This window comes from Suncus etruscus, chromosome 18, assembly GCF_024139225.1.
Source record: "Suncus etruscus isolate mSunEtr1 chromosome 18, mSunEtr1.pri.cur, whole genome shotgun sequence".
In the NCBI taxonomy this organism is placed as follows: Eukaryota; Metazoa; Chordata; class Mammalia; order Eulipotyphla; family Soricidae; genus Suncus; species Suncus etruscus.
Window position 1 is genome coordinate 57,823,585 of NC_064865.1, and position 72,089 is coordinate 57,895,673.

Consider the following 72,089-nt stretch of genomic DNA (forward strand, 5'->3'; position numbering starts at 1 on the left):
ATAATGAATAGGTCTTTAAAGATAAACTTCATGATCTAAACTCATAAATATTTTATTTATATTTTAATTCATTTTGTATGTGTATCTTTTATTGCTTTGAGTAAAATGAAAATACTAAATTATAAAATTCTCACCTGTGAATATTCACTTAACAGAGGCAAGTCATGACAAGGGTTCCATTAATCTTAAATTTCTAAATCACTATCCACATTTATAATGAGGATGTTAGATTCTGACTTCCTGATTATTTCATGGAGTACAGGTGGTAAGATAGTTAAATAACAATTTTTTGTTCAAGTATTGTTGTCTTTTCTTTCAGCTAATATCAATTAGATATTAAGAAGGACTATGATTAATATCACTACAAGTGATTTTCTTCTCATGGGGTTTTCGGCCAACCCTGAGCTAGAAATCATCTATGCTTCTTTGATCTTAGTTTTATACTTACTGGCTTTAACTAGCAACATCCTCATCATCACCACCACTTCCATGGATGAGAGCCTCAACTCCCCCATGTACTTCTTCCTGAAGCATCTCTCCTTTCTGGATATCTGCTATATTTCTGTGACTGTACCGAGATTCATTTACAACTCTTTCATGCATAACAGAAATATTTCCCTTTGGGAATGCACTTTGCAATGCTTTGCTTTCATTCTCTGTGCATCTACCGAGACTTTCTTGCTCACAGTGATGTCCTATGATCGCTACGTGGCCATCTGCTATCCACTGCATTATGACATCATCATGGATGTCAGAACCTGTGTCCATGGAATCATTGGCGTCTGGGTCAGTGGAGCCATCTCTGGAGTCATGCACGCAGCAGCGACTTTCTCCATCCATTTCTGTGGCCCTCGGATCATTCACCAATTCTTCTGTGACATCCCCCAGATCATGAAACTGTCCTGCTCTAATGACTATCTGGGTGAGGTTGGTGTGATTGTCTTCACTGCTTTGCTGGCCTTTATCTGTGTTATCTTTATTGGGTTCTCCTATATGCACATATTTTCTTCTGTGCTGAGGATTACATCAGCGGAGGGCAGAGCCAAGGCCTTTTCCACATGCCTGCCCCACCTCATTATTGTCATGTTATACATATTCACTAGTGCGTTTGAGTTTTTGAAGCCTCATTCTGAATCTCCAACTGCTTTGGACATTTTGCTCACTATTTTTTATACAGTTGTACCCCCAACATTCAATCCAATGATCTATAGTCTAAGAAATAAAACCATAAAGTTAGCTCTAGGAAAGCTTTTTAAAAGAAAAAAAGCATACGTTTTTTGAGGTTGTTTATTATTTCTCATTGGGACACAAGTTCAATTATAATGGCTAAATTTAAAGCAGTAAATTAAGAAATTTATCATTTATTTTGGATTTGGGTTATACCCAGCAATGCTTACGCTGGCCCAGGGATCACTCATGGTGGGCTTAAGGTATCAGTGAGGTGCAGAGAATCGAAGCCGGGTCAACTTAATTGAGGGCCACTATACTATCTCTCTGGCCCTCTCCATAAGACATACAAATTAATAAATTTAAATAAAATATTAAATAATTTTAGAAAATGTTTTCTATTTGGAAAATATGGATAGCTATACACTGTCTAAATAGTAAAACTTTTTGCAAATAAACTCATAGAAACATTACCCTTGTAAATATAGTAAATTCAAATTTCAAACTGAGAAGACAGACATGGAAATAATTTCTGTAACAGTAAAGAGGTCAAGTTGATTAATATTGACGGTTTTTCTCAGATGATAGAAAGCAGTGAAAATGAACTTTATTCTCATTTATCTAAAGTTACACAGAAAAATATATAACTAGAAAAATACAGTTACACGGAGTTGTTTGGACATTATATTCAACGATGGGTAATGATGGCCTATGCTCTATTAGCTATTATTGACCTTTTGGAAATTAGCAATTAGCAATATCTTGGGCTTCAATCACACATTCAACCTGCAACTTCATCGCTTCATTATTCTCTTCAGATACACTGGATTATTTTGTATATGGGGGAAAGAGGATTTAATAATTAACAGAAATACCCAGTTTTAAACGGTAAAATAACAAAAGAAATAGAATAATATTGAAAATACTGATATTGTGAGCAGTATGAGAATAAGAACTGATGGGGCCGGAGAGATAGCATGGAGGTAAGGCATTTACCTTTCATGCAGATGGTCATCGGTTCGAATCCCGACGTCCCATATGGTCCCCCGTGCATGCCAGGAGCAATTTCTGAGCACGGAGCCAGGAAAAACCCCTGAGCACTGCCGGGTGTGACCCAAAGACCACAAAAAAAAAAAAAAAAAAAAAAGAATAAGAACTGATACTTCAAACTAAGTATAAAGCTCTTATATAATACATGGTAGAACTTAACTAGAAAAGTAAGGTGATGAAGGCAGCAGCAGATTAAAGAATGAGAACTGGGGAACTGAAAGGCTTTATTTACTTATTTATTTATATCGATTGAGAATTTGTGGTTTACTATACTGTTGATAATACTATTTTGTTATGCACATAATACTAATACCACACCCATCACCAGTGTATTCCCCCTCCTTTCCCAAGTACCCGAAGGCTTTTTTCCCCCAAGGCCTCCCATCTCACAAATTTAATTGAATGGGTCAGTTCTCCCGTTATGCCATTTTGGACCTTTGTTTTGAAAGTTAGGTTTTAAATGGAAAGTCATGCCGATTGATTTATCTAGGAATAAATTTATAGGTACAAATTTTATTAAAGTACAAGATAATAAAGGTAAAATTTAAACATATACAAGGCAATTTTTACTGTTAGAATATATACATTTTATACTCTATTGGGAAGACTTTTTCCTTGCTGTGAGGTAGTCTTGATTTATTTTAATTCATGTTGTTAAATTTTGATTTATTTTATTAGTTGGAACAACCAACTAAATCAAGTGAGTGATTTTGTTTCTTGGGTGAATTTTAGTGGCATTATTGTTAGTAATTGGATAATCTATAGGTGTGGTGTTGAATCATCTTAGTTAAAATGAGTGTTCATGCTGTTGATGACTGCATTTTACAGTCTTCTTTGTATCAACATTCTAACTTTAATAACTAGTACTTTATGATAATAGACCATTAGTCTTTTTATATATCTTAGTCAGTTTTCAGTATTTCAGTTTCTGAAACATACCTGCTGAGATTTTGATTGGAATTCTGTAATTTCTAGAAATGAAGTAGAGAATTGGGATCTTATAAATATCATATCTTTAGTGCTAAAGATGCTAAGATACTTTATAACAGATTATTTACATCAAAATATTTTAGCCAATGAGATGTGCTTTTCAGTGTAATAATTTAATAAATTTTAAATATTTGTTTCATATTGATTTTATTACAATTTATAATTAGAATTAGTTTTCTCCTTTTGAGAGAGTATTTGATTGATTTGATTTGACTGTATAAGCAATGACTTTGCTTAGGAGTCATAAAAAAACTTTATATAAAAGAACTCCATAAATTTATTTTTTTGTTTGTTTTTGGAACACACCTGGCTGAGCTCAGGGCTTACTTCTGACTCTGAGTTCAGTGAACAGATACAGCAGACTCAGGACCATATTGAACTGAGTTTGGCCACTTGCAAGACAAGTTCTCTAACCCCTGTACTTTCTCTCCAGCCCCTAAAATTTTATAGATCAAAAGGTTTTTTTTTATGTACATGTCAATATAAGAAGCTTTGCTTTATTCCTTTCTAGAATTAATTCATTCTGCAACTTTTGATTTACAGTTAATGTATAAATAATTATAATAACCATAGTGATAAAACAATCTCAAGCAAGGGATTATAAATGACATAACTTATAAATAACAGTTAAGTCCTTTTTATTTAACTTGTTTTGTTTTGTTTTATTTCTTTGTATTCCACCTGTTGGTGTCTAAGCTTACCTGTATTCAGCAATTACTCCTGGTGGTGCTTGGAGGACCATATGTGGTCCCAGAGATGAACCCAGGTCAGATGTATGTCACTTAAGCACCTTACTTGATTTATTATTTCTGTAGTTCAGTTAAACATTTTTAAAATGGTTGCTATTTATTCTTAAAAAAAACAAATTTAGGTTAATTTCTTTTTTGGTTTTGAATCCAAACCTGGCAATGCTTGGAAACCATATAATATGCAGGGGATAGAATGTGGCTCAGCCACATGCGGACAAGTGCCCTACTCATTAGACTATTTCTCTTGCCAAGGATAGTTTATTTATTTATTTGTTTATTTATTGGCTTTTGGGTCACACCTGGTGGTACCCAGGGGTTACTCCTGACTCTGCAGTCAGAAATTGATCCTGGCAGGGACCAATGGGATGCTGGGAATTGAACCAGGGTCCATCCTGGGTTGGCCACTTGCAGAGCAAGCAGTGTAGTTTATTTTTATTCCCTACTTATTTGCATAAATAACTTGAATCTGAGAGGTGTAGTTATTTTTTCCAAAATTCACATTACTTATTATGTGAAACTAGAATTCAGGCACATAGTTATGATATTAATCCTAGAACTAAACCACAGGATTCATTCAGTATAATTAAATTCTGATCCTTTTTCCTAACACTTGACAAAAGAAACAAATCATTAACAGACTATTAAGAAAATGGAATCTTCAAAAAAATGGGATAAAATTATAATCATTTTTAATAACATAAACAAAGCCTTGACTAAATTTAGCATTCTTTCACGAAAGGAACACAATAAATCAAGTGTAGAGAGAATGCAACAAAACAGAATCAAGATCATAATATAAATTGTTTTTAAGATACTGGATCATGCAATGAAGTGTTGTTTTATTTTTAAATTTGAATTAATTTTTATTAAAACATCTGATTCATGTAACTTGAATTTTATATTATACTTATAACTTATGTTACAATAAATTTGTGTATATTTGTAGTCAGTTTGAACATCTCTTATTTCTTTTGTAACATAATTATGTATTTTAAAATAGTCCTTAGCCAATATTTCAATGACTCAATCAAAGTCATTCAAAATGCTTGACATGGTTATCATAGAAACAACTTCATAGAAGTTGCATAGAAGAAAATATCAGTCTTCCTTTTTTACCTGAACTTCATTATGTACCCCAGAATGATAAGTAGAAAGAATTTTCTGTTCAAGAATTATCATATTTTCCTGTAGTCAATTTCATTCAGTATTTGACTATGGCTAATTTCATGGTTGGTGGATTTCTTCTCATGGAGTTTAGTTCAAATTAGAAACCCTACATGCTTTTTTTGTTCCTACTCATTGGCTTTAACGGGAAGTATTCTTATTATCACTTCAATTACTATGTATGACAGTCTCAAAATTTCACACACACACACACATACACACATATTAGCAGTATTTCTCCTTCTTAGACCTGTGCTATATTTCAATGACTGTCCCAAGATTTATTTGCAACTCTCTCACACATAATAAAAATATTTCCCTCTGGTAAGGTATATTGTAGTGTTTGGCTTTTGTTGTCTGTGGTTGTGCTGAGGTGTTCTTGCTCACAACGAAGTCCTATAATCTCTATGTGGCCATCTGCCTTCCTCTGTGCTATGCAGTTATTATGAATGTCATTATCTGTGTCTATGGGGTCATCAGACTCTGTACCAGTGGGACCATCTTCAGAGTCATTCATAGAGCAGCAACTTTCTCTATCCATTTGTTGTCCACAGATCGTACACCAGTTCTTCTGTGATATCCCCAAATTATGAAACTCTTCTGCTCTAGTGACTACATCATTGAGGTGAATGCTACTATTGTTTTGTCTTTGGTGACTTTTATTTGTTTTATTTTTAGGATATTTAGGATATTGTAGGATATCCTATGTGTGCATGTTTTCTTCAGTGCTAAAGGTCCCATCCTTTGTGGATAGAGCTAAGGTCTTTCTCATATCTTCCTTATCTTGTTGTTGTCATATTATTTATTTCTACAAGTTCTTTAGAGTTTTTAAAGCCTTATTCAGAAACCCCAACTACTCCGGACATTTTACTTACTGTTCTCTACACAGTTGTTTCTCCAAATCTCAATATGGTCATTTATAGTCTGAAAAATAAAGCCATCAGGTTAGCTGTAAAAATGTTGTTGAAGAGATAAAACCATAAATCTTATTTTTAGAAAAGTCTTTTAATTCTTAGTTGGGAAAGAATATGTTAAATTCAAAATATATTGAGTTTTAATAGCAGACCAAATAAAAAATTAAAGTAAAATAAACAATTGTATGGAAAATATTTATATGGAAAAACTTTCATATATTAATTATTCAAGTAATAAAAAGATTTATATTTATTGCTCTATAAGCAATATATCTATAAGCAATTATCTTTCAAATATAGAAGATTAGGTCTTGGTATACACAACCAATATGATGTAGTATAAATTTCTGTCATAGTAAATGGCAAATTAATAAATTTCTTGTTCATTTCTATAATGATGGGAAACAGAAATATTCATTTCTCATTTACCTAAGTTACGCTGAAGTTTTGAACATTGCATGATAATTTTTTTCCTTCTAAAATTTTTAATAGGTACCATGATTCCAAATCAGTTAATAATAAAGTTTTAAGCACACAATGTGTCAACTCTGTACCCAGTCATTCTCTGACCACCAATGTCCAAGGTTGGAAAAAAATGAACAAGCCTGCAATTTTTGTTTTTAAAAATTGATTTAAATGATCATTATTAGAAACTAATATTAAAATGTGCAGAAATTTACAAAAAAAATTATAAACTTCACATCTTTTTTGCCACCGTATAAGAAAAGCATCATATTTCTATTATACCTTAAGATGCTCATTCATTTAACTTTTTTAAATATCCTAAAATATACTAAGAACAGGAAAAAACTGTACAGGTATTTCAACAATACAACACATTCTGCTCCTCTGTTGTAAAATTATTGTTTTCTGAAATTTAAGCTGCACAGACAAAAGGGAAGTATTTGGTGACATTTTAGAGTATGGCCTTAATTTTAAAAGAAATTGCGGAGTTCTCTTTCTAATGACACAGCTACATCAGTTGGGACCTGTATTAAGAAAAATCCCCTGAGTATTTTAGTTCAATAGCTCACTTCATTTAAATTCACAGGCATTATAAAAGGATATAAAACTTACATTTCTTTTGTGGTCAATACAGCTCTGGGATCAGATTTTTCTCTACATAGGTCTACCAATTTCTTTTTTAGCAATTCATATTCACAGATCCAGCCCACAACTGCCTGAAGATACATTTCTCTTTTTCACCAGCAAGTCAGCACTAGAATTACATTAACACTATTGGTGTTAAGGACTGACCCTTAGGGTTGGGTTTCCCCTACAACCTGGCTTTATGGAGAATATTGGTAATGTCATACATCACATGTGCTGCTTTAAAGCATGTAGAAGTTGCTGTAAGCATGTAGAAGTTATTTTTTCTCCTGCTTGTCTACAGAAACACATTTTGTACTATGAACGCAATTTATAAAAATTGATTCATAAAGACATACTTTGTTTCTCTTGAAGTTATATCTTATCCAAGGAGATAAGCAAACCATTCCTTTTTAAAAATGCTTCTATAGACAATGAATAATTGCCAAAGCCAATACTAGGATTTAAAAACCTTTTAATATTGATTAGGAAATTTAGGCCACTGTTCAATTGATGTGGCTTCAAATAAAAATTTGGCCCAAGTATTTTCTAATTCTAATATCTTACTTAAGTTACTTAATGTATAGATAATTAAAATCGTCATCCTAATTAGGAACTAAACTCAGCCATCCCTCAGCTCCAGCACCAAATATTCTCTCAACTGAGGATGGGGAAGCCTCTATGGAGGGATTTAGGTAACAGACCCCCAGAATTAAGCCCTCAAAAGGAGCTTAGGCAGAATGATGAGTCCAGGGGTGGGGGTGTGTGGTGGGGGAAGGGACCACTAGCCAGTCTCTCTCCTCCCACTGTGGGAGCCAAGCTGTCTAGGAACCCTTCACAGCAGGGCCCCATTCAACTGGTGTCCTTCCTCATCAGTTCTCATTTCCCAATTTGCTAGTGACCATGCTACTACTGTATTTAGTTTATTATGACAGCACAACGCTGAGAATTTTAGATTGTTTCTAGGAAAGGAAATGGGAAGCCCAATGCCCACTGGATAATACTCCATGGTATATATTTCCTATACAGTTTTCAATACCAGACGATGTAGATTTCTAGGATACTCGACACATAATCCAATCTCAGAAGCCTTTCCCCAGTAATGCAAATTTTACCCTCACCAACCAGGATTGGCCCAAAAAATAAACTACCCTTGTTGGCTTTAATTTCTTTTTCCTTTTAACTCCATTTTATTTTAAATCTATATTTCTTTCTTTTCTTTCTACTTTTTTTAAGGTCTCATTTCACCTGGGTCAGCTTTTCAATGGTAACCCATGGATCTATCCTTCAAGTCTGTTGATATATAAGCATGAGAGTATTATATTCTCCATATCAATGGCTGTTTAATGTTCATTTGTAATATATACAAAGTCAACTTCATTGTATATTTTCCCCATACAGTGCACATTAACATATCATTCGTATTTTAGACATGCAAAATGATTGTTTTTATTTTGTTTTGTTTTTGTTTTTGGGTTTTTGGGCCACACCGGTGATGCTCAAGGGTTGCTTCTGGCTCTGCACTCAGAAATCACTCTTGTCTTGGAGGACCATATGGGATGCTGGGGGATCAAACCTCATTTCTTCCTGGGTCAGTCATGTGCAAGGCAAACTTCCTACTGCTACGTCATCGCTCTGGTCCCCGAAAATTGAAGATTTTTAAGAATCCTCTATATACAACTTAATCTAGGAAGCCTTTCTCTAGTAGAGTTCACCCTCACTAACCTCGATTGGCCTATGGAAAGGAAAAAGGAAAACTTTTACCTCAGACGTGCCAATTTTACTCTCTTATTTATTTTTATTTTTATTTTATTTCTTTTCTTTTTTATTCTCATTAAGTGTTCTGTCCCATATCACCTGGGTCAACTTTTCAAAGGCAATCCACAAATCAATCCTCTGTGGCTGCCAATGTATGCCTTTGAGTGCGTGTGTTCACCATACCAATGTCAGTCTAATGTCCGTCTGTAATAGATATAATGGTCTATGTTGTATAATGTTCTCCATCTGATCTTAGATAACCCCTTCTTCCGCCCTTTGCTCACCATCTTACAAACCCTTGTCTAGCCCTCCATGTTATTTCTCCACATTTAACCTTTTTTCAACTTGAGTCCTTACTCCTCACAAAGCAGAACATTCTCCCCACTCCAGTCAGATGCCAACCAGCGCCCAAAGTGAAAAGATAGATTCTCAACATGAAATGAAACAGACACTCAACTGCTACTGATTTGCTCTCTGCATTCCTCTTCCTTTACCTCCCTTCACCATGAACTTTTGCTTGCTACCAGATTCGGGGCCTGAGAAGTTTCCCGTTTGAGGATACTTTCTGATATGTGACTGCAGGGAGCCGTCTTCCCTAGACTCCACAAAACCAAATCACAGGCTGAAGCTGAGTTCCGGATCTTACACCTTCCCCACCTATTTCAAAAGACGTAAAAAGGACATATAAATCTCCTCTAATTATCTCTTTAGATACATTCCTTAAATAGGCAAAATCATTATCAAATATCTTCTTATGTAGAGGCAAGTTACCCCATATTCAGGATCTGTTTAGTATGGAATTCTAGTAGACATGTCTTTGTATAGAGTTCATGTAAGAAAAAGGTTAGGGGGATTATTGGTCTTGATACCTCAGCCCCCACATTCACTAGTAATACCTGTGCATTATTCCTTTTTGCATAGGCACTTTAAAATGGGAAAAGCTTACATATACAAACAAGTTCTTATCTAATAGATATGACACAACATTTTATACTGCAGTGATATCTTACATCCTGAACACTTGGCAAAATGGCTTGGCTTAGACTTTAGATGATCAGACATTGACCAGTCACCCCTGAACCATGGATACCATCTATAGAAACAAACAGGGTCTCTCCTATACCATCACCAGGACTAAAAACTCTACCAAGGAAGGCCCCACTACCGTCAAAGACTTATTCCAAAGACGGTTCTTATGAGATCCTGAGCACCTAGGGATAACAATAGTCAGCTTTCAGGACAGAATTCTCTGCAATGCTACCTAATGGTGAGACAAAACCAAAAGACACTACACATCACCTGGACTTAGACATAGGACCTATACAGAGACCAGGATCTGTAACCACAGAAACTTGACAGCAACAACTGTGATTATTAAGAGCTATTTCTGGGACCACAGAGAATGACTAAGGGGTTGGACAACATAGTATGCCTGGAGCCTGAAGCTGGTCTTATGCCAAAATACTTCAGGGGGAAGATCTCCTGTTTTTAGGCGAAAGGTTTTTCCTTCCAATTTCTCCCATATTTTGCTGTGCCTATGCAAAAAACAACTGCCACCAACACACATCTTTTTTTAAGTGGACCTCCTATCTTTAAAAAGTTAAAGAAGAGAATTCTAAACTTTCTGCTATTGTATTAACAACTTTATTAGTGATAAAACAATTTTCATGAATAAACTGCTGTTAATGAACTCTCCTCTTTTTCCAATTCCTTTTTTTTTATAATTTTTATTTTGATCATAGTGGCTTACATATTGTTGACAATAATATTTTAGGTACATATTTACATAAAATCAGGGGGGATTCCCATCACCAAATTGTCCTCCCTACACCTCCATTTTTGTCCTACCTCCCATTTCCTCTTCCCTCACCCCAGGGCGGCTAGAATATGTGGTCCCCTCTGTATCTAACATACTACTTAGTAGTCTTGCACCTGTTTGGTCTTGATGCCTCCCTTATTTCCCCCTCTAACTGGAGGCAGGACTAGCTAGTTCATGTTCCGTGGTTTTGTTTGAAAAAGAGAAAAGTAATAAACTGGGGAAAGAGTAATATACCGAAAATGGGCGGAATCCTTCTAGAGACTCTCATCATCAATTTGAGAGATGGAGAAAAAGAAGGGGAAACACTCCACCAGTACCAAAAGAAGTGTCAAATATCCAGTGAGGGCTCCAGCTATATCGATAAGCACCACAAAAAACAGACAAAAAAAGCCAAACCAAAACAAACAAAAAACGAACAATTTCAATAATCACACCCAAACAGAGAAATCGACCCAAATAGATAGGTAAATAAAAATGATAATAACAATAATAAATGAAGGTAAAAAATATATATAAATAACCAAGGTTTTGTGCTTTTTGTATTTTTGTTTTTTCCCTCCTGCCCTGGCACAGTAAATATTGGGGTCATTCGAAAAGGAATTCACTTGGCCTAAGAGATATGGGGTTTCTCCGTCCTTGGAGCATACTGTCATGGGATCAACTCTAGACTTTGCTCAGGATCATTTACTCTCCCGGTGGTTTTTTTTTTTTTTTTTTGGTGTGTGGGAGACTTCTGCTCTGTGTTTAGAGGTCTCAGTATCTGCACAGGTCCTGAGGTGGGACTTATGATGAAGTCAGTCTTTGTGGTTCTAGAGGTTCTGTTACCTCAGTGTCATTTTAATCCATCTTCTGTGGTTGGTGATCTTGGTCTTTGCACTGAACCTAGGGTGGCACCTAGGATAGCATCTTTCTTTGTGCTTCCAGAAGCCCCATTCCGTTACAATTGTCTCTGCCGGACCTTTGGGACTGGGGATCATGATTATTGTGCAGGTCATAGTTCAAACCCTAAACTAGGGCTTTTTTATTGGTCCCAAGATGTATACAGTCTGGTTGTGGTTCTAGCAGCCAGTCATCTGTAAATCCCGATCTTGGCTTTTGGACCTACCAAAGGGTGCCAAGACTTCTGGTTTTGTCTTGTCGTTAGTTGGTAAGGTAGGCTAATCTGCTTTACGGTCAAGTTGTTCGCATTTTCCTCGTTGTCAGGATATCATGTTAGAGCTGGCCCTTGTTGTTGACCCCGCAGTATTAAGGCTGTCCCGGATGGAGTTTGTTTCCTGCAGCTGTTGTGAAGAGTTGTGCCGTTTCTATGTCTGGGATCCAGGGTTCAAGGCTGGATGAATGGTATCTAATCCCCTGAGGTCTAAGTTGATTCCACATGACATATTTTCAAGGTAGGAGATATCCCTGTATTGTAAACAACTATGAGTTCCTATCTCTAGTAGATAAGAGCTCTTTTTTATATATATAAGATTTCCCCTTTATTTAGTGTGCCTTTGCAGGGGGAAGTGGTGCTACATTATAATGTCGGTGTATTTGTGGGTGGACAGAGGGGATAACAGAAACAGGTCACATACCCAAAAGCGATTAAAAAAAAAAGGAAATAAAAATGTATGTGCTCACAAATGTATATGTAGGACAAACATTTAAAAAAATAAATAAATTAAAAAAAAAGAAATAAAATGAGTTAGCGAAGTTTTGACCACCGAAGCAGTACCTGCGACATACAGACTTAAACTACAGGCTCTATTCTTCAAACACATTCAACCAAACCAGCATTCCCTTGCTATTCTCTCCTCTCTTCTCACTACTTTTTTTTTATTCTTCTCTTTACTTTTTTCCCTTTCTCTTCTCCTTTTCTCTCTAAGGTATTTTCTCTTTTCTCTCCTTTCATACCCCTCCCATATACCTTCCCCTTTCTCCCCTCCGGAAATCCAACTATCCCTTCACCCCTCAATCTCATCCAGATCTCCCACCATATTAAAACTCTTCACCCTCAGTCCTTAATCTATTAGGCATCAAGATTGACCTCCTACCCAAGAACCAGTACCCAACACCCAGGCAAGGGGACACCCAGTTGAACCCACACCTCGTCTCCTGCAAGAAAAGACAACCAACTCCCCTGCGGACTCATGCTGCGAGGCCCTGCCTACCAACTCCCCCTAACGTGGACTGTTTCTTGAAACTGGACCTAGGTCCAAAAGTATCCCCAATGCAAGAACTCTTCCAAGACCTCCCTGCCGCAAATTTTTACCAATCTGAAGAAGGTCAGGGGGTGTGATAGGAAGATGCCTGGGAACCCACACACCACAAGAAAAACCCAAAAGACAATGGGAAAAACTGTACTTCCAACATAGGCATAAGACCTGTAATATACCACCTCTTTACCTGCTTTCCCCCAAATGTAAGGTAGTCTTTTGCACCACTTTGGTCCTTTAAAAACTTTCCAATTCTTTTTTAAGACTTTCGAATTTCTTTCTATTTTTAATAACTCCGTTTCTGTCATCCTGAAACAAATGTATTATGATCAGTTATATCAATTACACGATACATTTCTTTAAATAAATTTATTAAAAAGAACTAAACTCAAAGATTTTTTATGTGTAATAAAATAATGTTGCACCAATCAGAATTTTTTTTATTAATTTTTATTTTTAATTATGAGAACAAGGATGCAAAGAAAGAGGACAAGGTAAAGTTACAGTAGAAGGACAATCACCCATAACATAATTCTCAGAAGTCCCCTTGCTGATATCTTAACTTTGAAATTTCAGCCAAAGAACATTAAGACAGAATCCATGTACAATTACTTTGTCCCTCAAGTCCCCAGATTGTAACACATTATAATATTTCTTAACAGCACACAAGGCAATCCAAAGCCATAAAACTTACGTAACTCCTTAAACATTACAGGCATAGTATTTTCTTACATTTCCATATACATGCATGTGGGGAGCCAAGCCTGCTCCCCCCAACAGATGAACTTGACTGACATCTTTCTCTGCAGCTGCTCTGTAGAAGAAAAAGACCTAGCATCTGCTTGAGCCTTTGCCAAACAGGAAATCTTGCAAGATAAATTTAGCTTACTGCAAGGCCTGGCATACCCAGGACCTAACCACCCGTTCCGGCTCTCGCTCTCATCAATGCTTAGTTCATGGCCATGACGTAGTTTTAGGTTAAACATACATTCTATATACTTGCTGTAGGATAAGATAACAGTTGTTTAGGAATTTTAGAGGTCTAAGGGAACGCAGTTCTCTTGGGAAAACATCCTATATCTGACATTCCATCTTGGTGTGTACGTGCAGAATAGCAGCCCACAGTTAATCGCAAACCGCCGTCTGATTGGTCTGTTTGAAAGCATCCTGGCACGATATGAATGGTTGTTGCCAAGGCTCCTGTTCTGCCTTGCGCGTCCTGGATTGGTTGTAACCAGGGCCTTTGTTCTGCCTTACACGCCTCCAACAGATTGCTTAAATACCCATGTCTGTGAGAAATAAACGCTCCTGACCATCTTTTGTGTCACGAGTCATTATTAACCCCTCTTGCTTCCACAGGTCCCATCTTTTCCTCAGAAGAGTGCTCCCCACCCACACCGTTGTGCGACTACCTGTGGAGCAGAGCCTCAGCCACTGGCCAGCAGTAGGCTCGGCCCTTGGGCCAGCTCCGGGGAGCCGCACATGCATATTAGCTTAAGTTAACCTCAAATTTTAAGTGAGTTCTTTTTAAGGATTAGAGTCAAAGGAGCACAGTAAAAATGGTGTTAGAGTGGCAATTGTTGTTTGCATAGGCCCACCAAAATATGAGGGACATGGAAAGAAATAACCTTGGCCTAAATACAAAGAGACCTGACCCCTGAAGTTTCCTGGCACAAGACCAACTCTAGGCTCCAGGCAAGCTAGATCGTCCACTCCAAGACATTGTCTGTAGTGCCAATACACTTTTATTTTTCACACAGTCTCTGTTGTTGGTATCATGTTTCTGTATTAAAGATCCTGGAATCTGCATATCCTACATTGAAGTCAGGATGTGGAGCGTCCTCTCCTTTCACCTCACAATCAAAGGGTGATGCAGGGAGCCCTGTCCTGTAAGCAGGTCCTTGTTGTTGTTAAGTCTTCTCAGTGTTAAGGGAAGTCTCTTTTGAGCAGGTCGATGTCTGAGCAGTGTAGGGTCTTCCGTGGTAGAGGACTGCTTCCAGGTGATGTTATAGACCAGCCTGGATGTTTTGTGGATGGCTTCCCTGGTTCAGGGGAGAATGGAAAATGCCCTTTCTTCTGAGGTCTGTGCCAGGTTGTTATGTCAATGTTCAGGGTGTAAGGTCTTTTTGCACTACAAGATTTGTGTGTTCCAATCTCTATTAGATAGGATTTTATTTGAATGTATAGTATTTTCCCATTTTAATGTGCCTATGCAATAAGAAGCAATGCCACGTGGTGTAATTATTGTCGCATATGGGGGCCATAAGAACAATTCCAATTATTCCCATGATATGGTTCAATCATAAGCATTAAACTGGGGGACTCTTTCACCGAAATTCCTCGTTAAACAGCTCAAAAAAAGAAGATATAAAGTGGTTAGAATCGTCACTGTATAAGACAACATTTAGTAAGAATTATAGCTGTCAGAGAAGAAACACAAAATATTCTAAAGAAATACGTGTCCATTATATGTATCTTGAAACAGTTTGGGGTTGTCATACACAATGCACAGTTTTGGACTGTGATTAGGATTGTACACTACTAAAGTAAAAAGAGTAATGTACGTTAGTGACGTTTGGGAGGGGGTTAGAGAGTTAAGGAGTGAAAAAGAGCTTCGTAGGGGTGTGGGAAAGGGCAGAATGCAAAATGAACATTCTGTATATGCAAAACATAACAAAAGAAAAAGAACTACTTTTAATACATGAAGTACACGTGGGGGCATGCGCCCCCGCGCGGTTCTGTAGTTTTTGGATGCCTAGGGAGGAATTTCTCACCCCCTCCCCCCAGGGCCCGATTAACCAGGCGTGGCCCTGAAGACCCACCTGGTGTGGGGGAAATCTTGTTCGCCTGGACTAAGTGGTCAGCCCAGGGGTCCTATGGCTAGCTGTCCTGCCCAGAGCCCGCAACATACCAGTCAAACACCCCAGAAATCCTGGCATGCGGAGTGTTCTGAGCCCAGCCGTGCCTCTGTAGTTTTTTCAATCAGAATTTTTTGATTACTCTTTTTTGCATTATTGATATGGGAAAATCTTCCAATACTATTTTAACAGGAGGATCAAAGTATTCTTGTCTTTTGCCTAAACAAAGAAGAAAATCTTCAATTTTTCCCTATTAAAGAAGATGCTGGTTGTAGGTTTGTTGCATATGATCTTTACAGTATTGTGAAAAGTTCTACAATTCTCATTCTGTAGAAGGTTTTCACCTTAAAGAGTTTTGTCAAATGCTCCTTTTCATAATTGGAGGTGGTTCTATGAATTTTTTATTCTTTTCATTGTTGGAGTATATCCAGGTACATCGATGTATAGGAAAATTTCATGACTTCATCTCTCCTGATGGTTGCATAATATTCCATTGTGTATATGTACCATAGTTTTTTTTTTTTAGCCATTCATCTGTTGAAGGGCATCTTTGGCTGTTTCCAGAGTCTGGCTATTGTAAATAGTGCTGCAATGAATGAATATGGTTGTGAGAAAGGTATTTTTGAATTGTATATTTGTGTTCCTAGGGTATATCCCTAGGAGTGGTATGGGTCATATGGAAATCAATTTCCAGTTTTGTGAGGAATCTCCATATTGTTTTCCATAAAGGCCAGAGTAGACAACATTCCCACCAGAAGTGAGTAAGAGTTTCTTTTTCTCCACATCCCGGCCAACACTGCTTGTTCTTTTCTTCTATTTTCAAGAAGAGCTTGGAAATGATGTGAGAATGCGCTTTCTGAATGTTTGAAAAAACATACTTTATGAGCCTATATGGCCTGGGACTTTTATTCTTGGGAAGATATTTTGTAACTGAAAATGTTACTTCCGATTTTTTCAGGGAGGGACTTCAGAGCATAAAAACCGGCTATCCTTTGCAAAAGCTGGCTCCCTGTGTGTGACACCAGGCGGGGAAAATCCGCGAAAGTACACCGGCCCAGTGGGGCTCAGCTGTGAAAGACTGTGAGTGTGACCTGTCTATGTCTGTCTACTGTCCTCTTGCGTGAAACTCTTGCGAGTGGGGCAAAAAGAGCCTCCAGAAACCTCGCTCGCCCAGACGCCATTTTCAGGGAGGGACTTCAGAGCATAAAAACCGGCTATCCTTTGCAAAAGCTGGCTCCCTGTGTGTGACACCAGGCGGGGAAAATCCGCGAAAGTACACCGGCCCAGTGGGGCTCAGCTGTGAAAAACTGTGAGTGTGACCTGTCTATGTCTGTCTACTGTCCTCTTGCGTGAAACTCTTGCGAGTGGGGCAAAAAGAGGCTCAGAGGAGCACGGCCGCTCCGCTTCGCTACGCGGCCGTGCACTCTTTCTAAGGAAAGAACTCCATTGCAACAAGAAGGAAAAATCACACTAAGAACGGCGCTATATCACAGAAGCAAACATTTCTCTCTGGACTGTCTTCTCTGTTACATGCTCGGGCCTAAGATTTGACCCAGTGTGAGGCTTCATCCACGGAGGACTCCCCTCCCTTAGAGGCAAGTCAGCCCATCCAGAAAGGGAGGAGCCAGAGGAGTGTGCTGCCTACATCATATAGACAATGAATACCACTACAACACGTAGAAAAACCCACAATACAAATGTGACAATGGGGAAACAGCGCAGGCCAGCATCAGACATAGAGAATGAAGATGACAATTCTGAGGACCAGATAATGACTGAACAACTAATCAACCTCTCAGATAAGGACTTTAGACTAGCAATATGGAAGGTGCTCAACAGACTCCAAGAAACCATGGATCGAGTTGAACAGAACACTAATAAGAACCAAGAAAATATGAAGGCAGAAATGACAAAACTCCAAACTGAAATAATATGTCAACTAACAGGCCTGAAAAACTCAGTAAACGAAGTGAATGACAAAATGGATAAGCTCTGGGACAGGGTATCAGAAGCTGAGAATAGACTTGGTGCTGTGGAAGATGAGATACATAACAATTCCATACAGCAGGAGAGATTGGACAAAAAACTTAAAGCAAATGAGCAGACAATGGAAAAATTAGTCAAAGAATGGGAACAGACGAAAATAGAAGTCTATGATAAGATCAACAGAAACAACTTAAGAATCATTGGAGTCCCAGAGACCCAGGAAGAAAATTTCCAGGAAGAATCAATGGTCAAGAACATCATTAAAGAGAAACTTCCAGAGCTAAAGAATATATGTGATCAAATCCTGCATGCCCGAAGAGTACCAACCAAAAGAGACCCCCAGAAAAACCACCCCAAGACACATCCTAGTCACAATGACAAATCCCACAGATAGAGACAGAATTCTGAAAACAGCAAGATCAAAAGGGGAAATCATGTTCAAGCAAGCTTCCCTGAGATTTACAGCAGACCTGTCACCAGAAACGCTCAATGCCAGAAAGCAGTGGTGGGATATTGTGACAAGACTGAATGAAATGAATGCTTCACCCAGAATACTATACCCAGCAAAACTCACTTTCCGGTTTGACAGAAGAATACATGGTTTCACAGACAAAAAACAGCTCAGAAACTTCACAGACACAAAACCAGTCTTAAGAGAAAAACTGAAAGACCTAATCTAAGACAAGACTACCCAAAAGACACACCAAATTTTGAAATAAAGATGGCGTTAAATCCCAGGACAATTCTTTCTCTCAACGTCAATGGACTAAATGCACCAGTTAAGAGACACAGAGTGGCTAAATGGATCAAAAAACTCAATCCAACCTTCTGCTGCCTACAAGAAACGCACCTGAATAGTCAGAACAAACATAGACTCAAAATAAAAGGCTGGAGAAAAGTTATCCAAGCAAACAACACCCATAAAAAAGCTGGAGTGGCCATACTAATATCAGATAATGCAAACTTTATACTCAGGAAGGTTGTAAGGGACAAAGACGGACATTTTATATTAATCAAGGGGTACGTAGAGCAGGAAGAATTCACTCTCCTAAACATATATGCACCGAATGAGGGGCCAGCAAAATATTTAATACAACTGCTGACAAATCTGAAAAATAATATCAACAACAACACAATAATTGTGGGGGACCTAAACACGGCTTTGTCAACACTGGACAGGTCAACCAGACTGAAACCCAACAAGAATATACTAGACCTGAGGAGAGAAATGGAAGAAAGAGGCCTAGTGGATATATATAGGACACTCCATCCCCAGAAACCTGGATACACATTCTTCTCCAATGTACATGGTACATTCTCCAGAATAGACTACATGCTGGCACATAAAACATACCTCCATAAGATCAAGAGGATAGAAATTTTGCAGACTACCTTCGCTGACCACAAGGCTCTGAAATTATTTGTGAACTCCAAAGGGACTCAGAAGAAACACTTTAACACCTGGAAGTTAAACAGCCTCATGCTCAATAACCAGTGGGTCCGAGATGAAATCAAGGAGGAAATAAAAAGGTTCCTGGAAACAAATGACAATAAAGACACAAACTCTCAGAACTTATGGGACACAGCAAAAGCAGTACTGAGAGGAAAATTTATAGCTTTGCAAGCACACATCAGGAAGGAAGAAGGAGCTTACCTGAGTAGCTTAATGACACAGCTAATAGAACTAGAAAATGCTCAACAAAAGGACCCAAGAACAGGAAGACAGAAGGAAATAACAAAGCTGAGAGCAGAAATCAACGAAGTGGAAACTCAAAAAACAATCCGAAAGATCAACGAAAGCAGAAGTTGGTTCTTTGAAAAAATAAACAAGATTGATAGACCACTGGCAAACCTAACAAAGAAAGAGAGAGAGAGAAACTTGATAACTCGTATCAGGAATGAAAAAGGAGAGATCACTACTGATATGACAGAGATTCAAAGGGTAATCAGAAACTACTTTGAAAAACTCTATGCCACTAAAAATGAGAACCTGAAAGAAATGGATAAATTCTTGGACTCTTATAATCTTCCACGGTTGAAGGAAGAGGATGTAGCATATCTAAACACCCCCATCACCATTGATGAAATTAAAACAGTAATCAAATGTCTGCCGAAAAACAAAAGCCCAGGTCCAGATGGATTCACTAATGAATTCTATCAAACTTTCCAAGAGGAACTACTGCCAATCTTGGCAAGACTCTTTCATGAAATTGAACAAACAGAAACACTTCCAAATAGCTTTTATGAAGCCAACATCACCTTGATACCTAAACCAGACAGAGACGCTACCAAAAAAGAAAATTACAGACCAATATCACTGATGAATGCAGATGCAAAGATCCTCAACAAAATCCTGGCAAATAGGATTCAATGCCTCATTAAGAAGATCATCCACTACGATCAAGTAGGTTTCATCCCAGGAATGCAAGGCTGGTTTAACATCCGTAAATCTATCAACATAATACACAACATCAATAACAAGAAAAATAAAAACCACATGATCATATCAATAGATGCAGAGAAAGCATTTGATAAGGTCCAACACCCATTCTTGATCAAAACTCTCAGCAAGATGGGAATGGAGGGAACCTTTCTCAATATAGTGAAGGCCATCTACCACAAGCCAGTGGCAAATATTATCCTCAATGGAGAAAAACTGAAAGCCTTCCCTCTAAATTCTGGCACAAGACAAGGCTGTCCTCTCTCACCACTCCTATTCAACATAGCACTGGAAGTACTTGCTATAGCGATTAGGCAAGAAAAGGATATCAAGGGAATCCAGATAGGAAAGGAAGAAGTCAAGCTCTCACTGTTTGCAGATGACATGATACTCTACTTAGAAAACCCTAAAGACTCTATCAAAAAGCTTCTAGAAACAATAGACTCATATAGCAAGGTGGCAGGCTACAAAATTAACACACAAAAATCAATGGCCTTTCTATACACCAACAGTAATAAAGAAGAAATGGACATTAAGAAAACAACCCCATTCACAATAGTACCACACAAACTCAAATATCTTGGAATCAACTTGACTAAATATGTGAAGGACCTATACAAAGAAAACTATAAAACTCTGCTCCAAGAAATAAGAGAGGACACACGGAAATGGAAACACATACCCTGCTCATGGATTGGCAGGATTAACATCATCAAAATGTCAATACTCCCCAAGGCATTATACAGATTTAATGCCATCCCTCTAAAGATACCCATGACATTCTTCAAAGAAGTGGATCAGACACTTTTGAAATTCATTTGGAACAATAAACACCCTCGAATAGCTAAAGCAATCATTGGGAAAAAGAATATGGGAGGAATTACTTTTCCCAACTTTAAACTGTACTACAAAGCAACAGTTATCAAAACAGCATGGTATTGGAATAAGGATAGGTCCTCAGATCAGTGGAATAGGCTTGAATACTCAGAAAATGTTCCCCAGAGATACAACCATCTAATTTTTGATAAAGGAGCAGGAAATCCTAAATGGAGCAGGGAAAGCCTCTTCAACAAGTGGTGTTGGCACAATTGGATAGCCACTTGCAAAAAATTAAACTTAGACCCCCAGCTAACATCATGTACAAAGGTAAAATCCAAATGGATTAAAGACCTCGATATCAGCCCCAAAACCATAAGATATATAGAACAGCACATAGGCAAAACACTACAGGACATTACAGGCATCTTCAAGGAGGAAACTGCACTCTCCAAGCAAGTGAAAGCAGAGATTAACAGATGGGAATATATTAAGCTGAGAAGCTTCTGCACCTCAAAGGAAATAGTGCCCAGGATACAAGAGCCACCCACTGAGTGGGAGAAACTATTCACCCAATACCCATCAGATAAGGGGCTAATCTCCAAAATATACAAGGCACTGACAGAACTTTACAAGAAAAAAACATCTAACCCCATCAAAAAATGGGGAGAAGAAATGAACAGACACTTTGACAAAGAAGAAATACGCATGGCCAAAAGACACATGAAAAAATGTTCCACATCACTAATCATCAGGGAGATGCAAATCAAAACAACGATGAGATACCACCTCACACCCCAGAGAATGGCACACATCACAAAGAATGAGAATAAACAGTGTTGGCGGGGATGTGGAGAGAAAGGAACTCTTATCCACTGCTGGTGGGAATGCTGTCTAGTTCAACCTTTATGGAAAGCGATATGGAGATTCCTCCAAAAACTGGAAATCGAGCTCCCATACGATCCAGCTATACCACTCCTAGGAATATACCCTAGGAACACAAAAATACAATACAAAAACCCCTTCCTTACACCTATATTCATTGCAGCTCTATTTACCATAGCAAGACTCTGGAAACAACCAAGATGCCCTTCAACAGATGAATGGCTAAAGAAACTGTGGTACATATACACAATGGAATATTATGCAGCTGTCAGGAGAGATGAAGTCATGAAATTTTCCTATACATGGATGTACATGGAATCTATTATGCTGAGTGAAATAAGTCAGAGAGAGAGAGAAAAACGCAGAATGGTCTCACTCATCTATGGGTTTTAAGAAAAATGAAAGACACCCTTGTAATAATAATTTTCAGACACAAAAGAGAAAAGAGCTGGAAGTTCCAGCTCACCTCAGGAAGCTCACCACAAAGAGTGATGAGTTTAGTTAGAGAAATAACTACATTTTGAACTGTCCTAATATTGAGAATGTATGAGGGAAATGTAGAGCCTGTTTAGGGTACAGGCGGGGGTTGGGTGGGGAGGAGGGTGATTTGGGACTTGGGTGATGGGAATGTTGCACTGGTGATGGGTGGTGTTCCTTTTATGACTGAAACCCAAACACAATCATGTATGTAATCAAGGTGTTTAAATAAAAAAAAAATTAAAAAAAAAAATAATGAACAGCAAAAAAAAAAAAAAAAAAAAAAAGAAAATGTTACTTTCTTGATATAAATGAATATATTAAGTTTCTTTTTTCTTCTGACTCAGTCTTGGGTAGTTGTAGGACTCTAAAAATTTATCTGCTTCTTGGTTATCTAATTTAGTGGCATAAATTTATTCATAATAATTTCATAATATCTTTTGTTTTTCTGTGATGCTGTTGTCATTTCTTCCTTTGTGATTCTGATCCAATCTATCAAAGTTTGTCTCTAGTTTTCTTTGTGAGTATAGCTGGGGTTTGTATATATTTGAAAAACTATCAAAATAAAAACAACTCTGGATTTTATTTTTTGTATTGTGTTTTGTATTTGCAGACAACATGATATTGTACATAGAAAACCATTAAAACTCCACTAGGGGCCAGAGAGATAGCATGGAGTTAAGGCGTTTGCCTTGCATACAGAAGGACTGTGGTTTGAATCCCGGCATCCTATATGATCCCCTGAGCCTGCCAGGAGTGATTTCTGAGCATAGAGCCAGGCATAATTCCTGAGCGCTGCTGGATGTGACCAAAAAAGCCCAAAACCAAACCAAACCAAAATAAAACAAACCAACAACAAAAAAACCTCCACTAAACCTGCTAAAGACAAGTAACTTGTATAGTAATGTGCAGGGCATGAAAGAAATATACATACAAGTTGCATTACAAAAATTAAAATTATTCTGGAATTAATTTGACAAAGAAATTGAAAAAACTAGTATGTAAAAATTACAAATCACTTCTAAAAGAAAGAAGAGACATGAGAATAAATATATCATCATGTTCATGGTTTGATTGGGAGAATCAATATAATTGAAATTATCATCTTATCCAGAATGATTAACAGATCCAATGCAATTCCCATCAAAAAGCTCAGGATATTTTTAGGAAATAGAACAAATAATTCTCGCATTTGTATGGAACTATTAAGCATCCATTATAGCTAAAAAAAATCCTAAAGATTAAGGCAATTACATTGTATTCACAGACTTCACTCATCATAACATAGTAATATTATGTATAATTTTATGGTACAAGAACAAAGACAGAACTCAAGCAATGCAATATAATTGAGATCAATAAGATAGAACTTCAGATACATGGGCAACTCATTTATAATAAAAAAGTCTATGAACATGAGGTAGAGGAAGGGGCGACTTCAACAGATAATGTTGGGAACACTTGATAATCATATGTCATAAAGGAAAAATTGTGCCCCAACTTCACAGCACTCACAAAATATTAAAATTTGATTTAAAAACTTGATATCACATATGTTCCAATAAAATACTGAAAAAAAAACATAATCCATAGCGTCTTTATTTCAGAGGAATCGTTGACAATAAAATTCTGTTAGGAAAGAACACAAAAGCTAATGGATAGCATCCAATTTCACAGAGTTAACATTGCAAAAGAATCGGAATCTAAAATAAACGCCACACTGTTTGAATATTTATAGATCACATAGCAAACCAGAGATGATAGCTAAGACAAATAAAGTGTTCTCAAAGTTCTCTAAAAAGAAAAAAATAAATGAAAACAACAATCCTAACAAAAATATTGAGAGCAGCTGAACAGAGAGAGTTCCTCAAAGACGACTTAATGGCTAACAGACATGTGAACAGATGTTCATAATCATTGGTTATCAGGGAAATGAAAATCAGCTTTTTTGCACAATTGCTGAGAGACTGCTCAAAAGTCAAAATTAGAGCTGGAGAGATAGAGCAGATGAAGCAGTCCTCAGCACCATATATTGTCCCCTGACCCCCACCAGTAGTAATACCTGAGCATAGAGCCAAGTGTAAGCCCCAAGTATAGGTGTAGTACAGGAAGGTGTAGGCAACAGGTTGGTTTTCATTGATCCTGCAAACATAGTTCTGGGTACCTACCCTCAATTGCCATAAACAACAACAAAAATTTATGATAATGGATATTTGTACACCACAGTTAATTGTGGCTTTCTTTACAATGGTCAAGAAATGTTATTCCACTTTTGAGAAACAAAACAGTAGTTTGCTACAGTTTGGATGGAATTGATATCAGGATATTTGAATTGAGTGAGAAAGAAAAAGAAATACTGTCCTCTTATATGTGGCCTATATGAAACAAAGCATGTAATTAGAGACATAAATGGAAAGACACATAGTTAAGAAAACTGTGAGGTTTAGAGAGAACATGCCTCATGTGTGCAAAGCTGGGTTCTTTCCCAACAATTCATATGGGACCTGAACACTGTTGGGTGTGATCCTGGAGTAAAATCAAGAGTAAAGCCCTGTAGCCCCAAACCAATAACAAAAACCCCAGAAACAAGTTCAATTTCCAATAAACAATTGGATAAAAATTGTTACACATATAAACACAATAGAGCTATGGGAAAAGGCTAATTCTTGCAATTTGCAGCAACTTGAATGCTAAATGAAGTGAATCAGAAATAAAAGGAGAAACACCAAGTGATGTCACTCATGAGTTATAAAATCAAAGCAAATTATTAGGCAATCCCAATAGAAAGAACTCTAAGATAGTGTTGGTAGAACTGTGATATAAAGGAGACAGAGTAAGATCTAGTTAAAGGTAGTGAGGTGGTGGTTTGGCCGAATTTTTGGTTAGTGGTGGAGAAATCTTAAAACTCTGTAATGGCAGGGTGTTGAAGCATTGCAAGAATAAAACGATAAATTTGCGTGACTATAAAATTAATTCAATTAAAATACTTACCATTAAAAAGTAAGTAATATAGAAGACTATTTTGGAAATATGCAGAAATACCATCAGTGTGACATATCCTTTGTCAGTGTTCCAAGTTTCTCAAAAGCCAGCCACCTTGTCTCCAGCCTGCTCCTTTTACAGGAACAACATTGTCTAGTTTATATTGCTTATTATAATTCACACTAAAATATAAAATATCTATTGCAGTAATAATTTCCTTTGTGGTGGGGATTGTTGCTTGGACGAATGGGATGGTACATGCATACTGGCTTGCTGAGGTTCCATATGCTGCCTGTGGTGTTAGCACCTTTGGTTGCATTATTTTGGTTGTGTACACTGTCATTTTCCACACTTTAACCTGCTGTTAGTAGGCACAGTGTAATTCACAAAGCTTGATATGACAAAAAAGGAATTATCAAATATGGTTCATTAAAGGAAAACTAGTGAAAGTTATTATATATCACAATGATGAGCTGGTTGGTACTAAGAGTTTAGTGAGCTCATATTTTGTACTGCTACTGGGCTCTCAGTACTGTGAAATTTAGAGCAAATGACTGCACATTCAAAGAACTGGATTCTTTAGAGCTTATATTTCTTTGCGATTTAGTTGTGGAGCTGTGGAGCAGGGATGTTGTTGTGTGTAGGTAAGGTAGAGACTTGGTCCATCCATATTTTGAGAAGAACCCTGAGTTATCAACCCAAAGAATGGTCTACCTAGGAGAATCAGTGATTTAGCATCTCTTTGTGATTGGTTTCCAACATCTTTTCTTTATAAAAATAGCCCTTTTTCTATTTCATTGTGAGATAATGATAAAACTTAATATATACTTACAGTACTGGTTCTAATCTAAAAGTATGTGGTTTCTCATATATTCTCATATGTAGGATATAAGAAGCACAATACTGGAATAAAAAATGACCAAAAAACCAGAAGCTGAGAACTGGTCTACAGAACTGAGTTTACTATTGAAGAAGCATGGATTGTGGGAGCAGGCAGAACATGGTAGGATGAGGTGTTGAAACATGTATGTATGAAACTATCATTAACAGAATTGTAGATTCCAGTGCCTAAAATATTTAAGAAGATTTTAAAGAATTATATTATGAGAAACTATTAAGATCAACTAAAACACAAATAGTCAATAGACTACATTGATTAAATTATGTTGAATATTCCAGAATCAAAAGTTTAACTTAGGCCAGAATAATAAATAGTACAGTAGGTTAAGGTTCTTGCTTTGCATGGCAGCCAGCCTGAGGTCAATGGCTGGCATCCTGTATGTTCTATTAGGTATCACCAAGAGTGATCCTTGAATAGAGTCAGGAATAATCTCTGAAAATCCAATCTGTCCTCCAACCCCTGAGAAACACAACATAAAGTGATTTCCAATAATTCTGTAACATGTACACAAATATAGCAAAAAAACTTACATCACTTAACTATGGTCATTAAATCAACTAAATAGAACAACAATCAGTTGGAAAACTCAATGTAATTGCAAATTTTGTCTCTAAGGATTTAAGAGAATAGAAATGTTCCAGAGACCCAGGTGTTCTGATCTGGCCAAAGAGACGTCCAGGCCTAGCCTCTAGTGGCCAAGAAGGATTGGATTAAAATGGTATTTTTGTTCACTCCACAAATAGCAGAGATCAAATCTTTGTTTAAATGTGAAGGGCTTGTCATGAGGAAAGAAGCTCATGACTATACTCTGGTGAGTTTCCTAGAAAAGACTGAATAAAGAAGTGCCTATAAATTAGAATTTTTGACTGGGTAAGATAAAATATGATTGTGATTTACTTGAAAGATGAAAGGAAATGCATGAATCATAAAATGCAAGTATGTGGAAGAGAAAAATTCAAACAACTTCTATTTTTGCTGTGATTAAATGATATGAAATTTCTATATCCAAAAGATGTCTCTATATGCAATTTAAACAAGAAGTGATTCACTGTGAATATATGGATTGAAAAATACAATTTAATATTAATCTATTCTTCCTGGATCATTGTAAAACTAACAAAGCTTTTGAAATAGTTTTCATATTATAGGCTACAGGCATAGTGCTCAAAATAAAACAAATATAAAAAAATTGATACGGCCTAGGTAGCCACATTTTTTTTTCTCCACAAATAACCACATTTCCTTATCAAATAGTAATTATAGGCAAATGATGAAAGAGCAGGCTTCTTTTAATAATATCTGATCCTTACAACGTTCTGATTATTTCTGATTTTCAGGGGAGGGGGGATTCTGACAGAAAGCAAATTCAGGACCCATTCTACAGTGCAAATGCTATTGGTCAGTATTTAAAATTAGGAGAATAAAGTATATATAACAAAAATTGATAAAATTCAAAAGTATATCTTCAAACATTTGTTACATATTTTTCAGTGTGTACTTTATTTTTAAAAATATTGAATTCTAGGTTTAGGGAGATTTGGGGGGTCATTAAAATATTCGGATCTGATCCAAAAACCAAAAAAATAAAATATTCGGAAAAATATTGAATTCTATTTTTTTATTTTAAAAATGAAACTAAAGCCCTGACATAAGCCTGATGCATTTTGGTTTAAATTTTTCCAACTCTTTTTTTCTTCTTTTCTTAAATGATTTTTAAATTTAAATAAGAACTGTGATTTATAATGCTGTTTATAGTTGAATTTTATTTATTTTTTGTTTACATATATAAAATATTTAAACACCATGATTACAAGCATGGTAAAGAACATCCCCTTCACCAATTCAACATTCCCACCCCAATACCCTCCCTTTCTCAACCCTTGCCTGTATTTGAGATAGGCATTCTACTTCCCTTACTCATTAAGATTGTCATGGTAGTTGTTAGTGTAGTTATTTCCCTAATTGCACCAATACTCTTTGTGGTGAACTTTATATTTTGAAAAGAGATGAGGGCTGAAAAGACTAGCTCTCAATTCTTTTTTTTTTATTTATTTTTTATTTTTTTATTTTTTTGGTTTTTGGGCCACACCCGGCAGGGATTACTCCTGTCTCTATGATCAGAAATCGCTCCTGGCAGACTCTGGGATGCCGGGATTCAAACCACTGTTGTTCCTGGGTCCACTGCTTGCAAGGCAAAGGCACTACAGCTGTGCTATCTCTATGATCCACAATTTGTGATATTTAAAAATATTAGCATACACATAAAACAAAGATTTTTAAATTTCTTTGGCTACCATTTTTCTTCCAGAAAAGTAAGAGTAAACAAACTCAGCACTCCCTTTGCCAAAAATAAAATCACTACTGGAAATCACCTTTTATAAAGTGACTGGACAGAAAGTGCTCTCAATTGCAACCAAAGCTACCCTTAATGTCTTCTAGATTTAATAGATATCCTCCATTCAACATACAATACTGATTGAAGTTAAGACAAAGTGAGGGATTCTTATTGAAAGTAGATAATTAGAAACATTTTAAAATTTCATCTAATAAGATAATGATCTTTTTGATCCTCACTGTCAAGTGACATCTCATAAAATTAAGACCAGATTACTTTGTAATGGTATGGAAAATACAATAAAGAGAAATATCAACTTTTTCATATATGAGAAGAGAAATGATGGCTTATAGACATTTTTTGTTAAGAACATAAAAGAAAGGGTGCTGTAAATGAAGAGAATGATGAAGTTGAGAAGTTATTTGGGACCATGAAAGATGGGTGGTTTGGAGCACATGGATGGTGATGAAAGGAGCTAACAGCATATATCAAAACCATCATGGTATGATTGCTCTGGCTTCAATACATTTAATTTTTATCATTTAAATAACATTAAATGTAATCTTTAGATGTTAAATTTTTATATTAATTTGATTTAATAAATTTAATTTATAAAATTTAATAAGATTTTGGCTGATTGAACAATTTTACTTTCTTTTGAGCTCAACTAATGGAATTTAATAAATAATTTTATTTGTAAATTTTATTTTTCTCAGAGAACCTTTTTTCCCTGTAATCTCCAGAATTAGAAGTCAGATTTTTTTATTATCTAATAGAAAGTTCAGAAAAAGAGTGGCATGCACCCAATGGAAGACATGTATAAACTGTGATTTTAAAATGAGTAGATGATGTTACCACTTCAAATTGGGCTTATTTTATGGAAGTGAGTTTATTTTAGTTTTGTATCAGTTTTCAAACTACTGAGAACAAGCTAGATTTATTACAGACAGCAAATATGGAATCAAGAAATTTCTGGTGGCTGAAAAATTGACCAAGGGGTTTTCAGAAGCAAGAAAAAAATGCTTAAGTGCTTACCTGTGTCATTATTATGTGAAGAAGCATCATCATTTGAGGTTGTTCAAACCGTATTAGTGTAAAAATTCCTTAGTTTAATTTAAAGTCCATCTTAAGACACTTGTTAAACACATATGCATACAGAAATTCTAATGTGCACATGCATATAATTTAAAAGGAGGGTGAATGGATTTTCAGAAATGTTAAATTTGATCTATGCTGTGTTTTCTACTTCTAGGAGAAGCCAACTCTAGCCTAGTCAGTTTAATCCTTTCTCAATAATATAACTCAATATGTAATAGATGCAAGAATGATCTGTCACCCTCAGTTAAACATTGATATAGTGTTATCTCTGGGGCTTCTCTAGTGTTGAACAATTAAAAGTAGGATTAGTTTCATCCATGATTTTGAGTATAGGGTAACAGCATATAAATCAGCACACATGTAATCATATATTCTTTACACAGAATTACTTACTTTTAGAGGTCTGAACAAATGTTCTCAAATACAAATTATTCAGTGATTATATCAAAGCCTACTTATATATAAACTTAATCATGTTAATTTATAGCCTATTTTGTCTTCTCAAATCTGACCATGCAATTATATAACTTAAATTACTTTCATAGTAAAATATAAATTTTAATGATGAAAAATATCTTGAATACAATATTATACTTGCTAATTCTTTTATGTTTTCTTAAAATAAAAATTATAATAAATATTCAAAGTATATATAGTCAGTGCTTACTTGTACAAATTGTACAAATTTCCATTTACAATAGACTTCAAACTAGCCTTCTAATTTTATCCTTGAAAACATAACTGATTAATAGATATGTTTTTGATTAATTGATGTTATTATGGTTAATAAAAAGGCATATAAAGGTCACTTTTATATCATAATTTTTCTCTTTTTTGTCCACACCCAGCAATGCTCAAGAGTTACTCTTGGTTCTGCACTCAGAAATTATTACTGGCAGGAACAGATGACCATTTGGGATGCTGGGAAGATTGAACAGAGGTCGGCTACATGCAAGGCAAAACTTTCTCTGCTATGCTGCTACTCCAGGCCTTATCTCAATTATTTCTCAAGCTCTACCACATAATTGACATATTTATATTTATGAAGAAACACATTCAGAATTAATTTTAAATTTATTGGTTTGTTTAATTTACCATTGTTTTACAACTTCCCAGAACTTGGGAAGATTACTTTCCATTCAAAACCTGGCCATTGCAGTCAACTACAGTCAAAAGTTAATGATGACTATGGCAAATTTCACAACTGGGTTTTTTCTCACAGGGTTTTCAGATAACCCTGAGCTAGAAATTTTCTATGCTTCTCTGTTCTAATCCTGTACTTGATGGCTTTAACTGGAAACATCCTCATTATCACCTTAACTTCCATAGATGACAGTCTCAACTCCCCCATGTATTTATTCCTGAAGCATCTCTCTTTTCTGGATCTCTGCTATATTTCTGGAACTGTACCAAGATTTATTATCAACTCTTTCTTGCATAAAGGCAACATTTCCTTCTGGGAATGTGTTGTTCAGTGCTTTGTTTTCACACTTTGTGCTCCTGCTTAGATGTCCATGCTCACAGTGATGTCCTATGACCGCTATGTAGCCATTTGCCTTCCACTGTATTATGACATCATGATGGATGTCAGAACCTGTGTCCATGGAATTGCTGGTGTCTGGGTCAGTGGGACCATCTCTGGATTCATGCACACAGCAGCTACTTTCACCATCCACTTCTGTGGTCCCCGGATCATCCACCCTAACATTAAATGTATTCTTTAGATTAAACTTAAATTAATTTTAGTCAATCAATATAATTAATAAAATTTAATAAAATTTAATTTAATCTAATTTTTGAAAACTAAAATTTTTTCCCTTGAGTTCAACTAACGGAAACTTACACTTTTATTAATAAATTATCATTTTATTTGAGAATGTATTACTTTCTGTAATCACCAGAATTTGAAGTCAGACATATTTCTTATTATTTAATAGAAAGTTTAGGAAAACAATGGCATGCACTTAATGGATGACACATGTATGGATCATGATTTTAGAATGAAGAGATAATGTCACCATTTCATATTGGAATTATTTTATGGATCTGAGTTTATTTTAGTTATGTATTAGTCTTATAGTAGTCAAACTACCGAGATCACAGCTAAATTTATTACAGACAGTAAATGTGGAAACAACAGATTAAGATTTATATGTATTTTCATGTCATAAAACCAAGTTATTTTTAGTTGCAAATTTAATACACAAATAATATATCTTACAGTAATTTAAATAATTATATCCATCGCAATATTTGAAGGACAGAAAATGTTATATATTGCATAGAGATAAAATATGGGAATTATTTTATTATATGGACACTATATTAACTATTGATAATAAATATGAACATTTTCAAGTGTATACATATAATTATTTGTTTGTTTTCATTTAGAAAACTAAGCAACAGTTTTCAAAATAAATAGAGATAGAAGAAATATCTGGTGTCTACAAACATTAAGCTGGGGATTTAACAAGCAAGAGAAAAATGCATAAGTATGTAACTGTGTCAGCATGTCAAGAAGCATCATCTTTGAATTGTTCATATTAGCATTTATAGAAAATTCTTTAGTTTAATGTAAAGCCCATGATAAGGCACTTGTGAAACACATATACATACAGAAATACAAATGTGAACACACATTTAATTTGAAAGGAGGGTGCATGGATTTCTATAAATGTTAAATTTGATTAATGCTCTCTTTTCTACTTCTAGGAGAAGCTGACTCTAGCCAAGTAAGACTCAAATCTTTAATATTATAACTTGGTATGTAACAGATGCAAGAAAAATCTGTCACCCTCAGCTTTAAAATGGTTTAGTGTTATCACTGAGGCTTTGTTAGTGTTGAAAATAAAAAAAAATGGGTCAGTGTTGTCCCATGTTTCTGAGTTAGGATAACAATATAAATCAGCACAAATGTGATCAGATATTATTTATACAAATCTACTTACTCTTAGGGTTCTGCATGTTCTCAAATACAGATTATTTAGTGATTATATCAAATTGCTATTTAGATATAAACTTATATTAACTTACAGTCTATTTTTTAAATCTGACCATGACCATGCAATTATATAATTTGAGTTACATTGAATGTTTTATCTGAAGCTCTGTCTTTATTCCATACCACTGTTTTATTTTTTATTGAGTTCATTGTAATTCACAAATCCTTCATTGCTGTGATTTGAGTTGCTTTCATGATAAAATTGTATTTTTAATGATAAAAAATATCTTGAGTAAAAAATTATACTTCATAGTTGTTTTGTTTTCTTAAAATAAAAATTTTAGTAAATGATTCAAAGTATATATAGCCTGGGGTCGGAGTGGTGGCATGTCTGCCTTGAAAGCACTAGCCTAGGATGGACTGTGGTTCAAACCCCCCCGCCCCAGTGTCTCATATAGCCCCACTCCAAGCCAGGGACGATTTCTGAGCGCATAGCAAGGAGTAACCCCTGAGAGTCAGCAGGTGTGGCCCAAAAACAAAACTAAAACTAAAACAAAGTGTATATAGCCAATGCTAACTTGTACAAATAATTTCCCGTTTTACAATAGACTTCAAACCTGCCCTCTCGTAATTTTCTCCTAGAAAGCATACCTGATTAATAGATATGCTTTTGATTAATGTTTATGCTTAATACAAAGATTTATAAAGGTTACTATTATATAATAATTTTATATTTCTTTTTTTTTTTACCACACCCAACAGTGTTCAGAATCCCTGCTGGCTTTGCACTCAGAAATTATTCTGGTTGGCTAAGGGAACCATTTGGGATGCCCAGGGGATGGGGATTGAACCTATGTAGGTCACTTGCAAGGCAAACTCCCTCTCTGCTATGTTATCACTGCAGCTCCTATCACAATTATTTCCTAAGTTCTGTTATATATTTATGAAGAAAAGAATTCAAAGCTAGTTTTTAAATTATTGGTTTGTTTAGTTTATCATTATTTTACAACTCCACAGATTTAAGGAGCTCTAGACTTGATCATTGCAGTCAACCGCAATCAGAAGTTAAGACTATGGATAATTTCTCAACTGGGTTTCTTCTCACAGGGTTTTCGGATAACCCTGAGCTAGAAATCTTCTATGCTTCACTGTTCTTAGTTCTGTATTTGTTGGCTTTAATGGGCAACGTCCTCATTATCACCTTAACTTCAATGGATGACAGTCTCAATTTCCCCATGTATTTATTCCTGACGCATCTCTCCTTTCTGGATCTCTGCTATATTGCTGGGACTGTACCATGATTTATTATCAACTCTTTCTCGCATAGAGACAACATTTCTTTCTGGGAATGTGTTTTTCAGTGCTTTGTTTTCACTCTCTGTGCTTTTGCTGAGATGTCTATGCTCACAGGGATGTCCTATGACCGCTATGTGGCCATCTTTCTTCCACTGCACTATGACATCATCATGAACATCCAGAACCTGCGTCCATGGAGTCATTGGAGTCTGGGTTAGTGGAGTCATCTCTGGAGTCATGCATACAGCAGCAACTTTCTCCATCCAATTCTGTGGCCCCCGGGTCATTCACCACTTCTGTGATATTCCACAGCTTTTGAAACTCTCCTGTTCTAATGACTATATCAGTGAGGTTAGTGTGTCTGTCTTCCTATCTTTGGTAGCATTTCTTTGTGCCATCTTTATTGGATTTTCTTACATGCACATATTTTCCTCTGTGTTGAGGATGCCATCTGCTGAGAACAGAGCCAAGGCCCTTTCCACTTCCTCCCACACCTCGTTGTTGAGTATTTAAAGCCTCATTCTGACTCTAAAACTGTGCCAGACATTTTGCTCACTATTATGTATACAGTCATTCCCCCAACCTTCAATCCAATAATCTATAGCCTGAGAAATAAAGCTATCAAGTCAGCTGTAAGAAGGGTTTTTAAAATGATGTAGAAAGGGATGTAGAAAGCCTGCCTCAAATATAGGAAGGGGTAGGGGAGGAGAAAAGATGGGGCATTGGTGATGGGAATGTTGCACTGATGAAGGGAGGTGTTTTTTATGATTGTAACCCAACTACATGCATGTTTGTAATCACAGTGTTTAAATAAAGATATTATTTCAAAAAATAAAGAAAAAATAAAATAAAATGAAAGTATACCTGTTTAATAACACGTCTTTTATTTCTCAGAGGGTAAATTTTATATTCTTTTTGGGCAACAATGACAGTACATTTTAGAATATTTCAGTAAATAGTAAACTGATTACAGGAATTTTTTTAAGTTTTTATATGAATACATGCCTTTATAGTTTTTGGATATCTAACTAAGAGTAAAATGCCAGGGTTGTACAATAGGATTATGTTTATGAATTTTTTAGGAACTGTCCAATTGTTCTCTGAAGTAATTTACTTTAGAATATTACCATGAGCAGATTCCTTTCTTAATGTTGTCTTAGCTGCATCTTACAAATGTGATACATTTATTACAATAGTATTTATTATACTTTATTATAATACTTTTTTTTTTTTTTTGGTTTTTGGGCCACACCCGGTGACGCTCAGGGGTTACTCCTGGCTATGCGCTCAGAAGTCGCTCCTGGCTTGGGGGACCATATGGGATGCCAGGGGATCGAACCGCGGTCCATCCAAGGCTAGCGCAGGCAAGGCAGGCACCTTATCTCTAGCGCCACCGCCCGGCCCCTTATTATAATACTTTTATTACAAATGCGTTACATACCTTCAGTGGAGTCAGAGAATGTACTTTGTATGGCATAAATATTTTCTTTTCTTTTTTTAATGCTAAATATTTTTATTTTATTTTATTTTTTTTTATTTAAACAACTTTATTACATACATGATTGTGTTTGGATTTCAGTTATGTAAAGAACACCACCCATCATCAGTGCAACATTCCCATCACCAATGTCCCAAATCTCCCTCCTCCCTACCAGACCCCCGCCTGTAGTCTAGACAGGCTTTCTATACAGGAAATTTTTAATGGAGTTAGTTGTGTTTATATGCTATTGGAGTAATAAAATATTTGAAATATCGTTAATAGATATGAGATTGAAATTAACTTACAGAAATCTGAGCATATCATAAATGAAACTGCCTATTTTAAAACCAGTCAGGTTATTGACTTGTGTGAGTTACAGAAAAATTTATATTTCTTACACATGGTCATTCTTCTCAACATCATTTGGTGAAAGGCTGACTTCATTCCATTTCATGCACTCAATTCACCATGTATGTTCTCTTCTAAGGTATTTCTCAGAGTTTTATTAGTCTACTATACTATTTGGATCACTATGTCTGTGTCTTATTTTGTACTTTGCAGTCAAACTTCTTTATTCATTTTCTTTTAGAATTTTAGAATTTTATGAGCTATTAAGTGCATGTAAGTACAATTTAGAAATTTAGATGCTAATCTATGTAAATAATATATTTACAATTGACTGATAATTACATCTACAAAATTTTTATTTTAATATGTCAGTAAATTTTATAAATACCTTTCACTTAATTTGAAATTATCCTTCTTTTTAAAATTTTTAGCAATAGTCATTTCAAAAGTATTTTAATTGTTTTATTTTTAATATGTTATTTATTTGTTTTAATATTTTATTTTGTCTTTTGGTCATTTTTTTGATTCTGAAATGATATATCTGAGACTCTCACTGATGGTTATTTAAAATATTCCTTCCCCATGAATGGCAAAATATTCCAGTGTATATAAAATATAATATACATATATTTTGGTGTGGTCCAAAAACCAAATATATATATATATATATATATATATATATATATATATATATATATATATATATATATATATATCTCACACCTGGTGATGCTCAGGGGCTATTTCTGTTTATGCACTCAGAAATCTCTCCTGGCTTGGGGATCTTATGGGATGCTGGGGTATTGAACTGTGGTTTTTTCCTAGGCTAGCTCGAGCAAGGCAGATGCCTTTTCCCTTGTACCATGGCTCTAGCCCTTATCACTAAAATTAAAAAAACAAAACAATTTAAACTGAATGACAATAAACTTTCTTAAATTCTTGAATATCAATAATCGATTATTTTTTCAAAACCTTTATCCTTTAGATGCTCATAACACCTCATCTGTACCCCATTCCTACCCAAAAAGCTTAAGAACACTATGAGTTTAAAACATTCAAACTCCTTTTACACGAAATCTTCCAGGTTAGAGACTAATATTAATAATTAGTAATATTAATAAAATTAGTTGATTACACAGTTTTTTCTTAAACCTTACTACTCCACAGAATTCCCTTCCTTTTTCCAGTTTTTATAAATCTACACATTATCTTTTTTTTCATAGATTACACAACTGCCCCCCCTTTTTAATTTTATTTTTGATCAAAGTAGATTAACATATCTTTCATAGTTATATTTTAGGTACATATTAACATTGAATCAGGGGAATTCCCACCACCAAAGTTGACCTCCCTCCCCCATTCCCAGTATTCATTTGATACCACCTCCCTTAACTTCCGGGATGCTAGTATAAGTGATCCCCTTTCTATCTAGCTTGTTGTAGGTTGGGTATCGATTCTGTTGTTTTTGGCTTTTGGTTTAGTGATTAAGTCTGATAATTTTTATTACTATTTAATTATCATACAGTTATTTGGACTTGGTACCCTCTTTTATTTCCCCTCTCAATTTGAGGGCAGAGCAAGATGGTTCCAGTTATGTGGTTCTGTTTGAAAAAAAAAAGAAGTAGAATGGGGTAAAAATGCCACAGGTCAAAAAGTGGGCAGAGTCTTTCTTGAGGATCTAAACATCAGTTTTGAGAGAAGAAAGGGAAAGAGGATGAGGATCACCACAACAATACAAAAAGAAAAATCAAACAAGAAGTCAAATGAGCACTACAGACTAGACACATGCCCCACACATTAATCAGGCTTCTGAAAAAATGTCAAAATGGAGCACAAAAGAAGAAAGGAAACAGCAATAACAATAACGAAACCAACAAAGCAAAAGCAAAAAAGAAACAAAAACAAAAACGAAATTAAAAATTGTGACTGTTTTTTTTTTTTCTTTCCTTCTGCATAGGCACAGTAAATATTGGGGAAATTAGAAAGGGAATTCCCTTGGCCTAAGTGATACAGGTTTTCTCTGCCCTTGAAGCATGTTGTCATGGGATTAACTACAGACTCTGTGTGTATTCATTTACTCACAGAATTCCCTTCCTTCTTCCAGTTTTTATAAATCCACACATTATCTTTTTTTTTTCATAGATTACACATCTGTCCCCTCTGTTTCATCCTCTGAGGGCACTTTGTCAAAGGATACAGCTCATATATATTAAAATAACATTTAAGATAATTTTCACAGTAAATAACTATAGTAATTTCTTAAATTTCTATTTATCAAATAAAAACATAAACTATCCTATTAAAGGTGACCAAAACTGACTCAAGAAACAAACAAAAACACATCTGTCCCCTCTGTTTCATCCTCTGAGGGCACTTTGTCAAAGGATACAGCTCATATATATTAAAATAACATTTAAGATAATTTTCACAGTAAATAACTATAGTAATTTTTTGTTTGTTTGTTTTTGGGCCACACCCGTTTGACGCTCAGGTGTTACTCCTGGCTATGCGCTCAGAAATCGCCCCTGGCTTGGGGGACCATATGGGACACGGGGGGATCGAACCGCGGTCCGTCCTACGCTAGCGCTTGCAAGGCAGACACCTTACCTCTAGCGCCACCTTCCCGGCCCCAGTAATTTCTTTAATTTCTATTTATCAAACAAAAACATAAACTATCCTATTAAAGGTGGCCAAAACTGACTCAAGAAACAAACAAAAGTCCCTACTTCTAAAGACATTAAGAGATAATTTGTAAATTATTAGGAATTCTATTTGTGTTTTTTAAAGTAAGTTCAGCCTATTTTAAATGCCCAAGACTAATGAGCATACCCTTTTAAAGATTATTTAAGTTGTGTTTGAAAAGAAAACTTCTATTTGAAATATATAACCAAAGTTAAATAAATTCAGAAGCTATGGTCTCTTACTGTGCTTATGAGTTTCATGTTAAAATTCTATATGCCGGATTAACAAAATTATTAGGCCATTACAAAATACAAATCATCTTAAAAACTCAAGATTTGTAATCCAAAGGAATTAAAAATTCAGTATGACCTCATCACACATATTATTATTACTCTACTACTCTTTTCTCAATAACTTAGAACATTTTCAAAAACATTTTTCTTTCTCTGCATATCATTTACAGTTTCTTAAAAATATATATCTTACCCACGTATTTCATAGTTTCTTGCTGCTTCAGTGTTTTAACTGATAGCTAAATTGCTAAATGCAAATAGTTTAGCATGCTATCTTGATGTAAAGCAAGGAGGTTGCTTCTTGCCCTGACAATATAAACAAATTTGCAAATATTCTAAACAAGTAATGCAATTAAAATTTTAACTAACCAATCTAAAATTTTTAACTACAACACAACCTTGGATATGTCTCATTTATCAATAGAAAAATCCAAATGCTAAATTTCATTACAAGGCTCTTAATATATAAAATTCTAAATACCCTCAGGCTTGGCAGGCCACCATTTCCCACTTATCAGTGCTCCCTTCAGCCATTGCAGTGGCAGGCTCAGACATAGCAGCTATCATACACAAGCAGAACACAGAAAACAGAATGCTTCACAGGGTAGACAGACAACTGATCCCAGACACTAAGATAAAGTACACCATAATCCAAGGCCTTTTCCCTTCCTTCTCTCCTGATCTTACCAAATGGAGTCCACTGTTCAAAGAGGACCCAAAAAGGAATGCTTGATTTCAGAGGCAGCATTGACAATAAAATCCTGTTAGGAATGAATACAAAGGCAAATGGAGTAAGCATTGCAAAAGAAATGGAATCTAAAATAGACATCCCACTGATTGATAGAGAATATTTATAGGTTACATAAGACCACAGCTAATAACTACAACAAATAAAGCACTATCAAAACTCCATAAAAAGAAACAAATAAGCAAAAATAACAATCCTATCAAAACTGTTGAGAGGAGCTGAATAGAGACTTCCTCAAAGATAACTTAGATATGGCTAATAGGCATGTGACTGATTATCAGAGAACTAAAAATCAACTTTTTTGCAAAATTGCTTAGGAACAGCTCAAAACACTAAGAATAGAGCAAGAGAGATAGTAGAGAAGATTAGACAGTAGCCTTGTACCAGCTGGCCAGGTCAGTCATCAGCACCATATATAGTCCTCTTGGTTTCACCAGTAGTAATCCTTGAGCACAGAGTCATGAGTAAGCCCTGAGTATAGAAAGGTGTAAACAACCATATCCATTAAAAATAATAAAGTTTGATCCTGCAAACCTTGTCTTGAATACCTACCTCCACATATCATAAGCAACAACAACAAAGCATTCATGAAAAATGATATTTGCACACTTTGATTAATTGTGGTTTTATTTACAATGGTCAAGAAATGTTTTTTAACTTCTAGAAACAAAACAGTATTTTATTACAATTTGGAAGGGATTGGCTTCAGGATATGTGAAGTGAGTGAGAAAATAAAAAGATATACTAGTCAACTCAGATGTGGCCTATAGAAAACAAAGCATGTAATCAGGGACTTGTCAATGGAAAGAACCTTGAGACACATAGTTAAGAAAACTGTTAAAGAGAGAAAACTTTGTGCTTGCTTTATTTGTGCCAAATTGGATTTCCCCCCAGTAACTCATATGGTACCTGAATACCACTGGGTGTGACCCTTAAGAGTAAAGCACTGAAGCCTCAAATCAAAAAGAAAAAAAAAAGGAAACAAATCAAATTCCCAGTGGACAATTTGATATAGAAATGGTTACACAATAGAGCTCTGAGTAAAGCAAAATATTATAATTTGCTGCAACTTAGATGGAGTTGGAGAAAGTCATGCTAGTGCTCACTTTGGCACACACACACACACACACAAACACACATATATAAAATAGTTAGAATGATACAGAGAAGGTTAGCATGGCCCTGCGCAAAGATAGAGAAAGTCATGCTAAATTAAGTGATCAGAAATAAAAGGGGAAACACCAAGTGTTATTCATAACTGAGCTATAAAATCAAAGCAAGTGATTAGGCCATTCCCAATAGAAACAACCCGAGGTAGTGTCAGTAGAACTGGGATATAAAGGAGATAGAAGTCAGATCTAGCTAAATGTAGTGGGTGGTGGATGGGAGCAACTTTTGGTTAGTGATAGAGGGATACTGAAACTCTGGTAACGGTAGGGTATAGAAGCACTGCAAGATTAAAACAATATGTCATCATGATTGTAAAAATAATTAAATATTTACCATTGAAAGAGTAAGGAGTATGGAAGACGTTTTGGAAACATGCAGAACTTTTTGTTTTAAAGTTTTTGGGCCACATGTGACAGAGCTCAGGTCTTGTAGCTTTGCAGTGCAAGTTCACTCTTGGCATGGTTTGGGAGATCATACGAATGACATGGATGGAACTCTGGGAGAAGGTATGCAAGGTAAGCACTCTATCTACTATATTTTCCTTCCCCGACACATTTAGTTTTCTGAAATCTTTATTTGATTTATGTGATTTAGGAAGCTATTCATAATGCAGTTGTTTTTAGGTATTCAATGTTCCCATTATCAATGTTCCCAATCCTATTATCAGTGTGACATTCCATTCACCACTGTCCCAAGTTTACCCAAATCAGCCACTATGTCCTCAACCTGTTCCTTTTGCAGGCACAACATTGTCTTGTTACAACTCGCATTGAAACATAAAAGAAATTATTTCAATAATAATTCCCTTTGTGGTGGAGGTTGTTGCTGGGATGGGTGAGATGGTACATGCACACTGTCTCTCTGAGGTTCCACATGCTACCTATGGTGTTAGTCCCATTGGTTGCCTTATTTTGGTTGCAAGCACTGTCATTTCCCACCCCTCAACCTGCCACAAGTAATTTACCTTATAACACTTGATATGAAAATAATAGAATTAACAAAAATGGCTTGTTAAGGTAAAATTTTCTGGGGGGCTGTCACACCCAGCAGCACTCCGGGGTTACTCCTGACTTGTGCTAATAAATTACTACTGGCAGGCTTGGGAACCATATGGGATGCTAGGGATAAACCCAGGTCTGTCCTGGGTTGTCTCCATGCAAGGCCCTAGCACTATGCTATCACTCTGGCCTCATTAAAGGAAAATCTGTGAAAGTTATTAGATCTTACAATGGTGCTAATGGTATTAATGGTGCTAAGACTTTGCCTCAGGATTTGTTGAGTTTGTTGGTACTAGCTGAGTCTTCTGTGTTATGGTAGTCACTCATTGAGCTTAGTGCGCTTCCAAGCACCTTTCTCATTTGTTGTATTCCTATTGGGTTGTTGGTATTGTGAATTTTGAAGCATATAAGCTGCACATATAAAGAGCTGGACAATTCAGAGTTTAGCATCTCTGAGATTTGTGCAGCAGTAGAGCTGTGGAGGCGGACAGTTTATATACTGGATGATGTTGGGTGTAGGTAAGGAGTCTTGGTACATCCCTATTCAAAGAAGATTCCAGAGACATAAGCCTTGAGATTGGTCTGTTTGGGAAATTCAGTGGTTTGGCATCTCTTCATGACTGGTTCCCAACAATTTTTCTTTAATAAAATAGCCCTTTTTCATTTTTTAAGAGTGAATTTAGACTGTGAGACAATAATGAAACTTAATAAAATATTTACCTACTTTACTGGCTCTAATCTAAAAGTATGTGATTTATCTCATATATTCCATGTGATAGAAGAAACATAATAATGGAATAACAAATGACCAAGACCACAAAATCTGAGAACTATTCTACAGAACTGAATTTATCATTGAGGTAGGATGGGTTATGGAAGCATGAAACTCATTAACAGAATTAATCCCAGTGCCTAAAAATATTTAAGAAGATTTTTAAAGGAATTATAAGATGATGTAATAAGACCAACTAAAATACTAAATAATTAATTGACTAAATTGATTTAATTAATTATTTTGAATATTCTTGAATCAAAAATATAGCTTACTTGGGCTAGAACAATAAATAATACAGTAGGTTAATTTGCTTTTTTAGCATGGCCACCATCCTGGATTCATGGCTGGCATTCTGTATGGTCTATTAGGTATCACTGGGAGTGATCCTTGAATGTAAAGTCAAAAGTAATCTCTGAGAATCCAATATGTCTTCCTACCTTTGACAAATTCAACTTACAGTGCTTTTCAGTAATTCTGTAAAATTTACACAAATACAGCAAAATAAATAAAACATCACTATTTAACTGTGGTCATTAAATCAAGTAAATAGAACAATACTCAGTAGGAAAACAACGTAATTGTGAATTTTGTCTCTAGAGGTTTAAAAGAACTCAACAGTTCAGAGACCCAGGTGCTGTGATCCTACCAAAGAGACTTCCGAGGCTAGCCTCTAGTGGCCAAGAAGATTAGAATTGGTATTTTTGTTCACTCTACAAGTAATATTTTTATGATAGCAGATATCAAACTGTCTAAATGTGAAGGGCATGTCGTGAGAGGAGAAACTCATGACTATACTCTGGTGAGTTTCCTAGGTTCTAGAAAGATAAGACTGAATAATGCAATGCCTACAAATTAGAAATTTTGACTGGGTAAGAGAAAACATGATTGTTACTTACTTGAAAAATGAAAGAAATGTATGAACCATGAAATATTAATTAAAAGTAGATTTATGGCAGATAAACATGTAAACAACTTTTTTTGCTGTGATTAAAATGATATGGAATTTTATATCCCCCAAATGTCTCTCTATGTAGTTCAAACAAGAAGTAATTTACTGTGAATATATGAATTGAAAGATAACAATTTGATATTAATCTATTCTTTATGGATGGTTGTAAAATTAACTTACAAGGCTTTTGAAATAATTTCTGTATTAGAGGCTACAAGCATAGTGCTCAAATTGAGACAAATATAAAAACTAATACTGCATATGTAGCCACATATTTTTCCTACATTAATAACTGCATTTCCTTATCTAATGGTAATAGGCAATAGATATTTCCATGCATATACAGAAAATTTTTTTTGTTGCTTCATATTTAGAAAAGGAATGAACAGTCTCTAAAATAAATTGAGATGGAAGAAATTGCTGGTGGCTGCCAAAATTGACCTGGTGGGCTTCAGAAGCAAGAGAAAAATGCTTAAGTGTGTAACTGTGTCATTATCATGTCAAGGAACATTATCTTTTGAGATTGTTAATATCAGAATTTTGTCAAATTCCTTAATTTAATTCAAAGTTCATTTGAAGACACTTCTGAAATACATACAAATGTGCCCACAAGTAATTTAAAAGGAGGGTGAATGCTATCTTTGGAACTTTTCTAGTGTTAAAAATGTAAAGTAGGATCAGTTTTCCATTTTTATGAGTTAGGATAATAATCTATAAATCAGCGCATATATTATTTATACAAAACTGCTTACTTGTAGGGTTCTGAACAAATGTCCTCAAATATTATTCAGTGTTTGTATCAAAGTGCTATTTATATATAACTTAATTATGTTAACGTACAGCCTATTTTTTAAACTCTGACCATGCAATTATATATTTTGAGTTACTATTTTTTTGATATGAAGGTCTGTCTTTATTATTTATTTAATATTTATTGCTTTTTTGGGCCATGCCTGGTGACGTTCAGGGGTTATTCCTGGCTATGCACTCAGAAATAGCTCCTGGCTTGAGGGACCTTAGGGTACGCTGGGGAATCAAACCACGGTCTGTCCTAGGCTAGTGCTGACAAGGCAAACACCTTACTGCTCTGCACCACCACTCAGGCCTCAAATTTTATTTTTTATGTTTATTTTTATTGAGAATTACAAGTTCTACATTGTTGTGATTTGGGTTATTTTTATGATAAATTGTATTTTTAATGATGAAAAAATATCTTGAGTACAAAATTATACCTTCTAGTTTTTGTGTCTTATTAAAATAAAAATTCTAGTAAATGATTCAAGTATATAATCAATCCTTACTTGTACACATAATTTCCCTTTTTCTAATAGACTTCAAATCTGCTCTTCCTAATTTTCTCCTAGAAAACATACATGAATAATATATATGATTTTGATGAATATGTTTATGGTTCATGCAATGATTTATAAAGGTTACTTTTATATAATAAGTCTTTCTTTTTTTGGCCACCCTCAGCAGTGCTCAAGGGTTACTCCTGGCTTTGCACTCAGAAATTATTCCGGGTAGGCTCAGGGAACCATTTGGGATGCTGAAGGATTGAACCAAGGTTGGTCACATGTAAGGCGAACTTCTTCCCTGCTATATTATCAGTCCAGATCCTATCATAATTATTTTCTAACTCTCATATACTTAGCATATTTATATTTATGAAGAAAAACATTCAAAGCTAGTGTTTCATTTATTTGTTTGTTTAATTTATCACTGTTTTGCAGCTCTACAGAATTGAAGGAGTTTTACTGACCATTCAAGACTTGATCAGTGCAGTCAACTGCAGTCAGAAGATATGGCTAATTTCACAACTGGATTTCTTCTCACAGGATTTTCAGATAACCCTGAGCTAGAAATCTTCTATGCTTCTCTGTTCTTAGTTCTGTATTTGTTGGCTTTAATCGGCAACATCCTCATTATTACAACCACTTCTATGGATGACAGACTCAACTCTCCCATGTATTTCTTCTTGAAGCATCTCTCCTTTCTAGATCTCTGTTATATTTCTGGGACTGTACCAAGATTTATTTTCAACTCTTTCTTGCATAGAGGCAACATTTCCTTCTGGGAATGTGTTGTTCAGTGCTTTGTTTTCACACTCTGTGCTCCTGCTGAGATGTCCATGCTCACAGTGATGTCCTATGACCGTTATGTGGCCATCTGCCTTCCACTACATTATGACATCATCATGAACTTCAGAACCTGTGTCCATGGAGTCATTGGAGTCTGGGTCAGTGGGGTCATATCGGGAGTGATGCACACAGCAGCGACTTTCTCCATCCAATTCTGTGGGCCCCAGATCATTCATCAGTTCTTCTGTGATATTCCACAGCTTTTGAAACTCTCCTGTTCTAATGACTATATCAATGAGGTTGGTGTGTCTCTCTTTCTATCTTTGGTAGCATTTCTTTGTGTTGTCTTTATTGGATTTTCCTACATGCACATATTTTCCTCTGTGTTGAGGATGCCATCAGCAGAGGGCAGAGCCAAGGCCTTTTCCACTTGCCTCCCCCACCTAGTTGTTGTTTTATTATTTATTTCTACAGGTGCTTTTGAGTATTTAAAACCTCATTCTGACTCTCCAACGGTGTCAGACATTTTGCTCACTATTATGTATACAGTCATTCCCCCAACATTCAATCCAATGATCTATAGCTTGAGAAATAAAGCCATCAAGTCAGCTGTAAGAAGGGTTTTTAAGAAAATGAAAGTATACCTATGATAATGACAAGTCTTTTTCTTCAGAGAGTGAATTTTATATTCTTTTTGTGAAACAATGACAGAAACTTTAAAAGTATTTCCATAAATAGTAAACCGATTATGGGAAAATTTGAATGGAGAAATTTGTGTCTATATGCTGTTGGAGTAATAAAGTGTTTAAATATACCTAAAAGAATATTTCCATAAATGTAATAGATTGAAATTAATTTATTAAAATCTGAGCATAACATAAATGAAACTACATATATTAAAACCAATCAAGTTAATATTTTGTGTGAGGTATAGATACATTTTAATTCCTTACACATGATTATCTAGTTTTCAACACCATTTTGTGAAAAGACTGACTTCATTCCATTTCATGAGCTCAGTTCACCTTGAATATTCACTTCTAACCTATTGCTCAAAGAGTTTTTTTCAGCGTATATCCAATATGTTTTATGAATTTATTTTATACTGTCCTTTCTTAAAAATAATTTTTATTGTGACCAATATAAATTACAAAATTTTCACAATAATATTTGAGGTACATAGTGGTACTGAATCAGGGGTATTCCCACAACTAATGTTGTCCTCCTTCCACCCAGATCCCAGCATCCCCCTCCTTTGTCCTCTGGACTGCTAACATTATTTGGATCACTATGCCTTTGTATTATTTTTCTACTTTGCAGCCAAACTTTTGTCTATTCATTTTCTTTCAGAAATACATAAAAATTTAATACATATAAATGCAACCTATAATTTCAGATGATTACATAAATAATCTATTTACAATTTACTGGTAATTACATCTATAAATTATTTTATTTAATATGTTAATACATTTACCTTTCAGATTAAAGATAAAATACCTTTTAATTAATTTGAAGTTATCTTTTCAATTTTTTTGCAATAGTATTTTAAACAGTATTTTGTTTTATTTTAATGTTATTTATTTGTTTTAATATTTTATTTCTTCTTTTAATTTTTCTATTCTAAAACTGGTATATATCTGATACTCTCTTGGTCACTTAAAACATTCCTTCCCCATAAATAGCAAATGTTTCAGTGCATGTAAAATTGTAAAAATGGAAAATAATTAGATTGCAAGGGTGACTTTTATGAGTATTCAGAACTTACTAAAATAAGAAAAAGACTCATATGGAGCAAGTAGCCTTCCACAGTGCCTCTGTACTTCTAGAGTCACTTGTAGTGACACCCATGACCTACAGCTACCATCATGGAAGCTCACTGGCCAACTACATACACTCTTAACTCTCAAAGAGAGGCAAGTCAAGGTACTAAAACTCATGGATACATGAATCTTGAATCTGATGCTTTTGGGTACCTCAGGAGGAGAGCATGACAAGTCCCTAATCCTGCTGAAGCTTAGACAACTGCACCCACATCCCACAACTGACTTCATGCCAATGGTTCAATTTCACCAATTTTTCACTACTCTTTGCTGAAACACCTACACTCTAGGTATTCCATTTTTGGGAAAGAACTTTGGTATCTTCTTGAAGTCAGAACAAGCAGTCCCTATACCTTTATGTTTCTGAACTTCAGAAAGCTCCAGTGACTACACCTAATAATTGCTAATTTTTCAAAACTGACATCCCAGTAGGAAAGCACCAAATTATATGTGAAATGAGCAAAAAAGCCACCACAGCTTGCCCCCCCAAAAAAAACCAACCAAAAAAACAGAAAACAAAACCCCAAACCAATAACACAGACTATTCAAATAGCAACAACTTTATCCTTCAGATAGTGATTTATTGACCTATTTGAGATATGGCAATTCAAAAATTTTCTTTTAGTGAAGGTTTTTTATTTTAATAATTCCATTACTATTTAGCTGTAAGAAGTAATATAAAGTGAATTATACATACCTGCTAAGGGGAAGACATGGAGTAAGTAGGAAACTGGGGACAATGGTGGACAACTGTTATTTGGATTGATATTAAAACTTTGAATGTTAGAAATAAGTGTATATAATGTGCAACTATGTAAACTGTAGTATTTAAATAACTTTTCTTTTCCCTCTTAAAAAACTCTCTTTATTAAAAAAACTCTTTATTTACAAACCTCAGCTTACAAGGTTGCTCATAGTAGTTATTTCTGGCATTCAATGCTCCAACACCAATCCCATTACCATAATTAACATTCTTTTACTTGTCTCATTTCCCATTTGTTCCCAAGACTTCCCCTTGACAGGTATGTAAAATTTATTGAATTTTTTTTCTTCCAACAGAATGCTAATGGAATTATCAAAAAACATTCACCAAAAGGAAATTTGTAAAACTTTTTATATGTCTCAATGGGGTCATTATGTCAATGTCTAAAGGTAGACTACATTGTTGACCATTTCGTTGTTGGTTCTGTTTGTTGAAATTAGGTGGCTTTTTCTTTGTTTTGTTTATTGGGCCACAACCGGTGACTCTCAGGGTTTACTGATGGCTATGCGCTCAGAAGTCGCTCCTGGCTTGGGGGACCATATGGGATACCAGGGGATCAAATTGTGGTCCATCCTAGGTTAGCACAGGCAAGGCAGGCATCTTACCTCTAGCGCCACTGAGCTGTCCCCAAAATTAGGTGACTTTTATGATAAGTTCACATTTAATTTTATGCACTCTTCCTAGGAAGTGAATATTGAAAAAATAAGGAGGTGTTGCATGGCTGCTATGTGGCCACGTGCTCCAGGACTTCAGGGATCTATGAAGCTAGGTTCATGACATGGAGTGGCTGTGGGTGGAGGGCATGGTTGCTGGGGTTTCAAGGACAAAAACATAGGGAAGACTGCCTGACCTGACTCTAAAAAATCCCAGAGACCTCAACCTCTCAGACCAGCATACCTACTGTTTTGGGAGGTTGGATGTCTCTGCAGGGAACAGTCTAAAAGCAATGATGTTGGATCATTGGTTTGGCAGTAGTTGTGGGATATCATCACTTTTTTTTAAATAATAATTTTTATTTTGGCCAAATTGGATTACAAATCATTCACAGTAGTATTTTAGGTACATAGTGACATTGACTAAGGGGCATTCCCACCACCATTGTTCCTCTCTTCACCCCTGTTCCAGCATGCATCCCATATTGTCCCTCCTTTGCCCCCAGGCTGTTAGTATAAGTGGTACCTTCTGTGTCTAGCTTGTTGTAGATTTGATAGGGTATAGATTCTGTTGCAGTTGGCTTTGGATTTGGTGTTTAAGTCTGATCATGTTTATTTCTACTCAATGTTCATACACCTATTTGGTCTTGGTGCCCTCCATTATTTCCCCCTCAATTTGAGAGGCAGAACAAGATGGTTCAAGTTATGTGGTTCTGTTTGAAGGTAAGAAAAAAATCTAAAAAAAATAAGGTGGGGGGCAAAAATCTAACAACAAAAATCGGGAGACTTCTAGAGACTATAAAAATCAGTTTAAGTCACTCAACATATCAGATAAAGGGCTGATATCTAGAACATACAAAGCACTCAGAAAGCCGAGCCCCCCAAAACCAAATAAAGCCATAAAAAATGGGGATATGAAATGAATAGACACTTCTCTGAGGAAGACAGAAGGTTGGCCAACAAACACATTAAAACATGCTCACCTTCACTCATCATCAGAGAGATCCAAATCAAGACAACAATGAGATACCACCTTACACCAGTAAGGATGGCTCACATCAAAAATAATGGGAACAATCTCTGTTGGCGGGGATGCGGTATGAAAGGAACTCTCATCCACTGCTGGTGGGAATGCCCCCTAGTCCAACACCTATGGAGAATAGTCTGGAGAGTGCTGAAAGAACTCAGAATTGACCTGCCATTTGACCCAGCAATTGCTCTCCTAGGTATATACCCACAAGTTGGAAGGACATTCATTCCAAAATATGTGTGCACACCACTATTTATTGCAGCACTCAGTATAATAGCCAAGTCTTGGAACCAACCTCGATGTCCAACAACAGATGAATGGATCATTAAGATGTGGTATCTATACACAATGGAATATTACATGGCAGTCAGGAATGATACAATCACAGACTTTGCAGCAACGTGGATGGACCTAGATCATATTATATTATACGAAGTAAGTCAGAAGACAAAAGATAAACACAAAATGATAGCACTATTCTGAAGCACCTAGAACATACATCTTATACACAACTAACACTCAACAATCAAATAATAGGGTTTAACAGGGTAGAAACTCTAAACACTGTAATAGTCAACATATACTCGAGAGCAATGCCCAACATACATGAAAAAGGAACAAGGCAAACTCTTGACCGCATTATACCACAAAGAAAACAGCAACACCAGAAACAGCAGCATAGAGAGAACAGATAAGTAATCAGCCTTTTATGACAAAGGCCCACATTAATCCCTTGAGATCATATACAGGATCACAGGTAAAGAATACCACGGGAAATCACTGACTCCAATGGAAACATCCCATAACATCATGTTTTAACCTAACCCTTATCTTACTACATTTAAAATAACCTCTCAGCTTTTCTGTCCACAGGCACTCTTGGATACAAAGGGTGGACAAACCAAGATGGCAGCTCGGGATACCACATGAGATGCCATACCTAGCTGGCACTAGAGATGGTCCTGAGAAAACTCTTTAACATACTCTTTATCTCAAGGTTTTACCTTCCTTTAGGAATCGAAGCACGTGGCCAGTCAGACCACCAAAGCAGTAACCGTGACATACAGACCTAAACTACAGTCTCTACTCATCGAACACATTTAAGCAAACTAACATTCCCTTACTATTCTCTCCTCTCTTCTCACTATTTTCTTTTTTCATCATTTCTTTTCTACTCTTCTCTCTACTTTTTTTCTTTTCTCTTTTCCCTTTCTTTCTAATGTATTTTCTCTTTTCTCCCTTCCTACCCCTTCCATATACCTACCCCTTTCCCCTCTCTGGAAATCCAACTACCCCCTCACCCCTCATTCCCATCCAGACTTCCCACTATATTAAAACTCTTCACCCTCAGACCTTAATCTATTAGGCATCAAGATTGACCTCCTACCCCAATGAACCAGTACCCAGTACCCAAACGAAGAGACACCCAGTCAAGCCCACACTTCGTCTCCTGCAAGAAAAGGCAGCTAACTCCCCTGCGGACACATGCTGCGCAGCCCTGGTTTGATCCCCCCATTCTATATGGTAACCCCAGCCTGTCTTAACTAGCTTCTTAGTGTAGAACCAGGAGTAACCACTGAGTGCTGCTGGATGTGGTAAAAATAAAATAAAACAGAAAAATAATCGAAGTGGTGTTTGGTTTTTGTCTTTGTCTTTATTGCTGTGGTGCTTTTCAGGGTTTTTTGTTGGTTGGTTGGTTGGTTGGTTTTTGATTTGTTTTTTGTTGGGGTTGATTTTTTGGTTTTATTTTTTATGTTTTTCTTTCTTTTTCCCTTTCTTTTCTTAAACTGATTATTTTTTAATTTAATTTTTATTTTGATCATATGTAAGACAAAAGCCCCCTTTGCTATGCAATTGCTCCAGTCTCTAGTAGCATTGATGTTTTAAATAAATCCACAGGGATAGGAAAACAGCGCCGTTGTTTTTGCTGCTAAGGTTCAAGGCAAAATTCCACTTCCTGATGTCTGTTTCCCTGCAATGGTCCAGCTTCCTGTATCTCCTTCTTCTTATCCTACCATGCTTTTCATCATCCTGAGTTCTCTGTTCTTATTTTTATGTCACACACAATTCTCTGGGAGAATACTTGGGAGACTATACAGTGTCAGGGACAAAACTCTGAGCTTCACATGTGCAAGACAGGGTTTCACCATTGAGTTTGATTCCTGGTTGCTCCGTAAGAAATATTTTTGTTTGTTGTATTGGGTGAAGTTCAGGAGTCACTCAGAGAGTTCTCAGGATGAAAGCAGAGTTGAACACATGCAAAGATAGATTTACAGATGTTAAACCATCCTTGCATTCCTGGGATGAAACCTACTTGATCTTAGTGAATGATATTCTTGGATCATTGAATCTTATTTGCCAGAATTTTGTTGAGGATCTTTGCATCTGTGTTCATCACGAATATTGATCCATAATTTTCATTAATGGCAGCATCTCTGTCTGGTTTTGGTATCAAGGTGATGTTGGCTTCATAAAAGCTATGGGAAGTGTTCCCGTTTTTTCAATTTCATGAAAAAACCTGACCAGGATTTGTAGTAGTTCCTCTTTAAAGGTTTGAAAGAATTAATTAGTGAATTTATCTGGATCTGGGCTTTTGTTTTGGGGCAGACATTTGATTACCAATGTAATTTCCTCAATAGTGATGGAGGTGTTTAGATATGCTACATCTTCCTTATTCAACTGTGGAAGGTTATAAGAGTTCAAGAATTTATCCATTTCTTCCAGATTCTCATATTTAGTGGCATAGAGTTTCTCAAAGTAGTCTGTAAATACCCTTTGAATATCTGCAATATCTGTAGTGATCTCCCCTTTTTCATTTCTAATACGGGTTATTAAGTTTCTTTTTCTTTCTCTTGGTGAGATTTGCCATGGTCTATTAATCTTATTTATTTTTTTAAGGAACCAACTTTTGCTTTTGTTGATCATTCAGATTTTTTTTGGGCTTCAACTTCATTGATTTCTGCTTTAATCTTTGTTATTTCCTTCTGTATCCCATTTTTGGTTCCTTTTGTTGATCATTTTGTAATTTTATGAGCTGCATCATTAGGCTATTGAGGTATGCCCCTTCTTCCTTCCTGTGTGCTTGCAAAGCTACAAATTTCCCTCTCAGTACTGCTTTTGTTGTGTCCCATAGTTTCTGATAGTTTGTATTTCCATTGTTATTTGTTTCCTGGAAAGTTTTGATTTCCTCTTCGATTTCATCTCAGATTCACTGGTTGTTCAGTAGCTGGGCTGTTTAATTTTCAGTTGTTAACATTCTTCTTCTGTGTCGCTTTGTAGTTCACATCTAATTTCAGAGCCTTGTGGTCAGTGAAGGTAGCCTGCAAAATTTCTATCCTCTTAATTTTATGGAGGTATGTTTTATGTGCCAGATGTAGTCTATCCTGGAGAATGACTCAGGTACATTGGAGAAGAATGTATATCCAGGTTTCTGGGGATGGAATGCTCTATGAGTTCTATGAACATTCTCTGTATTTCTACTCTAAGCTCCTTATCTGAGAGGCTAATTAGGTTGTCAGCATTTTTAGAATGATCAGGACTGCCATCTTCATTTAATATTTCTGATGTTGGCTTTGTTTTTTCAGCATTGTCACACTTGCTGTGTGTTTTTTCTTCCTTTTATAGTGGAGTTCATTTTCTAGAGATGCGGCCACGAAGAGCAGCTGAGGGGAAGCACTCCTCTGACTCCAACATGCTCAGGTGTTAGTTCAAACCCGCAGTGCTCAGGTGCAATGAGTAATGGCATCAGCGGTGGCAACCTGAACTCACCCTGTTCAGAAGTGTCCAGGTCACTTCAGGTTCTCATCTTTCTTCTGGGATTCTGGGCTGGGGATAGTCTCAAACCTGCGGTGCTCAGGCACCCTCAGCAATGATGGTGGTGACCTGGACTCACCCTGTTGAGGCGTGTCCAGGGCACCAATGTATCTCAGCTTCCTGCAGGGATTCTATCAAAAATTTAATTTTAATCTATTTTATTTGCCAAAGTATTCTTTTAAATATTTTAAAATATTAGTTATTCCAACTTTATATAAACACAATTTTCCCTATTAAAATTCTCTGTAGTCAGAGTATTTTTGGAAAGGAGATCTCATTGCTGTCAATAGAATATAAAATTCTTTCTCAAAGAGAAGAAATAAGTGACATCAGCACAAATATACTTTCATTCTCTTAAAAATCTTTATAATAGCTAACTTAATGGCTATAAATCTTTGGATTGAATGTTGGGGGAACAACTGTATTTATAATAGTGAGAAAATTTTTAAATGAGTTAGAGAGTCAGAATGAGGCTTTTTCCCTTTTTTTTGGTTTTTGGGCCACACCCAGTGGTGCTCAGGGGTTACTCCTGGCTGTCTGCTCAGATATAGCTCCTGGAAGGCATGGGGGACCATATGGGACACCGGGATTTGAACCAACCACCTTTGGTCCTGGATCGGCTGCTTGCAATGCAAACACTGCTGTGCTATCTCTCCAGGCCCCCAGAATAAGGCTTTACGTATTCAAAGAAAGCTGTAGAAATAAATAAAATGATAACAACGAGGTGGAGGAGGCATATGGAAAAGGCCTTGGCTCTATTCTCAGCAGATTGCATCTTCAGCACAGAGGAAAATATGTACATGTAGGAGAATCCAATGAAGATGAAACAAAGGCCAGCAAAGATGTGAAGACTAACATACAAACCTCTGCAAGATAATCTTTGGAGAAGGAGAGTTTCAGGATCTGGGGGATGTCACAGAAGAACTGGTGAATGATTCAGGGGCTATAGAAGTGGATGGAGAAGGTTCCTGTTGTGTGCATGACTCCAGAGATGGCCCCACTGACCTAGACTCCCATGACTCCATGGATATAGGTTCTGAAGTCCATGATGATGTCATAGTGCAGTGGAAGGCAGATGGTCATGTAGCCATCATAGGACATCACTGTAAACATGAACATCTCCACAGAAGCACAGAGTGAGAACAAAGCACTGACAAAAGCATTCTCAGAAGGAAATATTGCCTTTATGCCAGAAAGAGTCATAAATGGGACTATATTAAGCTGAAGCTTGTGCATCCCAAAGAAAATAGTGACTTGGATACAAAGGCAACCAACAGAATGTAGTAACTACTCACCAAATCCCCATCAGATAAAGGGGTAATATCTAAGATATGCATTACTGACAAAACCTAACAAGAAAAAATTCCATCTAATCCCATCAAAAAATGGGAATAAGAAATGAACACTTTCTCAAAAAAGAAATACAAATGGCCAAAAGGCACATGAGAAAATGTTCCACATTACAAATTATCAGGGAGATAAAAATCAAAACAACAAGGTACCATCTCATGCCACAGAGACTGGCACCCATTACAAAGAACAAGAACAATCTGTGTCAGAGGGATGTGGAGAGAAAGGAACTCTCATTCATCACTGATGGGAGTGCCATCTAGTCCAGCCTTTATTGAAAACAATATGGAGATTATTCAAAAAACTGGAAATTGAGTTCTCATTTGATCCGGTCTCCACTCCTAGGGATATACTATGCAGAGGCGGTGAACAAGTTCGACACAAAGAGCCAAACATTTAAACTGTGAGAGTCAGAGAGCCACACCACGCAGTGACCTGCCTAAACAAACACACAAAAACATATACTTAACATATATTAAACACATATTGCATTTTGCCATTTTGAGTGAGGGTAAAAATCTTGTTCGCCACCCCTGTATAGGAACACAAAAACACAATACAAAATGCCTTCCTCACACATATATTCATTGTAGTGCTATTTTAAATAGCTAGAATTTTGAAACAAACCAGATATCTAACAACATAGTAATGGCTAAAGAAACTGTGGTATGTATACGCAATGAAATAAAATTAAGTAATGAAATAAAAATTAAGTAGCCATCAGGAGATTTGAAGTCATGAAATTTTCCTATACATGAATGAACATGAAAACTATTATGCTGAGTGAAATAAGTCAGATAGAGATAGACACAGTATAGTCTCACTCTTCAATGGATTTTAAGATAAATAAAATATATTATTGCAATCGTGCCCAGAGACATAGAGATGAGGGCTAGAAGGAACGATACAAGATATGAAGCTCACTACTAAGTGTGGTAAGTGCAGTTAGAGAAACAACAACACTAACAACTTTCATGACAATGTTGATAAGTGAGAAAAATAGAATGCCTGTCTCAAATACAGGCAGAGGGTAGGGAGGAGGGAGATGAGGGGCATTGGTGGTGGGAATGTTGCATTGATGAAGGGGGGTGTTCTTTTTGACTAAAACCCAACTATAATCATGTTTATAGTCATGGTGCTTAAATAAACATAATATTTACAAAAATACTGCCACATAAACACAACTAAAATATAGATTTTGGTGTCAAAACAATAATTTTAATTTAGACTTTGAATACATTATTAAAAACATGGAAATGTAATTAAATAATATATATCCATTACATTACCACCATAATTAAATAATTTAGCATAAAATTGAGGAACTCTTGTAGTCAAACATAAAATAAAAAAATTTTAGAATCAATAAGTTGCATTTTGTATTTATGAGGTTATTATATTTCTGAATTCTGGTATATCAATAATCAACTATAATTGCTTTATTATTTAATATTATGTGAAGATTGAATTCTATGGGATTCTATTTCTTACATAATAAAATAATGCATAAAATATAAAAATATTTTATTGATTAATATATTTTTATTTTCCTTTGATTATTCTTGTTCTGCTGAGTACAAATTCTGGAAGTAAAGTCTTGCTTGGGATAAAAGCTCAGGTCAAACTCAGGGCACCAAAACTGTATAACTTGAATTTTTTACCCTTTAATGCAACAACAGGATAATATGGCATTATTCCTTTTTGTATAGTCACACTAAAATGGGGTTATTGTATGTATAGAAACAAGCTCTTATCTACTAGGGATAAGAGTCCATAAAGCATGTTACAGGGACACCTCCCACCCTGAACATTTGTCATGATAACTCGACTTAGAACTCACCTGATTAGACATTGACCATCCAACCCGAACCCCAGATCCCAATCTTAAAGCTGATACACTTTCTTTTAATAGTGTCAGATATCAAACACCCTCCAGGGAAGTCTCTAATAGCTCCGGCACCAAATTGCACCAGCGTATGTTCATACGACATCCTGATGAAGAGAAAACTACTTGACTTAAATGCAGGTTGCCCCACCTCATCACCTAACAGTGAGATGAAATCTGAAGTCAATCCATTCTTTTATCTGTACAAAAACCAAAATCAGTAAACACAGAAGATTGACTGCAGCAACCTTGACTGAGCAGAACTTCTGGAACTATCCTAGACTTCATTCTAGGACTTTGTGCAGACACAAAGACACCAGGATTACAGAAGATTGACTTTGACAACACAAACTGGGCAGAACGTTCTCCAGCAACATAAATAGATGCCAGGGTTTACAATGAACACAGCTAGACCCCGTAGTCGATCCATGATAGTATGCTTCAAGGGTGGAAAAACCCTACATTTTTTAGGTCAAAGGAATTTCCTTTCTAATTTTCCCAATACTTACTGTACCTATAAAACACACACACAAACCCACAGAGCTTGTCACACCAGTCCCCCCCCTCTTTTTCCTTTTTCTTTCTTTATATTCATGTCTCTTGACAGGGGTTTCTCCCCACTTTTATTTTTCTTTATTTTTTTATTTTTTTCTTCTTCAACAGAACCATAGAACATGAATCATCTTGTTCTGTCTCATCAATTCAGGGAAGAAAGTGATGGAAATAAAAAAATATCAGACTCAAACCAAAGTCAACTACAATAAAATCAAGTGACCCAAACTACAGCAAGTTATACACAAAAGGGACCTGTTATATCGGCAGTCCAGAAGGCTAAGCATGATTGTGGGGAAGCATGCTGGAAAGGGGGATGGAGGGAGATTGACACTGGAAATTGCTCTAATTCACTATCACTATATACCTTAAATATAACTGTGATAACTTATAATTCACATTCATCTAACAAGGCTTATTTACACATAAAAAGAGTACATAGCACAAAATAGGGGGGAGATATAATATGGAATTATGCAGGCTGATGCAGTAATAAAAATGTTACTTTTGGGGCTTTTTATGTGTGAAATTTTATTTGATTAATTTATAACTGCAACTTCTTATGATAAATATTTAGTTTTCTAATGATACTGGTATCCACAGTAAATAAATGTGGTCTCTGGAAATTATTATTTGTAAATTATAAATGTTTGTACAATTTGAGCTCACCAGAAAGTAAGAATATTACTTCCAAAGTTTGATTAATTTTGCTAATTAAATGTATTGGATCTGATTAATTTAAATGGAGGTTAGAAGTATTATATTCAATGTTTAATGTTATTTAAGTTTACATTTTAAAAAATAAATTTTGTGGGGCCAGAACAATAGTAGACCAATGGCATAGATAAATGTTTCCAGCTCCCTTCACCATATTATATATCTTCCAAACCACCCATCTACCATGTTCCTCTGCAAATTACCATTAGCTTCATCATTTCTCCACTCGCAACACCTTTATTTTATTTTCTTAATAAAAATATCTAGTAACAAGAAGAAGCTGTCATTTCCCTTCCCGTATATCAAATAAAATGGAAATGAGCTGATGTTTCTCTTAAGTGGTTAGTATATGTTGTTACAAAATAATTTTGCTTTATTTTATAGACATCACTTTAACAATGAGGACCCAAAAGATCATGGTTCTTTATCTTTATTTTCAGTCAGAATCCAAAATCTTACTACATTTCTACTTCAGTCAGTGTTCTGGAATGTGGATGATACCGTTCACAGAGTGCAGAGGGTAATAAGACATAGATTACACTGGTAGCTTCAGTGCCAATGAGGAGAACTTTTTGGTTACTCATTAAAAACCCTCATGTTTATGCGTGATGTTATTTTCTAAAAGGAAGTGATTCTTTTTCTTTCTTTCTTTCTTTTTTTTTTAAATTGTATTAAGTCGCGGTAAACTGCAGAGTTATTCAGAGTTGTTTTAGTCATACAATGTTCCAGCATCAATCCCACAACCAGCTTTAACTTCCCTAGCCAATATCCCTCCACTACCACTTAACAGTCTGCCATCTTGAATGACACCTTTTGTCATTCAATAGTTACCATTTGTGTCTCATGATTTTAGTGTTGACTCTGTGGTTTGGATATTTAGCTCTATCATTCCTTATTAACTTTGATGGCCATGAATCCCCCTGATACCTGCTTCATCTCCAATGACTTCCACCTGTCACTTCCCCCTCCTTTCACTCTATTTCTTTCCTTCACCTCCCTGTACTGAGGTCAAGGATGAAGTAAGCACACCACTCTTTTAAATCACTGCATCATTTCAGTCAGTTCTAAATAACTCATATAAGTTATATATCACAAATAATTTATGTAAGGTTTATCCTTCTGGTTTACTTTATTTAACATGATGTCTTCTATCCATAATGCAGTGAGTTGCATAATTTTAATATTCCTTATAGCTGCACAGTATTCCAATGTGTCTATGCACCACATTTTCATGTTCCACCTATCTGTTGTTGGATATCTAGGTTGATTCCAACTCTTAGCTGAATGTGTCAGTGTATATAATGCACACATTTTTTGAATGAGTATTTTTCTAACCTGTGAATACATATCCAAACTTGCATTGCTAGATTCTGTGGAAGCTCAATTATAAGTTCAATTATAATTCTCCAAATTATTTCCCATAGGGATTCTCTTAGACAACATTTACTCTAACAGTGGTTGAGAATTCCTTTTTCTCACCTACTCATAAAAGTTCCCATCACCAGTGATGTTAGAGTAACTCACATCCCCGACAACACAGAATTTTTCCAGTTTTTTTGATATGTTCCATTCTAACTGCTATAACGTGATATCCCATATTTGTCTTGAAGTTCATTTTTCCTAATAATAAGCAATAATGAGGCATTTTTATTTGCCTACTGGTCATTTTTTGGTCTTCTATAGGAAAGTGTCTTCTCATATCATCGCTCCAGTTTCTGTATTTTTAGATGTTTACGTTGTTATTGATCTTTATGAGTACATTTTCCTCAATATGTATTGACTACAAATATTTTCTCAGCCTCAGTTTTCTGTTTTTTAATTTTAGCCCATTTATTTTGCCATAGAGAAATCTCTTTGTTTTATTTAATTACATTTATCTTTGATTTTTTTAGATTTTGACAATGGCAGCATTGTGAAAATTCCGTTTAGACTAGGTCTTGGAGCATTTCACTCCCATTTTCCTCAATATTATATAATATATAAATATATATTATATAAATATATATTAAGTATATATTTACATATATAAATATCTGATCTCAAGGTCTAATCTCAAGGTTTTTCATCTACTTTGAGGTGATTTTGTGTAACAGGTGTGATCTATTTTTGGCAGTTGGACTTGAACATGCCTCTTGGGTACCCCCACTTGGCAATTGGACTTGGATTTGCCCCTTGGATACCCCCACTGTAATGACTGTTGAGCCTGGACAGGCCCCCTAGACATACTTAGACACATCCTCTGTCATACCGGGTATAAAAGAAAAAATTTGGACTGTTGCAAGAACAAGATATTAACAAGAGTAGTGTAATGGGCAGTGTGTGTGTGTGTGTGTGTGTGTGTGTGTGTGTGTGTGTGTGTGTGTGTGTGTGTGAAGGGAGAGATAAAGCATCTGATGCTGCCTGCTTTGCATCTATTTTCTTTTCTTTCTTCTTTGTACCAGATGCCTACCCAGTCACCTTTGGCTGGTGAATTTCCAACAAAGTATACTTGGTTTAAATTTATTTCTTCTCTCTCAGTCCTGGCTGGGCAGTCACTAAATGTGGTTGTTGATGCATGGGCTCTTGGACTCATCCAGCTGCTGGGTGCCAGGGACCTACAAACCTTGCAGCACTGGGTTCTGGTAGCCTTGGGCCTCTGCAGCCTGCAGAACTAGAGTCTGGCAGCCTTGGACCATTGCAAAATGGAGGAATATTTAATTTATTATATGTGGTTATCCAGTTCAACATCACCATTTGGAAAAAAAACTGAATTTATTCCATTTAATGCTTTCAGCTCCTTTATCAAAAAACTATGGAATTCCATACTGAATTTTCTCTGATGGTCCATTGCTAGGAGACTATTCCAGTACCACACTGATTTGATAATTGTGCAATTGCTTTATTCTCTACTTTAATTCTAAGCTTTTAGTCTATACATTTTCTTTCATAATTTTACATACTATTAAAATAATATAAAACCCTGTATTAATTTAGATGTCAATCAATGTAAATAATGCACCTACAAATTTGCTTTAAATTACATCTATGAAATTTTTGATTTTAATATGTCAGTATATTTATGTAAATACTTTTTATTTAATTTGGATTTATCTCTCTTAAATTTCTTTGCAAAAGAACCTTTTAAATAATGTTTTGTTTTATTATAATATATTATTATTCTATTTCTTCTTTTGCTCATTTTTTCATCCTAAAACTGGCATATCTGAGAATCTCACTAATGCTTAAGTAAAACATGACTTCCCTGTGAGTGACAAAGTGCATGTGAAATAGTAAATATGGGAGAAAATGACTCTTTACAAATATGATTTCAATACATGTGAATTGAAGCTCAAAAGGCTGAACAGCACCAACACAGTTCCACAAAGCCAATGAATATCATCAAATTATTTGATCAACTTTTAAATATCATGTAATATCTATGAGTCTTCAAAACTTACTGGAAATAAAAAAAAAAGGCTCAGTCCAGGCAGATAGCCTCCCCTAACACCTCTGGACTCACAGAAGGACCTGTAGTGACACACATAAACCAGAGCCAGCACCTGTCAGCTTATTGGACAGCTATATAGACTACTTTTAACTAAAGAAAAGATGCAAACAATGGTACTAAAACTTATGAGTAAACAGGTCATGTAATTGATGACTCTGTGAAACCTCAGAGGGAATCAAGGCAAGTCCTCCATCCTGATGAATCCTTGACAGCTCCAATCCACCCCACAATTGCCTCCAAACCAATATCCCTATTTTGCTACTTTCCCACATTTTTGCAGAAACACTTGACCACCCAAAAATAGCTATTTTTGGAACAGAGAAAACTTGAGGTCTTCTTGGAATCAGGGCTGACAGCCTGACCCACCCTACCACCCATGCCTCTGTACTTCCAAAGACCCCAGTAGTCAGACTCATGGGGCACAATACTGCCATATCAGGTCATTATCCCAGCTCTAAAGATCCTGAACTCCTGAAATATGCAGCCACATATGCAGCCAAATGTCACATCCCAATTTTTCAAAACTAATATCCCAATAGAAAAGCACCAAATTATGTGAAATGATAATAAAAACCACCTAAGATCACAAAACTAAGAACACGTCATGTTCAAATAGCAACAGATCAATCAACCTTCAGATGATAATTTGTTGACCCCATTGTGAGAGATGACATTTTTCACAACATTTTTTGTAGTGAAGGGTTTTCACTCAGTAATTCCATTACCATGTTGTTGTAATAAGTACTATTAAGTGAATTATCCATACATGCTAAGAGGAGTCTTGGAGCTGAGAAATCCAGTGATAATGGTGGTAGGAATGTTCCATAGATGATTGGATTGATGTTGGAATATTGAATGCCAGAAATAACTATATTACATGCAACTTTGTAAAAAATGGTGCATAAACAAATATTATTTTAAAAATAAAAATAATTACATTCACCTAAAATCAGGATTCTGATTTTATATAAATATTCATATTCATATAAATCACATGAAAAATCATAAGTTTAAATTGGGAAGTTTCCATTCATCCAAAAGTATGTACGCACACTTTCATTAAAGCATTTAGAACAATAAGAGTTGGAATCAACCTACATGATCAATAACAGATGAGTGGGGTCATGAAGATTTGGTACAATGGGATATTGCATAGCTGTAGGAAATGATACAAGCATGCAATTTATGACAACATGGATGCAAAGAGAAGATAGTATGTCAAAAGTTGTAAGCCAAAAGAAGGATAAAAACCGGAGGATATCACTTAAGTGTGGTATTTAAAATGATAGTAGAAATGAATGCAGTATTTTAAGTGCGGGTTGTTGAGAACACTATTAGCCCCAGTGTATAGTGAAGAGAAGAAAATAAATTAAGTGTAGAAGAAGAAAGACAAATATGAAATGTGACGGACAGTGTCAAGAGGACTTGATTCATTGATAGGGTTAATAAAGGAAGTAAATATTCCAGCCAAGGAGTCAATGAAAGTGAAACATTGAGACTCAAACTTTAAGAATCAAATTTAAAAGCAGGCATTTTCTGATGTCAGGCTGGGGCTAATGAGATGGCATGAACAGACTCTGAGAACACTGATACAGGGAGGTTGACACTCCGGTGGAATAAAGTTGAAATATTGAAAGTATAAACCTCAACTGTGAGTAAGTTTGTAAATCACAGTGCTTTAAATGAAAAATTCTAAAAATATCAATGACGTTTTGTTTAGTTTACCCTCAGATTTCAATAAGTTAATTTCATTATATTACATTTATGAAGTATTCTTTTAGATACCTTTTCACTAATTACTTCAACGGTATATAAACACAACTATCCCTATTATTTCTCAAATAATTTAATTCATTACTGAAAAGTTATGACATTATTGTCCAATAAAATTTTAAAGTCTCTCTCAAAGAAAAGAAATAAATGTCACCAACATAGATATACTTTCGTTCTCTTAAAAACCTTCCTGACAGCTAATTTAATGGCCTTATTTCTCAGGCTATAGATCACTGGATTGAAGGTTGGGGGAACAACTGTATACATAATAGTGAGTAAAATGTCTGATACTGTTTGAGAATTAGAATGAGGCTTTAAAAACTCAAACACACCTGTAGAAACAAATAATAAGACAACAACGAGGTGGGGGAGGCAGGTGGAAAAGGCCTTGGCTCTGCCCTCTTCAGATGGCATCCTGAGCACAGAGGAAAATATACGCATGTAAGAGAATCCAATAAAAATAATACAAAGAAATGCGACCAAAGAGAGGAAGACAGACACACCAATCTCGGCAAGATAGTCATTTGCGCAGGAGAGTTTCAGGATCTGGGGGACAACACAGAAAAACTGGTGAATGATTCGGGGGCCGCAGAAGCGGATGGAGAAAGTACCTGCTGTGTGCATGACTCCACCAATGACTCCACTGACGTAGACTCCGACGACTCCATGGAGGCAGGTTCTAAAATCCATGATGGTGTCATAGTGCAGTGGAAAGCAAATGGCCACATAGCGGTCATAGGACATCACCGTGAGCATGGCCATCTCAGAAGCAGCACAAAGAGTGAAAGCAAAGCACTGAAAAATGCATTCCCAGAAGGAAATTTTCCCGCTGTGCAAGATAGAATTGATAATAAATCTTGGGACAGTTCCAGAAATATAGCACATATCAAAAAAGGAGAGATGCTTCAGGAAGAAATACATGGGGGAGTTGAGACTGTCATCCATGGAAGTTACGATAATAATAAGGATGTTGCCAGTTAAAGCCAACAAGTACAGAACTAAGAATAGAGAAGCATAGAAGATTTCTAGCTCGGGGTTGTCTGAAAAACCAGTAAGAAAAAACTCAGTTGTGAAATTAGTCATAGTCTTCATTAACTTCTGACTGAGGTTGACTGCAAATTTCCAGGTCTTGAATGATAGGTAGAATTCCCCCAATTCTGTAGAGTTATAAGGTAATGGTACATTAATGAAATCTATAAATTCAAAGTAACTCTATCTAAAATGTATAAATGTTAAGTATTTAACAACTTAAAAATAATAATTATATAAAGGTCAATTTTATAAGCCTTTGTATTTATCATAACCATCTCAATAAATCAAAAGTCTATCAATCATGTTTTAAGGAGATAACTATAAAAGAAGAGTATAAAGGGAAATTGTACAACTTGCTATTGGAAATATATATATATATATCCTATGAAGTATTTACAACAATGTTAAATATAATAAAACCAGAGAAATATGAAGTATAATTTTGTTTTCAGGAGATTTATAATCTTTCAAAATTGCTTTTCTATCAAGCAACTGATTCAAATTATAGAAGTGCATGGTGAAGTTTGGACATATAGTCTAAAAAGAATAGATATCATAAAAGACAAAAGTAGGCTGTAAATTCAAAGAGTGTTGTGTGCAGTTAGAATAGAGAAAGATCCTCCCCCATGCCTGCCAGGAGCTATTTCTGAGCAGAGAGTCAGGAGTAACCCCTGAGCACCGCCGGGTGTGGGCCAAAAAACAAAAACAAAACAAAACAAAAAAAAAGAATAGAGAAAGATCCACTATGACAATGACAGTTGGAACTTAGCACTCTGAACAAAATCTGAGTGCTGAAAGGGGATGAAGTGACTTGAAAATGTTAATTGTTAATGCCTCTTTTAGGGATGATAACAACCTCTATAACGGCCAGTGGATTGGAACACGCTGTCCTGAATGGTCACCTGTCCAAGTATAAAAATAGAAGCCTGGCAGTTGTGAGGAAAGGGGTCCAGAAAGATAATGCAGAGCCTGTGGACAAAGTACCTTACACTGCTTTCTCTCTCTTTCCATGAGCAGGAAAATGAGCTGTTCAACCCCATGCTTCAAATCTCTCCTCCTGCCTGGTTCTTTTGCAAGTGATTTTTCTTGCCTTTGCTCTCTCCAGCCTTTCCTCTCCTTTTCTGTTCTCCTCTTTCCTCTTCCTCTAGCTATTTCTCTCCGTCTCTCTTCCCATATGCTACATTTCGGGTCGCTGCATCTGGCTTTCCTTAGTGGGCCTCGGCAATGCTTGGCGCCCTTTGATTACAGATAGTGCAAACCATAGTGTCAAAAAGAGGGGGGTGCAGAGAGAGAAGCAAAGTGCCTTCCTCAGAGATAGCTGCATGGAGATTGACGAGATGGAAATTGGGGACATTGGAAGCACAAAAAGTGCAAAGGTGAAAGGTGGTGTACAATCTATGACTGAAAATAAAATATGAACAATTTTGTAACCGTGGTACTTCAATACTTTATTTACAAAATAAATTATTAGTTCCCCTCACAAAAAAGTTCATTGGTATATTTTAAACATCTCTTAAATGATTAGTTTAAAGCATGTGGTATTTAAGGAAACTAAAATAATTTGGCTATCCAATATTATATTATGCGTGGGACCAGAAATATATTCGAAACATATTTGGGACATATCACCAAAGGGATATTGTATAAACTAATAAATTCACTTTTATGTTAAAATGGAAGGTAAATGAAAATAAATTCATAAATAACACATTTATGTAATCACTAAATAATCTGTATTTGAGAAAAATTTGTTCAGAGCCCTGAATGTTTTAACAGTGAGAGAGTACTTGCATTGTATGCAAGGTCCTGGGTTCAACTCTAAATGGAAAATACTAGAAGGAAAATGCAAAAGGAAATGTAGGAAAAGTAGAAAAGAGAAAAATAAAATCATTTAAAATTAGAATAGTAGTTAAAATCAGGTAAATCCTAAAATTAAAATGACATAGATATTAGAATAAATTTTTCTGCAATGTACTTACTAGCACTTTACACTTGGATATTTTATATACCCTAGGATCTCAAAATATGTCAATTGAAATGACTGGACCTAGCAGAGACTGAATTAAAATCAGAAGGATGAGACTATAACAAGTAAGTAGTTATGTATAAGGAATATGTGATTATAATTATGCTGATTTTTAACTCAGAGACATAGAAAAAAACTGATCTGAATTTTAATTCTTTTAACATTAGGAAAGCCCTAAGGATAGTACTAGACCAATTTAAAGTTGAGGGTGATGTCTTTCTTGCATCTGATACAAACCAAGTAATAATATTGAGAAAAGATTCAAGTCTGATTTGTCTACAATCAGCTTCTCCCAGAAGTGGAAAACACAGCACACATCAAATTAATATTTCTGGAAATCAATTCTCCTTCATCTTTAATTATTTGTAATTTATCCTCATTTATTTTGTATGCATGTGTATTTTTTCTGTATGAGTAATGTGTTCCACAAGCAACATAAAAAAGGAATTTAAATAAAAGACCTTTACGCATTGATATTATTCATTGATATGAAAAGTCTTCAAAGTTAACGCATTATGACATAGAACACATTTAATCTCCTAGGCATTATTCTCTTCCTCTGAAATCTATTGGGTCAAATTTTGTAATCCTGAAAAATTTGCTTAATCTCTATGTGTTTGGAAGACTGTTGCTTGATTTTCCAATGAAAACCAACAAAAGTTATTTAATTTATATACAGGGAATTATTGATAGTTATTTTGGATTAATAATTTATATATACAGTTATCAAGGATTAATAAAATGACCATATAAAATAATGTTAAATCTAATTTTAATCTTTATGCATCATATAATTTTTCTCTCTTGAGATGTATATAATGCATGCATTTATTTATAATATTTAAAAGTATATGTATTATTTGCATTTAGATCAATTGCAGCTAAACTAACTGTGATGTATACATATATCAAACCCTATTTAATCTATCATTTCCACATTAAGATGTTATAATAAAGTTGCAAATAGAAAAATAATATGCTTTTTTTAGATAGTACTTGAAGACTTTTGTCCCATATATACTTTTTTCCTAAGGTCATTTAAAATAGTCACTTTACGGAACTGGAGAGATAGCAAAGCTGTAGAAAAGCCTTGAACACATTTGATTAGTTTCTTACAGCCCACAAGGAGTGATCCATAAGCATTGACAGGAATGGTCAAACTCAAACCAGCAAAAAACATCACTTTTCTTCTTCTGAAATAAAGTCTTAAAGGTCTGTTACCATAACTTTAAAATTTTAAGACTGCCTTTACTTTTTTAATTCAATTTTTATCTCTAAATTATTTTTTGTGCCTCAGAAGAAAGGGACAACCAACATTCTAAGTCTATCTCATAATTTTAGAAATAAATTACAGTGACTTTAAATACAATAAATATATTATATGTTATAATTGACAGTTTTGTCAGTTAATTTTATTATGAATTGTTTTATTATAATTCTGTTGAGAAGAAACATTCACATTGTATCACAGCATTTTTGAAATTTTCTTGCCATTAAAATTTCCAGGAAAAGTTCTGAAATATGAAAGATAGAGTTTTTGACTATAAGAAAGGTCTTTGTTTACCTCTTGCCATTTTCATCTATGTGTAAAGATTAACTTTGATCTTTTGTGGAAAAAATATGGTTATTTTACTGTAAATAAAATATATTTCATTGTCAGTTTTAAAACGCTTTAACCATATTATGTATAATTTATATTAAGTTCCTCCTCTGAAAATGATTTTTCCTCTTTAAATCAACCTTACGTGAATAAATATTAAGAAAGCAAAGTGGGGCCAGATGATACTATAAGAGTTAAGGTATTTTTCTTTGAATACAGACTGTTCTCATCATCTCTTGTTCACTTTCAGGATACCAGAGAGCTGGTAGTAAGCCCTGACCACCAGCCAGTATGGTACCCAAACCAAGTAAAATTCAGTAAAATTAATAAAAAATTTTTATTTGCAACCCATTTTATATACACACCAATCTACTTATATGATGGCTATATGCAAGACATCTTGATTTTGAAGATGAGATTACTACTCCATAAAATATTCTTGGAATGAAAATTAATAGTATTCTCTTGCAGATTTCTAATTAAAATCATCTGATACATACATTTTATTTAATATTTTGCAGACACAGGAAACTCACCAAAGTACTTTTAGGAACTTCTTCCCACAACATTAGGACAAACTGTCAGTGACACCAGTTAACACTTATCTGGAATTCTTGATCTCTGCAAATCTGGAATGGAGAGACAGGGGGAAAAATGAACCTATTTGAACACATCATTGACCGCTAGAGATTAGACTCTGAAGTCCCTTTGGCAGAAGCAGATCTCCTGGATCTCTGGGAATTCAGAACTTCAAATATACTCTGGAGCCAAATACAATTATTCTGAGTTTCCTTATAGAGTACTTTTCTTTGATTCAATAACTAAACCACACCTAGATAGAACCTCTTACTTAGGTTTCATTTATATTTATGTTCATTGAACATAAATTGAACATATTGAAAAATCACTCTACCATGTGCTTTCTGTTTTTCCTTTTATTTAAGCAAGTGATAAAGTTGTTCATATTTGAGTTCTAATCTTACAATGTAAAACATATGCTTTCAATTGATAAATCTTGAACAAAAATATTTAACTGAACAATAATGAATGAAGCAAATTAAGTAAAATTTGAATAAATTGTAATTAGTAGATATATTAGATAAAAAGAAGACAAATGCCAATGCACTGTAATGTATTATACAAAGAACCATCCATTTATCTATAACTATATTCCAATTAAGTTTTACTATGGATAAATAATATAACATTAACAAGTATGTCTGTATGCTCATACTTTGACTTCTATAAAACCGGCAAATAGAAGGAAAGCAAACTCATCGCTTAAATTTATAATTTATATTATAATTTATAATTTATAATTTAGAATTATAACATCTTCTCATTGTAAAATCACAATCCATGCATATGTCTTTCATTCAATGAATATCTTTGTATTCTTGAATGTGTAGAATATATTTTTGTTAAAAAATTTATGGCCACATAAAATAAAAATGTTCTTTGAAAATTATAATTTATAATATAAAGGAAGTGGCTACACAATTTGAGCTGATCATAAATAAAAATTTGCATCTTTGATTTAATTTTATTAATTAAATTTAAGTTCTAAAGAGTGCATTTTACTGGTTCTCAAACTACATCCACATATTGTGTTTGTTCCTGTTTTGTTTCTTTACTTCAAAGTAAGATATATGCAGTATGCATGGAAATTTGTTCGTAAGTTTTTGTTTCTACTATAATTTGGCCCTCCAAAGGTCTGAGGGACAGTAAACTGGCCCCATTTAAAAAGTTTGAGGACCACTGAATATATTATCATTTAAGTTTAAATGTTAAAAAATAAATGTATTTGGAGGCAGAGCAATAGTAGAGCAATGACATAGAAACATGTTTCTAGCTCCTTTCACTGCATTACATATCCTCCAAACTACCAGTCTACTACGGTTCTATGCAACTTCTCGTCAACTTCATTATTTTCTTAATACAAATATCTAGTAACAAGAAAAAGCTGCTGTTACCCTTCTAATATTTCCAATAAAATGAAAATGAATTGGTGTTTCTCTTGAGTGCTTTCTTCTACACAACTACAAAATAATTTTATTTTCATTGCTGTGGTGCTTTTCGTTTTTTTTTTTTTTTTTTTCTCTTCCTTCTAACAGAACCATCTTGTTTTACCTCACAAATTGAGGGAGAAGTAATGGAAGGTACCAAGACCAAAAGGTCGTGTGAACATTAAGTAGAAACAAAAACAATCAAACTTAAACACCAAAAATCCAAAGCCAACGACAACAGAATTGATACTCAATCTAAAAGCTAGACACACTTATACTGGCAGCCCTGTGGGTGGGGGAAGGAAGGGGAATATGGGACGCATGCTGGGAACAGGGATAGAGGGAGGACAGCATTGGCTTTGGGAATGCTCCTGATTCAATGTCACTATGTACCTAAAATATTACAGTGAAAGATTTGTAAAAAAAAAACCCATAAATAAATAATTAAAAAAGAATTTTTGTCAAGATATTATCTTAATGAGCATTGTCTTCTGAGTCTAGTATATTATATAGCATTGTAATGTAAAATCAGGGCAACCAACTTCTATCTCTACATACTACTGTGGACAACTAAATCAAGGAGTTATTATAAATATAGTAAAATTAGTACATTAATACTACTTAGATTTAGCACTGTAGTGGGAATCCATGGCTTCCAAACTCATTATGCACCTGCTTCTGTGGATAAAAGCATTAGAACATTATTCTAGACATATATAAAATAAAGTTGATTGGATACCTGCTCAATCTAAGCTGCTCTATCCATTGCTGAAGGTCTCTTTGAAGTAGAGAAGAAAATGTAAATTTTTGTTTCTCCTCTTCCACTCATTGTTTGTCTTCTAATCACTACAATTTTTGGCTATTGGCCTTCAGGATAACTATCATTTAGACCATTGTGCTGTTTCATACAGTTATTCTAAATATCACATATAAGTGATTTCATTTTGTTTTTATCCTTTTTCTGACTTCATTTAGCATCATATCTTCAAGTTTCATCCATGTTGTTACAAATTGTGTGGTGTCATCATTATTTACTGATATATAGAATTCCATTCTATATATATCACATCTTCATGATTCCCTCATCTACTATTGGACATCTAGGTTTATTCCAAGTCTTAGGTATTATATTGAGTGCTGCAGTGAATAGCCATGTCCATACATTTTTTTTTTTTTTTTTGGTTTTTGGGCCACACCCGGTAACGCTCAGGGGTTACTCCTGGCTATGTGCTCAGAAGTCGCTCCTGGCTTGGGGGACCATATGGGACACCGGGGGGATCGAACCGCGGTTCGTCCAAGGCTAGCGCAGGCAAGGCAGGCACCTTACCTTTAGCGCCACCGCCCGGCCCCGGTCCATACATTTTTTTGGGTGAATGTTTCTCTGTCTTGGCAATAGTTACCCAAGAGAGGAATTGCTGTATAGACAGCTCAATTTTGAGTTTAGTGAGAGCATTTCATACTGTTTTCCATAATGGTTGAATGAGGTAGCATTCCCACCAGCAATGGAGAAGCACTATTTAGTTATAAACTTAGTTATTTTAATTTACAGTTTATTTTGTCTTATCTTAAGTCAGTTCTTTTTCATAATATATGTGTGAACTTGACCATGCAATCATATAATTTATATAATTTTCATAACAAAATAGCATTTTTAATGATTGCAAATATCCTGAATACAAAATTATGCTTCATATTTTTGTTTTTATTAAATTAAAATTTTTGTAATTGAAAATATATATTTAATACTTAGTTGTGAAAGTAATTTCCCTTTTACAATAGTCTTTAAACATGCCTTATTTATAAATTATCTCCTAGAAAATATATTTCTGATCAATTTATATGTTTTTGATTAAGTAATATGATTACAGTTTACAAAGCTTTATAAATGTTACTTTTTTAAAGTAATTTTTATTGTGACCAACGTGAATTACAAATCTTTCACAGTAATATTTAAGGTACATAGTGACAATGAATCAGTGCTAGTCCTACCACCAGTGTTGTCCTCCCTCCACCACTGTTCCCAGCATGCATCCCATATCTCCCTTATTTGCCCCGTGGACTGCTTGTGTAAATATCAATTTAAATGGAGAAAGAACAAGACAAAAAAAAAAAGAAAACAAAAAAAAACATAAAAAAAAACAA

The 72,089-nt window shown here is 35.3% G+C and overlaps 3 protein-coding genes across 3 annotated transcripts; 2 read left to right on the top strand and 1 right to left on the bottom strand.

The window, feature by feature from the left end:
- Positions 1–348: 348 nt before the first annotated feature.
- Positions 349–32,412, top strand: LOC125995896 (olfactory receptor 14J1-like). The gene is made up of 5 exons (XM_049764852.1): positions 349–1,266; positions 9,464–9,552; positions 14,255–14,339; positions 31,182–31,295; positions 32,389–32,412. Exons 1-5 carry the CDS (start codon positions 349–351, stop codon positions 32,410–32,412), a joined length of 1,230 nt encoding a protein of 409 aa, XP_049620809.1.
- Positions 32,413–45,160: 12,748 nt separating this feature from the next.
- Positions 45,161–54,659, top strand: LOC125995898 (olfactory receptor 14J1-like). The gene is made up of 2 exons (XM_049764853.1): positions 45,161–46,075; positions 54,393–54,659. Exons 1-2 carry the CDS (start codon positions 45,161–45,163, stop codon positions 54,657–54,659), a joined length of 1,182 nt encoding a protein of 393 aa, XP_049620810.1.
- Positions 54,660–63,433: 8,774 nt separating this feature from the next.
- On the bottom strand, positions 63,434–64,366 carry LOC125995899 (olfactory receptor 14J1-like). Its single transcript, XM_049764854.1, has one exon. It carries the CDS (start codon positions 64,364–64,366, stop codon positions 63,434–63,436), a length of 933 nt encoding a protein of 310 aa, XP_049620811.1.
- Between the last annotated feature and the right edge of the window lie 7,723 nt (positions 64,367–72,089).

Coding starts and splice junctions, on each gene's coding strand:
- LOC125995896 (XM_049764852.1), top strand. CDS start 349: ATGATTAATATCACTACAAGTGATTTTCTTCTCATGGGGTTTTCGGCC. Junction 9,553..14,254: donor CCCCACCTATTTCAAAAGAC/GTAAAAAGGACA, acceptor TTGCTTCCACAG/GTCCCATCTTTTCCTCAGAA. Junction 14,340..31,181: donor GCCTCAGCCACTGGCCAGCA/GTAGGCTCGGCC, acceptor GCTCCTGCTTAG/ATGTCCATGCTCACAGTGAT.
- LOC125995898 (XM_049764853.1), top strand. CDS start 45,161: ATGGCTAATTTCACAACTGGATTTCTTCTCACAGGATTTTCAGATAAC. Junction 46,076..54,392: donor GGGTTTTTAAGAAAATGAAA/GTATACCTATGA, acceptor AACCTCTGCAAG/ATAATCTTTGGAGAAGGAGA.
- LOC125995899 (XM_049764854.1), bottom strand. CDS start 64,366: ATGACTAATTTCACAACTGAGTTTTTTCTTACTGGTTTTTCAGACAAC.